The 51,731-nt window shown below is 45.8% G+C and overlaps 3 protein-coding genes across 4 annotated transcripts in view; 2 read left to right on the forward strand and 1 right to left on the reverse strand.

Annotated features, from left to right (window-relative positions):
* The first annotated feature begins 4,327 nt into the window (after positions 1-4,327).
* On the forward strand, positions 4,328-14,551 carry znf76 (zinc finger protein 76). Of its 2 annotated transcripts, none has more exons than XM_036532184.1 (14): positions 4,328-4,390; positions 6,466-6,586; positions 6,915-6,998; positions 7,274-7,351; positions 8,081-8,274; positions 8,939-9,025; positions 9,435-9,551; positions 9,887-10,088; positions 10,492-10,671; positions 11,209-11,406; positions 11,729-11,883; positions 11,993-12,154; positions 12,344-12,457; positions 13,016-14,551. In XM_036532184.1, the coding sequence occupies exons 2-14, from the start codon at positions 6,514-6,516 to the stop codon at positions 13,118-13,120; spliced, it is 1,749 nt and encodes a 582-aa protein (XP_036388077.1). In that variant the 5' UTR covers positions 4,328-4,390; positions 6,466-6,513; the 3' UTR covers positions 13,121-14,551. The 2 variants fall into 2 exon arrangements, with proteins under 2 accessions (XP_036388077.1, XP_036388078.1); XM_036532185.1 differs by lacking the exon at positions 4,328-4,390 and adding an exon at positions 4,442-5,165.
* A 19,019-nt stretch (positions 14,552-33,570) lies between these two features.
* LOC118779250 (protein BTG2-like) lies at positions 33,571-36,157 on the reverse strand. Its single transcript, XM_036531251.1, has 2 exons — positions 35,723-36,157; positions 33,571-35,276 (listed from the first exon to the last, which is right to left on the reverse strand). The coding sequence occupies exons 1-2, from the start codon at positions 35,868-35,870 to the stop codon at positions 34,912-34,914; spliced, it is 513 nt and encodes a 170-aa protein (XP_036387144.1). The 5' UTR covers positions 35,871-36,157; the 3' UTR covers positions 33,571-34,911.
* A 7,985-nt stretch (positions 36,158-44,142) lies between these two features.
* Positions 44,143-51,731, forward strand: part of LOC118778931 (E3 ubiquitin-protein ligase PDZRN3-like) — a 12,107-nt gene continuing 4,518 nt past the window's right edge. The window contains exons 1-4 of the mRNA XM_036530733.1: positions 44,143-44,235; positions 48,772-48,930; positions 50,517-50,746; positions 51,023-51,119. Of these exons, the coding sequence (XP_036386626.1) occupies positions 44,143-44,235; positions 48,772-48,930; positions 50,517-50,746; positions 51,023-51,119 (579 nt within the window). The remainder of the gene's footprint in view (positions 44,236-48,771; positions 48,931-50,516; positions 50,747-51,022; positions 51,120-51,731) is intronic.

Below are 51,731 nucleotides of genomic sequence, written 5' to 3' on the forward strand. Positions count from 1 at the left end.
GAAACTTAATTAGTGGCCCCAGTGTTCAGTGATATATGACCTGTCCTGTTCTCTCAGTTCATCCTGCTGTTGGTTCTAGCCAGCACAATGAAAGGAGGCTGCCCTGGCCTCTGAGAAGAGTGATCAGTCTGCTGATTGGTTGTGTTTGCTTAGCAATGCGCTAACCCAGGTCAGCTTGCAGAAGTAACATTTAACCTGGCTGGATGATTGGTGAGGCAGTTCAGGTGGAGAACCTTACGCAAGGATACTTCGCCTTTGGGTTATGAGGCCTGCTTCTTAGTGCTACACCACGCTGTTGCCTGTTTTCTAGTGGGAGCTCTCCTATCCCGGTTAGTGTCTGGGAGATACCAGCACATGCTGGATGGGTTGTCCACACAGTTGAGTGTGTGAGCTCAGTTGTAGCCTCCAGTTCCTTGAGTACTTAGGGGTCCTGGGGTACTTAACCCCTGGAACCCTGCCCTTACTTCACCTAAACTCCCTAGAACGAATCACAGATCTATTTCACTTCTAGTTTCCACATTCTTTGGATGGATAACAGAAAAAAAATGAATGACAAGCAGACAGGTTATTATTATTACAGGTTATTATTGGGGTGAGATTGAAGGGGCGAGTTTAGAAGTGTAATTCAGGAACTTCCAGAGGGTCATCTGTTTTCCCTTTCCCACCGCTGGTTTCAGACTGAAAAGATTCCCAAAAGTTAAAGGTTGAAGTCCTGTCACATCTGTGGATAAGGAGCTTAACAAGAAATTCTTAAATCTGGTCCAGAGCACTCTTGCCTTGATTTATCTGCCTTTCATCGCAAGCCTTATTTGTCTTACAATTGAAGTGGCTGATTGTTGAATTTATTATTTTTTTCCTGTCAGTCTGGTCCTCCTAGTTCAGTCATATCACATGCTTGATTTGGTATGCAGTATTGCTTATACAGCATTGTTTATGGTGATTTAGGATTTCAAGTTGCAGAATGGCACTATTGGGTTTATTGAGTAGTTGTAACAAAAAAAACAGGCTAAGGCTTACTTTGTTTAAATTTGCTTGGTACTGCTTTGTGAACAAGATGATGTCTCAGTGGACTTTTGAAATGAGTGGCGTATAAACACAATGAATTCGTATAGTGAACATGCGTTCGGCTGCTTCATTGTCTCATCCTGAATTTTTTTCCTGATTTTTTTTTCCCTTTAAAACATCCTTACACTTAATAAATGGTGCAATAAGTGAAACAGTACAATTTTGACTGTAAAAACAGTGTAATGTAAAACACAGCACATTTCTTTGTAAGATATAATTGTTTTGTGTTCTTTTTTCCTTCAGACACAGAATGTTTGGATAATGTTTCTAAATAAATGTGTATTCTTCCCTACTGTTTGTCATCTTTGCATACCAACTCATCCATGCTCTCATGGCTCTGCAGTGTCTATGACCTCTGTCTGCATGGTAGAGTCAGGTTGCACACAACACTGGCTTGCATACCACATAATTAATAAACTCCACTGACATCATTCAAGCAACTTGCAGGCATCTGAGATGCCACCAAGTGCCTGAGTGGTGAAATAAGGAAAGCCTGGCTGAGGTACCCACCACTATGCCTGACAGAAAGGTGTTGGAAGGTATGCCGCCAGCTAATAGCGGTTAGCTGATGACGTGCAGGAGGTGTGCTGTGGGCCCCCAGTCATTGTCAGCAAATGACTTGGTTTTGAACACAGATTGTAGGCCTCAGCCTGCCTTCTTGAGCCAGCCAAGAAACTTTGTTACCAAGGTGTTTTAATCAAATCAGTGGTAAAGGTCGAGGGAGTACTTTCTACGTTCAAACTCTTACACAAGAATGGAAATTGATGTTACAATAAATGTTGAATTGTCTGCACTCAGCTGTACTAGTGCATTTTTTTCTGCAACTGGCAAACAAATTGGTAGACATTCTGGAAAATGCCTGGACCCATCTGTGGCTGCAGTGTGCGCATTTAGAGGTTGGCATGCAGGAGGCATTCATTGGAGCAGGTAGCTTGGAGGCAGTCAGCCACTGTAAATCTCAGCTTTCGGAACACACTGATCTGCTGAAGGGTGTGTTCACATGCACGGCACATTAGCCAACAGGCAGGTGCCTTTGGTGTGTGTGTGTGTGAATGTGTGTGTGTCCTCATCTACAGTACTCAAATACTTTGCAGTTTGCATGGAGCTTTGCTCTTTATGGGTTTCATGTCCTCTGTTCTCAGCACATGACTAAAGATGAATTTACCATCACTCCCACTACTGTGTGTAATACCACCGCATACGTGATTTACTCATGACATCTCTGTTCTAGATTGCTTTTACAAGTAACAGTCCCTTGCTGCATTTGTTACACTGGGCCTCTCACTGAATGATTTCTTCTAAAAAGAGAGATGTAAGACAGATGGAGTGATGTAAAAGGAAAAGCAAAGAGGCGGAAAATTCCTGGAAGTCTTCAGTGAGCCTTGATTCATTGCATTTGGTGACAATTACAAAGGGTCATTCTGTACACGCTTTCTGCAATGATCCTCACAGATGTTTGTGGGTGTACAGTTGGTTATGTAATTTCTATCAAGGGAATTTCAAATTCTGAGTATTTTTTTTAACCCATGATTGATTTATGCTGTCATATTTACAGTGTCTTATGCCCACCACAACTTACTGAGGAGAAAACAGTATTCCAGTAAATCAGCCAATGTAATATGTAATTGCCTTTGCCACATGAAACTAGCGGTCATCTAAAATGGTGTGTTGTGCTGTGTCCAGTACTGACCTGGATCGATTTCTGAATGATTTTCTATAACAAGCTTTCATTATTGCATACAATTTCCCTGACCAATTGTTCATTTACAACAAACAATATTCTAAAGTATCCAAGCTGTGTACCTTAGGCCCTAAAATCAAATGTAACACATTTTGACACCTGTGTGATCAAAACACTGTACTTCCTCCCCTTTGTCATCATTTTTATTGGTGGCCTGCAGACCATGAGAATATCTTTTAAGTTTTTTAGATTGCAGATGAGGATAATTGCTTACAAAACCATACCAATGCAAATATCATACATTTTGTAACATGAGGCCCAGCTATCTACCCATCGCACCATTTAAATGTGTAATGTTAGGCTATATTTTACAGTGCTGCATACGGTGTATGTTCATTGATAGTTATCAAAATGAAAGAGTATTTCATTTACATGGAACAGCAGTATTATTGAGACTGTATTTGATAATCTTTGCAGTCACCCTTCCTGAAGGGCCCATTCAGAAGGCCCATGGGCAGTGACGTAGCTATTACTGTAATACTGTAAGAGCAACCTCAGAGGGAGGCAACATTGCCCCTCATCTTTATGAGAGTGGAAAGTGAAGGGGATGTCAAGGTTAGTATGGTCCCAAAGTCCCAAAAGCATCAAAGCTTTACAAGGTTGTCGGTAACAGCATATCCCAGGACACTTCTCTGACAAGGCAACCACAGACTTCACTACATGTCCTTTGTCCTTCAGTTAAATGCAGCACACTCAGAGGCAGCAGGGAGGCCACAGCCTAAACGCTCCTGAATATGTCCAGAATGCAGACATGCTAGCATGGCTTCCCTAGCACTTCATAATGCTGAAATACATGACACAAAGGGTCCAAGAGGATCGGACTGTGATCTACCTCTTAATGAAAATTTCAGAGCCGAGCAGTTCACAATAGTCTATTTCAAACTGCTGAAATGTTAACACCCAGCAACCATGTATGCTAACCTTGCACTAAAAATTCAAAAGATTGGGGGAAAAAATCATGTTGGTTGTTAAAGCCAAAATGATCAATACAAAAAGCCAACCACACATAAAGACTCACTTACAATATGTTAAATAATCTTCATGGTGCCTGAAAGACACAGATATGACCATCTGTTTTCTGGCCTCAAAGTCTGAAATAAGAGGTTGTTTGGTTTTTATATAAAGAAATGCTCACTGACGACCGCTTAATAATGCCATAAGATGAATGCATTATTTTAATGGGTTAGCAGAGTTGTGTTCTCTTATGATTTATATTTTTAAACAACTGGTCAGCCATGCTGCATATCAAAAACGCAATTATCCTGTTTTCTATCAACTTATTGTACTGCCTCGCCAGGCTAGCTAGTTAACCGTTGCGCACTTAAATAACAGCTGCTACTTGGCTAATAGCCGGTCGAACTTGCACTCTGCGTTTCTTGACTTTGTCTTTACTGGCAAGAGCAACAACACAAGCACGCAGTTTGCACAGACTGCAGTCGTCATTTTTATCTTTCGGCAGAAGGGCACCACCTGCGTTGAGGGCAGCTCCAGCACATGTGCGTGTTTACTTTGCTGTGGGGTGGCTAACTGGCTATTCAGGTTCCCGGGCTTTTTTCCTGCCTAGTGCATGGCGGGCTGCTGGAGGTGAGTATCCCAGTTTGCGCTGCAGTTTCTCGAACCGAGGGAGAGATGGGATAGGAAAATGGGGGAGCGTAGACTACAGTGTTATGTCTTGCAGGCGAATATTTGGGTATTGCCGTTTTTAATTCGATGAACGTGACAGGCAGACCACCCGGGGCCGGGAAGAAGTGAGGGAGCGAACGGCTTGTGCTGCCAAATGGCAGAATCGTGCATAAACTAATACAATGTGGCGACCGAGGCCTGTTTGCTAGCCAGTTAGCAAGTGTGTCGCCTTTCCCCCCACAATACAGCTCTGTAGTTGGCTGCCTACCTCTGTGTTTAGCGAGTCATCATATTTGTAGATGGTATATTTGTGAATCAACCAGAAGAGAAATGGTTCATGCGATGAAAAGTTAACCAGAGTATCGAGCTTCAGGACAGTACTGACTAAACGGTACATCTGCTTAGCTAGCTAGCTAGCTAGCTAATCAACATCTTATAAGAGTACAACATAGCTAGCTAGACCGAGCTAAGTTTGCTTACCGAAAGGAATGGGTGGAAGTGCGCGTATATTGACGCAGCTGGAGTTACCTTTGTTAGCTAGTTACATAGCTTAGGTTTTAATAAAGTTTTTAAAATATTTCCAAAATGTGTTGAAGGGCAGGGATCCTTGACTTACCACACCAAGCTAGCTTGCTGGACAACTGTCGCTAGCGATGTGCTCAAAACGACGTCGCATCGGGATCAACTATCAACCTGATAGTTTGCCAACATCATCAGCACGGAACAAAGGGAAATGGTAGACATATTATGGACATCACTGCCACATTGCTGCTTTTTATTTCTGGACAGTGTTGCTTAGCTAACCATGTTTTGTAGCCAGCTAGAAAAGTGTAAACTTCAGTGTTTGGTAGAAAGACTCTGACCGTTCCCAGTCCCTTGCCACAAACTGCGTCATTATAGCTAATGTCACACAGTGAAATACATACTCATATTATGCCCTTATTTCCAGATGCGTCTAATAACCTCCCAAATGTGATCATGCAGGGTAGCTATGGAGCACTCACAGATGATACTGTAGACTCTGGATACTGGTGCCTAACAGACCACTATTCCTTGTCTCTGAAAATAACTGCTGTGGACTAATAAGGCTGCTTAAACAAATTACAACATGTGGGCCTAATTTTGTCATCTGAGATTGTTATAGGCATTACAACTGATCTGCTTATCAGTTAACATTATGAGTGGTAGAGTGTGTGTGTTAGTATAGAACATGACATGCTGGGGAGATTTCATTCTTAAGATCTAGAGCGGTTTCCAAATGTTCCATTTTGCACAGCTTCAACGTGATTCAAGAGAGTTATTATAAAGCTGGTGGCTGGCCATTCAGCTGATATGGGTATTTTTAAAGCATACTGAGGAGGCCTAAGATTAAAGAACTCCTCACAGAAAGCACACTGCACACTAAGCATGGATATGAATATATTCAAATTCGTTCTCTTACACAGTAACATGATGCATTTTAATATGTGAGATATTTGAATAAAATGCTAATGTGTACGATAAAATGTTATACATATGGAAACGAAGCGTGGGCTGTCCTGTGAGAACAGAAACTGTAAGGAGAGGCTTCACTTGGACACACTAAGTATTTATATATAGACGCACGTCTTTATTTAAATGCCCAACTAAATCTTTAGGGTTAATTTCAAAGTAGGCTTTTTGTTGACTACAAAGTAGGCCTTTTCCAGAAACATTAAGTGATTTCAAGGTCTAATTAAATATCCTAAAAATACTAACTGTATAATACACGGCTGATCATCCTTCTGAGGTCAGCGCTGGGGGCCTTTTTAAGTAGCTTATCTGTGGTAAGATTGAATTGCTGCCTCTGTTCCAGAATGCTAGTCCAAATTGTAGCTCAAGCCACAGTCCTTGCGATACGGCAGTCGCTGATGCCCTACCCCCATAGAGGTTGAAACAAAAATGTTTGCCATCATTGCCCTTAATAACAAGTGAACAGCAGCATATTCTGCCGGGAGGCTATTTTTAGCTGTGGCGGCATCCTCGCTCTGAGCTTGATCACAGTGGTTCCTTTGCAGTGACTGACAGGCTCCGCACGAAGGAGAGATCGGGGCCTCGGCTGAAGGATGGAGGGCCTGGGTCTTCAGGCCGTGGCTCTGAGCGACGGCTCCACCGCCTACATCCAGCAGGCCATCAAAGGTACACACGCCTACACGTACACACACGCTGTTCGGCACATTTTCCCAGGTTTGAAGCGCGTTGCTGTTTCTCTGTCCTTTTTTTAAGACAATATTACTCTGTCAGAATTGTCATTTAATACAGTGCTCACGGTTTTAAGTCTCCCTAAAAGCAAAGCAGTGGAATATAGCCTGATTTAATTTTTGGTTTCATCGTTAGGTCGGCAGGCCGCTTTACAGATGGTTATAAACAGTTGTTTTTTTTTTTTAAATTTGCAAAAAGGGATGTGCAGCGTGAACTTGTGCACTTGGGGATGGGAGGGAGATATGACCTTTGAATGACCTTGCAGATGGGAGCCTGGTGGAAGGGGACACTGTCCAGCTGGAAGATGGGACCACTGCGTACATCCAGCAGGTCACGGTCCAGCAGAAAGGTCAGAGGCCGCCACTTGCAAGCACAGGGTGCTCGTACCTTTCCTTTCCTGTCCTCCGCCATCCTTCTCCCTGTCACGGCTGTCACATTAGATGCTTATCTTATGACTCATTGTATGACATCGCAAGCAGTGAGTCCAGGGGTAGGTATGCTCATTCATGGGGAACCCCTTTCCCATGGGCTTTCCTTAGCACTCCATTGCCGCGCGTCCTTCAACATCCAGACCGCGTTGTCTGTTGGTCTAGCCCCAGTGCTGATGCCCCTGTCCCTTTACAGAGGCCCTGCCCTTCGAGGATGGCCAGGCAGTTCAGCTGGAGGACGGGACGACGGCCTACATTCACCACACTCCTAAAGGTACTGCTGCTCGCGCTGGCCTTTCAGTAAGTCAGGGTCAGCCTGGACTGGCTTCCCACTGGGTTCCCATTGACCTGAGCATCACAACTCACTTACCTCAGTGTAAGTTGTTTATAAAGGATACAACTACACAGTGGGAAATAGACAAATATGAAATTGCTTGTGTGAAAGTCCTGGATGTCTCCTCATTTTTTGATGGTTGGTCCAATCCCATGAACAAAGTTAGTCTCAAATTTGTCTAAAACGCAGGTGAATTTGCTGTAGATTTGATTTTAATTGCTGCTGTACAGTGTCTTTCCATATGCTAGATGTTTCAAGATTTTCAGCATATACTGTACCTGTCATTGAGGGCTTTTCCAAAATTGTAAGAATATATCATGCCCATTACTGTGTATTTGTGCCTCATAAAATGTCTGAATACAGTCAGTTTTGTGGAACAATCAAGCCTGCACAGTCTACTTGCATATTTGTGTAGTTTCTTAGGAGAAATAAATAAAAATATAAAAATAATCAAAACATAGGCTGGAAATATAACATGAATAACAAAAACATATGTAGACATTAGATATACAAATCCAAGAAAATCATGAATGACATTGGCAAAGCAAACAGGACCCAGTTGGGCAGGACTTCACTAGGAACACAGACAGGACCCAGGTACCTAGAGGGGACGTATGGCACCCAGGCATTCTGGATTAGCTGTGACCTTTGACCTGCCTGACCTCACAGATGGCTATGACCCGAACGCGGTGGAGGCAGTGCAGCTGGAGGACGGCAGTACGGCCTACATTCACCACCCCTCAGGGCTGCATGCAGGCGGCACCATCCTCACTGTGCATGCAGGGGGCGCTCTGGAGGAGCTCGCCACTGAGGATCCTGTTGAAAATGACACCATTTCCACTCTGGAGCAGTACGCTGCCAAGGTATGAGTTGGAGATGCCAGGCTTCCTGCTCCAATATTTCTTGTTCTCCTAATCATCTTCTCATTCCTCTTTCTCAGTTGCAGCACAGAGAAAAATGGGCAGACCCTGTGTTTTTGCGCTTTGTTGCTTTGCACTGTGAATGTTGTCATGAGCTCTTCCAAGTGATCAGTGCTGGGGTGTAGAAGCTGTGCACTTCAATGATAGTAGCTTTTTCTGTTCGCTCCGGTGTGCTCCTTTGCATTTTGCTGTTGTTACCCGTGTGACAGTTTGAAGCATCCTGACATTCCCTATTCTACATGAAGAGTCTTTCCCGTCACCAGTGTTGGTCACAGAGTTGACAGAGCAGTCACTGCAGTCACGCTTCAGACTGCTTCAGACTTTTCATAAGAAGCAGGTTCTGTGTGCTAGTGGACTCAGGGCCGTGTTCCTTTCTCCTTCTCTGTCTCGTTATCTGTCAAATTCAAATTCGAAGGTGCTTTATTAGCAGGACAAACAAGTGCTGTGTTGCCAAAGCAACAATATGAACAATAAACAATGAAACACAACCCTTTCCCTCCCGCTCTCTCTTTCCGTCCCTCTCTCTCTCTGTCCTGTCTCTTTCCTTTCCCCCTCTCTGTCTCCCTCCCTCCCTCTCTCCCCCTCTCTCTGTCCCTCCTGTGTACAGATGACTGAGTCAGAGGCTGAGGTGGAGGAGGGCATAAGTGGCACAAATGGGCTCCAGGACCATGGGGTGCAGCACGCCACCGTGCAGGTACGGGGGCAATGGGAGGGATGGCCAAAAAGGGGGAGGGGGTTCACGGGGTACAGCACAGTGATGGATGGGTTACCCTTACAAACTGACTTTAACTCAGTTTTCAGCTTTTTGTAGCATTATGTGGTTAGGCTGTGGGTGGGGTATGCTGAGCTGATCTTGTATTGGCTGTGGGGGTGGGACATACCTGGTGTGGGTGGGTATTATACTGGAGGTGCCATTGGTGGGATGGTTTAAGGTGTGGAGGGGTTGGAAGATGTGTGAAGGAGCTTGTAGGGAGGCCTCAGCAGTGGCCTGGCTGTAACTGTATTTCTCTCAGGAGGACATTTTAGCAAGCCATTTGGCTGTGTTTAAAAGACGTGAGCAGGGCAGTGTGTGACCGGGGCTCTCGGTATGTGCCGCTCCTCAGGTGATGTTCGAGGAGAAGTCGTGGGGCAGCGGCAAGGCACAGCAGGGGGTGGAGAAGAGCTTCCGCTGTGACTACGAGGGCTGTGGCCGTCTGTACACCACCGCCCATCACCTCAAGGTGCTCCTGCCACGCACGCGCACACACACACACGCACACACCGTCCTCTACACCATTCCACGTCACCTCAAGCGTACCCGCAGAATGTGACCCAGCAGCCAATCAGAACAGCACAAAAGATGAGAAGAACAATAACCAGTTTTGTTTCCACTGGCGCAGTGAGGTCCATCCCTGTTATCTCAGTACCGTTTCGCACTGTACTATTGTTACACTCTGCTTATTACGAATGCTCAAAGGCAGAACGAACATCAGGTGATCGTGCCTGTGGCCTTTATGTTGAGGCAGCAACCTGACACTGTGACATTTTGGTGACGCTGTCCCGCTGACCCCCCCAGGTGCACGAGCGCGCCCACACTGGCGACCGGCCGTACCGGTGCGACGTGCCCTCGTGCGGGAAGGCCTTCGCCACGGGCTACGGGCTGAAGAGCCACCTGCGCACGCACACGGGCGAGAAGCCCTACAAGTGCCCCGAGGACATGTGCTACAAGGCCTTCAAGACATCGGGGGACCTGCAGAAGCACGTGCGCACGCACACGGGTACGGTGACACGGCGTCTGCCACAAACCACTGCAAAACCCCACACACCCTGGCCTCCGGCTTTTAGTCCATCTAAACCATTGCTCATTTAATTAGAAAATGATAATGCAATGACACGGTAGTGACACAATCTTCTACATCCCAGAATTCCCACAACACCTGACCCATGCCATTGTGTAACCTCCTAAGTCCATGCAGCAGCAGGCAGGCTAAACTCTAATATCAGTCTCCTGAGCATATAAGTATAATGGAGAGTTATTATTAGCCTACGTTTATGTGGGAAACTCATCATTGTAGGTGCTTTATCATTGTACTGTTTAGAGAGGCATTGGAACTGTGGTTATGAGAACCGGTCATGGTCGGACTGCTAACCGCCCCTGGCCTCCCCCTCTCTCCCTCCCAGGTGAGAAGCCCTTCAAGTGCCCGTTCGAGGGCTGCGGCCGCTCCTTCACCACCTCCAACATCCGGAAGGTGCACATCCGCACCCACACGGGCGAGCGGCCCTACATGTGCCCGGAGCAGGGCTGCGGCCGCGGCTTCGCCAGCGCCACCAACTACAAGAACCACATGAGGATCCACACAGGTGCGACCGCAGCAGCACGCACACACACGTGTGACTGAGTGGTGTGTTAGTGTGATGTACCTCATAGCCTTCGTAAATAACATTACCTATATAGCATGATAGTCCAAAGCACAGTAATCTTTCTCTAGACTGCCATGGTGTATTTGCAATGGTATTTATTTATTAAGAGGTAACGCATTTAAGTTCTGGTAACACAAATTCCTGTGTTTAGTTGTATCTCTGTTCAAACCATTTGTGTAGCTGTAAAACTGTTTGGACTGGACCCCCGTGCCGCAATCCCTCTCTACACCATTGGTATCCACTGGAGATCTCACAGGTTTCTGGTCTTTTTTCCAGTTGGAGTCATTGATTGGGAGGGAGCTTGAATCAGCTCTGGTTCCATTCAGCAGTCCATTGTTTGAGAGCCACCTCTACAGTCGCCATTATGGTGGAGCAATGCTGAGCACATCAAAAGCAGTTCTCCTGCTCTCTCTCCTTTCCTGCCTCTCTCACAGCCTGTCTGCTTCTCCTTCCTCTCCCTCCATCCCTCCCTCCCAGGAGAGAAGCCATACGTGTGCACGGTGCCAGGCTGTGGGAAGCGCTTCACTGAGTACTCCAGCTTGTATAAGCACCATGTGGTCCACACACACTGCAAGCCCTACACCTGCAACCACTGCGGCAAGACCTACCGGCAGACCTCCACTCTGGCCATGCACAAGCGCACCACGCACGGGGACTTCGAGGCCACCGAGGAGGGTGAGCGCACCGGGGGGGGGGGGCACGGTGGGGGCTTTACACAGGGGTTACAAAACCGCACAGACAGTTACAGGGAGTCACGAAATTGCACAGGGAATCACAGGCGATTATGACGTTGCAAAGGTAATTACAGGGAATTGCAAAATTACAATGGTAATTATAGGGGAATTGTAAAATTGCAAAGGGAATTGCAGGGAATTAAGTACATTCTGCAGGCCCTTACAACAGCGCAGCTGAAATTTATAGGTGCTTTAATGGTGGTCCTGGTGCTCATCAGCGGTTTGAGGTCTAAAGTCCATGTCCCATCATGTACCTCTTACAGCAGAGTTGGAGTCTCTGGAGGCGCCTATGAAGCAGCCCAGGGTGGCTTTCCTGGATGGAGAGGAGGCCAAGGAAGAGGGCACCCAGATCACCATGGTAACAGAGGACACCATTGGCTCCCAGGTGGCCCTGATCACACAAGACAGGCCGCAGCAGGTGAGTAGAGGGAATGGGAGAGCGAGAGTGAGAGAGTGGGGGGGGGGGGGCCAGGGCGAGGGTGGCAAGCGAGCCACAGTGTCCCACACGACCCGAACGTTCTCCACAGGTCGCCCTGTCCCACGAGGAGCTGCAGGTGCTCGGCACGGCCATCACCATGGTGACGCAGGACGGCACCACCATCACCGTCCCCGCCCACCAGGGGGACATCGACGGCGCGGGGGAGCACACTGTAACCATGGTGACAGGGGACGGCAAGGAGCTGCAGCCGGTAGGTCCCCGAGTCGCTGTCCCATCTGCTGGAGAGAGTTTGCCAGAGCAAATACAGTGTCGAGACGGGTTCCCATTACTGTGCGCGTGTTCTGTATTCTCTGATGGCCGTGATGCGGAAACGCAGTCATTTTGACTGATGACTGGTGCGTGGGCCTGGCGGGCTCCACACTCTGTTCCCTCATCCCAGGTTGCCATAGTGTCGTCAGACAGCCTTATGGCCGGAGCCTCGGACATGTCCACCCCGCATTACCAGCAGGTGGCTCTGTTGGCCACTGCCAACGGGACTCAGATCGCTGTCCAGGTCAGTGTGCGGGCCGACAGGCATTACCCTGTTGTTAGGTGTGGTGGTCAGTGAGATTTTGAGTTTCTCTGGTGCCTCTGATCGTCCACCCTGTAAATGAAGAACATCTGTTAAATTTGTAGGTGTTATAGAGCAGCAGATGTAGCTTTGTTTTCCTCTGTATCCTTAACCTGTGCTGTAATTTCTTTGTCTTGTTATGTGTATGTGACTGCTTTTGTGTGGTTTCATGGTGGTCTGCCTGTCTGTGTCTGTGTGTGGGCTTGCATGATTGATCGTGTCTGTATCTGTGTGTGCATATATGTGTGTCTGCTCTCCTGTCTTACATCCTGGCTTTTCTGCCTGTATGTTCCCATGTCTGTGTTTGTGTGTGTTGTCTGCATGTGTGTGTGCTTGTTGCCTCCCTGTATACGCACCTGTATATGTCTGTATACGCTTGCATGTGTCTGTGCATCTGCTTGTCTCTGCGTATTTGCTCACACGTCTGCATTATGTTGTGTGTCTGTCTGCATTTGTCTGCATGCCTCTGCGCATTTGTCCGCACGTCTGTGCGTGTCACAGCTGGAGGAGCAGCAGACCCTGGAGGAGGCAATCAGCATGGCCACGGCTGCCATCCAGCAGGGCGGCCTGTCCCAGGACGGGGTCGTCTCCGAGGCAGGGTGCTGAGGGACCCCCCACGCGGCACACTTCCCACCCCCTAGAACGGCGCAGACAGCCAAATCAGCCAGGCGCCCTCCCCCTGGACAGAACCTGCCTGCCAAGCTCCCCTCCCCACCGCCCCTGGCCTGCTTTAACTCCGCCCAACAGGGCCCGACCCAGACGGGCACTCGGAGGACCGAGGAGCCTTAGAGAGCATCGCCATGGACCGGAAAGCCAGGCCTCATCGTTAGTCCTCAGAGCAAGCGGAACTCGTTTTGTGTTGCACAATTTGCATAGTTCTGCAACTTTATAGTCAGAGAACAGACTACAGATCTGTTTTGTTTTAATTCCAGAACACCATGTTTTTTAAAGTGTGTGCGTGTGTGTGTGTGCGTGCGTGTGTGCGTGTGCGCGCGTGTGCGTTAGTTTCCACAACATAGGATGAGTGGAACGCAAAGTGAAGGGAGCCTTGATTTTCACTGAAGGCTGGCGGCTAGCACCTCCATACTCAAGAAACTACTGACGAATGTGTAGCAAATGAGGAGAATGCCTTTTGTCTCTGAGGGAAGCAAGTTCCAGAGTCACACAGGAAAATGTTAATCTCAGCCTTTAGCATATCACTTAGAGAGGAGGGTGACGGTGAAGAAGAGTGAATTACTGGTATGTTCAGGGTTGCGCACCTCTGGTCCAGAAAACTCATGGTCCAGCCAGTTTGAAGTCTTATTTAACCTAGTGTATACAGTTCCAGTGCTTTGAGGTCTTTAGTGGTTCTGCCTCAATAGTTGCCTTTGACATGAAATCAAGAAATTGAGATCTCAGATTGAGTAAGACCCAGAGCTGCTCTGGAGTGCAAGGCCCAAAGTTCTGTGCAGCGAGAATGTCTAACTCAACCAAAAACAATGCTGTATATCCCATTAGGGGATGGGTCCAGTTATAGAATAGAATGGCTTGCAGACCCTGTGACCACAAGGTCAGTAGTTGAATACAGACCCACTTTTGAAACCCACAGTTTTGGCCGAGGCTTACAGTAGCACAGAACAGCTGTACTAAATCGCTGTTAGGCTGCATGAGCCCAACCAGCTACAGGCTTACAAAATACTTGCTCGCTGAGAAGTGTCAAAGTACACCGCTTAATAACGCACCTGTCAAACACAGAGGCTCGAGCCTATGGCCTTGGTGTTCAGGTCACAGATTCATGGTCCTGGTCCAGCCGCTTGAGGACCAGGGTCAGGGCAGGTTTGAACCAATGGATGTGGAAGTTGCCCACACAAGACAGAAGTGCAAATCTCCCGCTGCTTAGAATTTTAAGACAGAACAGCCTGGAGGGTCTGCACCGTGTTACCGTTTTGATTTCGATTAGCATCCAAAGTAAATCTGTCGACATATCAATAAACAAGGTCTATCACTGACGTTCCCTTTTGTGGGGAAACGGTGTCTCTTACAAAGTCCCTGTGATTGTTCTTGCCCTTCAGTGATCAATAAACTTGGTTTTGTTTTTGTATCGGTCTGTGTTGGTCTTTGGCCAGGGAGATGGATTAAAGAAATGACCTGTAGGTTCTCCCAACCTCCACTGTTGCGATACCTACACAGAAGTCACTTTGACTGCAGCTGGTTGCAAAGGCTTCGTCTGACGTGCGTAAGGCGTACAAAAAAACCTTGCCACGGTCCAGTGTTAGACCGTGGTTTTGGACCATCTCATCTCATTGGTATTTTATCACCAACATTATTGTCAGTAGTTCATCTGACAGCATCGGTTGAAGCTATGCACGGTATTAAAAATGGACGATCACAAATCATTTTTCTCACAGTCTTTCATTTGACGCATTTCTATAGTTTGGTATTTCGTGTCAGTATGGTTTGATTGTTTTCTCAAGACAAGTAGTTGGTGGATTATAGTGGATAATAATAACTGTCAACCCCAGTCATGATGTGGCATAGAAAGATCAAATATCCATTTAGCCCAGATTTTTAATGATGTGGGATAATTTGATTTCAGTTTTGATTGACTGAAGGAACACCACAGTCTGCGCGTGTGCAGACACAGAGAGGGAAATAATCAGTTTGCCCGAGTCATATGCTGAGTTTGATACTTTAAACATTGTTTACAACACTAGGGCATTATGCGGTGGTGCGCCTATGGAATATTTCATTGCAATGCATTCAGCATTCAGACGTAAAACTAGCACATCAGAGCCTGAACAGTACCACACTGTTGCGTATGTAATTGTACTGACGTCAAATGTAGGTCCTGGATGTCTATCTACATTTGGTCCCAGAATTGTACATAAAGCCCAGGATTTGTATTACTCAAAACACTGCTTGAATCTTGATCTTAATTTTTTTTTAATTTTGTGTTTTTGTTTTTGTTTAATTATGTTGCATGTTGGAACGGTTTCTCCATACACTGAAGGCCTCGTACAAGATAAATATCTTAATCTGTGTAGCTATCCCCTTAGCATGCTCATGTATAAACTGATGTACCCACACAGGGGCTAGAATTGACCCTTTTGACTGTCCAATCACCTTTACAAAGTACAACATAGCTCTTCACAGAGGTTTGTATATTCTTAGCATGTCAAGTTTGGACTCACTTGGAGATGGTTCTATGAGATTCTAGTCTCAGAAAAAGCTGTCTGGCTCAGAAGCTCTTATGTCTCATCCAAGTGTGATGCCAATGTGTAGGCTCAGAGATCTAAAAAAAAATAAGACATTTAGCCACCAGTTTTCAGTGTTCTACTGCATAGGCATGGTTATTGTACAAGTGTTTTTCAGCATGATTGCTTTTCCCTTTGAAAACACAAGGGATATTAACATCGCATGTGATCTTTTATACATCACTTTGAAAGTTTGACCATTTTAGACCATCAAGAAGAACTGGTGGAGTGTAGTTTTTGGGGTTGGGGTGGGCCAAAAGGCCATCTGTTTATTAGTCAGCTTAAGAGGTGAGCTGTAATGACTGTCCAAAGCCACCAGGTGTTGCTGTTTGAACTGTGTTTACACGCTGTGGGGCTGTCGCCCCAGGCTTAGCGAGTGATGACACAGGTTTGACAGGCAGGCCCCAGCCCTTAGAGGCCACAGGAGCCTGCTGGTTTCCGTCCGACCTCCGAAACAATGGCTGTATAATTGAAACCCTTGCTGGAAGTCGCCAGGTGCTCCAGGTGTCATCCGGGCATCGAATGAAAGGGACCCGTGGAGCCTCCCCCCTCGAGGCTCTGCCTAACCCACACCTCAAGTAGAGGGCTCGTAATGAGCAGCAGCTCATCACCTGAGCCGTAAGCAACACACCCAAACCTTAGAATGTCTTCCAGACATTACCGCCCTCACCAAAGTATGTCCAAACATGCCGTAATGGGCAGTTGGGTAAATGTGCAGTGCTGACTGGGAAAGGTCACGCCCATCATTAATGTTATCTCTTAAAGGTTGGGAGGCTCTCAGCTGTGTCACACTAGTCCCCTGTCTGTAATGTCAGGATGTGTGCACTCCAGTCAAGGGGAGGCGATTTGATGGACAGAATTGGAAACCCACACATCTTGTTTGCACCATTGAATGTTAAGCATAGAGTGCGCCCATTCCAGCAGCAGTGGCTGGTGAAAATTAAAAAAATCCCAGAAAATTTATCTGTAGTACAAGAAAAAGAAAGATGCTAACCCCTGTGGGATTTTTTTCTTTGGTCACAGGAAATTTACTGTTTTGTCATGATTACTCAAAAGAAAAGAAAGTTCTCAACCTCCAAGTCTTGACCAGTGTTTTCTTCATCAGCCTCACAGTTTGGGTACATGCCTAGACTTGTTCAGTCCTTAGTCCAAGCATATTGGGAAACTGAAATATACATGTCCATTGACTCAGAGCTGTGCCTGAAACCAGCGAAACTCGTAGCAACAGGTGAAAACAAATGACTACAGCTTTATGGAAATGAACCGTTAACCGCAGACCCCTCAAAAACAGTTTTTGTAGGGATGGGAAGTTTTGATATTTTTCCTTCAAGTATCAAGTAGGAAAAGACTCAAGACATTTTAATGCAATATCCTGCCTACTGACATAATCTGTTACTTACAATACATTACATTATTGTTATTTAGCAGATGCTCTTATCCAAAGCCACTTACATAGGTTACAATTTTTACATTATACAGTTAACCTTTAACCGGTTACAGTTAACCTTTTATACAGCTGGATATTTACTTAGGCAAGGGTACACCAGGAGTGCCCCAGAGGAAAATCAAACACTGTTGTCCAGGTGGCAACAATGCTTTCAGTGTAGTGTTAATCTATTATTAAAATAATTGCTTAGAAAATGAATTTGCTGATTTTTCCATGGCGTACCACAACGTGGCTCAATATAGTCAAGCCGGTGGGCATGTCTTCAGCAGTTTGTCTTGTTCACCACAAGAGGGCAGGGTTCTACAAATGATGAGGAAACCATTTCCTTTTCCTGCTTGCTACTTGTTACACCCGTAGTCTGTAAAGTAATACCAAATGCAGGGAATCCACACCCGATCATTTCCTCCTCTCCAATCCATTCTGAACTGCCACTGTGCAGATCCTTTCATGTTTCACATGAGGACCTCACACCTGCTTCTCCTCACCTTCCCCTCTGTGAGTTCCAGACAGCCATTTCAGTCATTTTGGACATTGAGGACATTGACTTATTTCTTCTTAAGCATTTTTTAATGCCTGTTGCATCATAACTTTCAGGTAAGACGCCCTATATAATGGTCATGGTGAAGTAATTTAACACTGATTTTTTTTTTTGAGTATGTGCGTTTTTTAAAATGTGTATGACAGGCCAGAGTAAACCGCTGCCGTTGTGCACTGAGCGGAAAGGGGAGTTTGGGGTGTAGCGCATTTGTCATGGCATTACAGCAGGACAACTGTTTTTTCAGACTGGTATTGGGAGTGGAACAACTGTGTTCTAATACGTGTCACACAATGAGGGCTAGATACTGATCTCTTGGCACAGTCCCTTACATGGCAAGAGAGGGTGGTTAGGTTCTCACTGGTATTGGGAGTGGAACAACTGTGTTCTAATACGTGTCACACAATGAGGGCTAGATACTGATCTCTTGGCACAGTCCCTTACATGGCAAGAGAGGGTGGTTAGGTTCTCACTGGTATTGGGAGTGGAACAACTGTGTTCTAATACGTGTCACACTGTTGCAGGATGGGCCTGTTTGCACCGACATTTTCAATCGAAGGCGGTGCACCCCTGGAGGGAGAGAGTGCGAGAGTTGTATCACATGACTCTCAGGGCCTGAGTCCACCTCTCTAAATGAAAACGCTGCACGCTGAGGTACTACGCACTGAGGTTTATGCTTTCATCACAGTATTGAAAACATATACCATCCTGGGGTAGGAGTCTTCCCAATATAAACACTCACAATCCATAATGAATTTCAAGAGATAGAATTATAGTGTACACGGTGGGAAACACCAATGTGTCTGTTATCTTGTGCATCAACGTTCTTTTGGACGGACTAATTAATTTAGGATCCTGTGGGAAACGCTGTCCTCTCCTGGGGAAGGTTTTACATCTGGCAAAATAATCATCAAAAATGGTGTAAAGTCAGCCACCAAACAGGAGCTTGGAGATACACGACCCACTCTGCCTTTTCTGGTCACATGACTCGGTTTTACCCTGACAACAAATTCCCATTGGTTGAGGAGCTGTGACATCATCATCCCCAGCAGTTCCTGGAGTGAGGAAGTACAGAGAAGTTTGGAGAGCCACCAGTCTTTCCTCCCCCTTGGCGGTGTTGGCCCCTGTGATTGTTCTTGTGTTTAATTATATGCCCCTCAGGTCTGCTAAGGCCCATTCCTCCAGTGTATCTTAAAAACAACCCCCATGCCCCTTAACCTTGCTGCAGACTACCCCCTGGCCAAACCACTTGAAAAGCTTATTTTCCCTGCCTGTGTGCTAGGGTGGGTGGCTCTAGTCATAACCACGTTCTTGGAGTAAACAGTGGAAGCCCAGACATCAGGCCAATCAGATGTGCCTTCAGTGATTCATAAGTACTGGCGTTCCATCTCAGGTATTTACAGTCACTTTAAGGGGCAGGAGGTGTCCAGGCCATAACCTGTTTGTTCTTGTATTCTAAGCAAGTACAGCCAAACCGATCCACACAATGAGGGCTAGATACTGATCTCTTGGCACAGTCCCTTACATGGCAAGAGAGGGTGGTTAGGTTCTCCTGTGTTGTGCTCTGTCAGCTTTGAATAACAAATTCCCATTAATTGTTTTTTTTTCTTGCTTTTTGATACCCGCACGGCCAGAATTCACTAGTCGTAGAGATGAACACGAAAAGTGTAGCCAAATGAGGAAAGAAAATGACACTCCCTGTAATTTGTAACTCTGCTGAACCGTAAATCTGGGAAACCGAACAACCTCCTTGTACCATAGTGGGGCCTTTGCTGGTCTTCATGGGGGATGCGGCACCCGCAAAGTTCCATACTGTCTAAGCCCTTAATCGCCCGATTTCACCCATAATTATCTTGAACCCATGTCTTTTTCTTCCTCCCAGTTGTTAGAGTGTTATTGGTTCAACGGCGCTGGAATCCCTGCTAGACTGCACCTAATCCAGGCTCAGGGTCAGAGAGTTCAGAGCCCCCTGAACGCATTCTTGTTCAGTGGTTTACATTATTATGACTGCAGCTCCGGACTCCTCAGTCGATCTAATTATTGACTCCAGCTGACTTTATTTATGGAAGTATTCTGCCTACACTGTACTTTGCTATCTGGATGGACGTCACACGGACCTTGGTAATTATACAGACCAACAAAGCCAATGGAAAATTGGTTTGAGGAAAAAAACCGCTGTCCGGGGCAGGCCACGAAAAGCAGTGTTCCACCCCCTAAAGAGTCTGTGGTGTTTGAGTCCCCCCCCCCCCTCCCCCGGCCATCATCTTGTCCCTAACCCTGATTTGCCTGTTGTTTGCCCTGTATTTGATCTATGCAAAAGGCTCGTTCATAATCTTCTCCTCATAAGTCTCTTATCTGACTGCACTATGTCGAGGGTGTGGCAAGCATGAATTGCGTTTACTATGAGCGGCCTGTATGCAAAGCGCAAACCCTTGCCCCGGCGCGCCCTCCAACCCCTGGCTCTCAGCCAGTTCGTCCTGTCCCGGCCCCGGCCCCTCGTCCCGGTGACGACTCACCAGTACACTCAGAAGTGACATATAGCCCCAGCCAGAGGCACTTCACCCTACCTGTGTGACCGCACCCAGGAAGCTTCCAGAAAAAAACGTCACACCACCCCACTGACATAGCCCTTGCTGCATAAATGCGGTTGTATGGCTGTATTTCTTTCCATTGCTCATGGTGAATGTTGCATTCCAGCTCATGGTTCACTCACGTTCAGTAGTTCACACCCATGAAGTGAGGGTATGGGTGGTGGCAGCGGGTGACTTGTGAAATTTGCCAGTGCTCCCCAGGTATAAAATTTGGAGGAAGAAATTTAGGTAAAATAATTCACATTTGAGTCCCTGACGGGAAATGAACTAACACAGTTCTTCTTAGTTTTGTGAGAAATTATACATTATAAATGTCTAAATGGCTTTGCATGACTTTTATTCCTAAATTCCACTTGTTTCAATTCAAAGGGAAATGAGACAACTACCTGTGCAACACAATTCTATAGCACTTTCCAAAGCTGCCAACACAAGAAACATGCTACATATGAAGCGTTTTTTACAAGTCTGTGTCATATGAACTCGGTTCGGTTTGCAGGCAACTGCACCACCGTGTGTGAATGTGTTCCTAGGTCAACCTGACCTGGCTCTGCTCCACCATTGAAATAGTATAAAACAAAACATGAAAGGCTCAAAGAGGGAACCTGAGCCAAGTGGACAGGGAGGGGTTAATGTGCCAGGGCCCGCTGTCAGGGAAGCAGCTGTGGAGTGTGTTTGGTTAGTGTAGCTGCAGAGTGGGGGTTTGTTATGGGAGGGTGAGGCAGGCGATGGGAGGGGGGGGGGGCTATGTGGAAGGAGCTGGTGGGGGGAGTGTGAGGAACTCAACGCTTTAATGCCTGTGAATTCCAGCTACCCCCCCCCAACACTACCACCACCACCATCACCAGTGTTTGTGGAAGGGGAGGTGCACTGTTATCCTGGCAGCTGCTTTGGGGCTGGGATTCCCGGCAGCAGCGGAGCGGAGTGGAAACAATATAGGCTTTGTGAGGTAAGCAGGGAGCGAGCAAATGAGAGAGAGAGAGAGGTGGGGAGAGGGAAGCCGAAGATCTGGTAAACAACTGTGAACGTGATAAACCCCACACAATGCGTGTGCCCTGTTTTTTGTTCTGCCTCGCCTCACCTTCGGGAGTTCCAGTTTTACGGCCGATGGCCTTTTCCTGAAAGTTAGGGCTGTTGGGGTTTTTTTTTTTTCATTCAAGCTTACAGGTACTTGCCCAGGCAAGTAACCCAAAGCCCTCTGTCTTTGGGGGTTAGTGAAACTGCAGCAGGAAGAGAGATTGTTTAGCTTGTCCAGTTGAAGCATGTGTGATGTCAGCTGTGAAATAAACTTTGCTCAAAGCTCTTTCACATTTGTTTAGGTTTACACAACGCACTGTGTGGCTGTCACACAGGTAAAGCTTTGTGAAAGAGGGAACAGCCTGAAAACACTGTGAAGACTGAACCTGAAAACTGAAACACTGTGCCCTCCTGGTTGAATTTTGAATAAAATCTATTGTGCTATGCTGAGAAACCCCCTTAATGCATCATATCAATTTAATTAAACAACATCTTGACATTTTTGATTTAAGCTGTTTGACATCCCTGGAAAAGTTCATGAAGGAAATGTCTCTGGTGGTTGTTAATATCGTGGTGTAATGCGAGAATGTACCTCTGGAAAAGAACGTTGAAATTCACATTTAACATACAGCATGTTGCTCTCATACATGAATTTGTTTCCCTATTGAACACTCCCACCCGTCCCTTGATGATGATGCAGCTGTGGGTGTCAGTTCTGCCTGGAGACAAGAGTCAACACAGAACTGTGGAGACTGGGGAGTAATAGAGAGAGAGGGCTGTCGCTATTTGTCATTTGGAGAGCCAAAGGAGCTGCCCATCAGCCGATAGTCACGGCTCCTTGGCAAAGAGAGCCATCTCTCTTTCTCTCCTGTGATTGATGCCCAGGTTTATTTTCAAGGGTCTCTGCCCCCGATCAAAAGCTTGGCCCGCGAGCTGCTCCAGAGGGGAAGGGTCCTATCAGAGGAAAATGAGGAACCGGGGGTTCCTTTTGAAATGCATGTCGAATATAAAACAGTAAACACAGGCCAGAGGATATTGCTGTTCGCACGTCCACTTCAAACAGCGCCTGGAAAGCAGGGTGCATGAGACGGGCCGTTACTCTCTCCTGCGGAGAAAGCGGGACAGTTTCACAGGTTTCACAGAGACAATAGGCCGATCTCATCTCCAGCTAGCATGGGAAAAGGCAACAGGAGGGCTGTCTTTACAGCTCCACCGCCACCAAGGCAGTCGCGATGCAGTCTTAATGCAAATTATGATTCACAAGGTACTACTTACAGTAAGCCAAACACATCTTTGAAAAACCCAGAAGAGATTTTGCATGAGAGAAACACATTGTACAGAATACCTATGTAGTAGGTTTATATTTATGACGTGAAACTGGGAGAACAATGAATGGTATGGAAAAGAGCAATGATTTAAATAATTGTTTGAATGTCGGTGGAGAGAATAAGGCATGATTGAGTGGAAGTGCAGATGTATTGAGAGTCGGGGGAGGGGGCAGTCCACAATGACCAAAACAAAAAGATAAACTTCCGCATCTTAAAGTCCTTCATTTGATGCAAGATGACAATAATGGTCCAACAAAACAATCAGCCCCCTGAAAGTGGTCATGAAAATTAAGCCATTGTCAAGCGCCAGACCAATCTAAAGGAGGACACTATAATCCCCTGGGTCGACAGCACACAAGAGAAGGTGTTGGGGAGGGGGGGGCGTTGGGGTAGGAATTGTGGTTCAGCTCTGTGACCATTTTCTGTTTTAATTGAGGAAGAATGCACCAGGCTGCTGCCTTAGCTTGGAAGAGGGGGGGGAGCGCGGGGGCAGAGGGAGATTAACCAAATGGCCACAGAAAGGATCCGCTCGTAGGAGCAACTGGTGTCTGCCCCTCGGAGTGAGGCCAGTGGTTTGCTGACAATGCCGAAAACCCACTATGCCTTGGGGTAGGAGGCGGGGGGGGGGGGGGGGGGGGGGGGGCTGGGGGGCGGCAGGGATTAGGGTTTGGCGGGGGTGAGGCGCGGTGCAGCGCAAATAGAGGCACAAACACAGGCTGCTCCAGGGCAGGGAGGAACTCCGCAGGGAGAGAGAGAAGAAAAACAGAGGCCCATTGACTTGCCAAACACAAGGCAGGAGATCCATTCCAGAGAGTCTCTGTGGGGTCCCTGGACAGATTCACTCAAATTCACCTCTAAATGATTGTTAACTAATTAAAAGATGTTTTGTGCCACAGTGCCATTGTAAGCTCTGTTGAGTATAAAGAAGGTTGTAGTGACATATATGTTTTGAATGCCAACAAGTGTGTTTTTTTGAGGACAACAAGTGTTTATTTTCCTACATGCAAATGCCACTCATCATGAACCTGTAAAAAGAAGTGGTTGTTCTTACCATGTATATGAAAGTTTGCTTTGCATGTTTTATGAAATTTATTTTGCATATCAGAAACAAGACTGTGAATAGAACCCCCCCCCAACCTGTTGATTCCTATTAATAATGCCTATCAAGCAATCTCTACCACAAAACCTGAGCTCAAGCACTTTCATTGAACTCAGAGGTTTTTGTCCTGTTTGCTTTCTATTTCTGTATCACATCTGCTCCTTATTGAATCACATTGATCCAACCATCTATGTAGGCCAAATGCTGCAATTTGCATGAATACACTAAATTATCTCTAAAAGAAATTACTTCTGTCCACACAGGCACTGTTCAGCTCAGCGTCAAGTAATAGCCAATCTGCATTGTAAATATTTACTGCATTCACTTCATGTGTGGAGTAAACTTGATCTCATATCCTTTAATTCAAACACTGAAGTCTGTGTCACTAAAATGTTCAATCTCAGTTTATCAAATGGAAGCTCGTAATTCAAAATAGGCCTCGTTGCCTATAGCGAAAACAAGTCATCTGGAGAATAGATGGGGTTGCTACTCAGTGCTAATGTCCATGCGGTTAGCAAGAACTGCAGGGAGTTAACCACTGGTTTAATGAATACTGGCGACAGGAGGTTTTAAATTGGGGTAGTGTGTGTGGGGGGGTGTATTTCTTTTGCTCTTTGATTCAGCATTTTAATTCAATTCAGATGGCGTACCATGGCACCCAGAAGAGGTGAAGGTCTTGCTTGGAAACTTTGGGAAAGTTGTGCCGTTGAAGTGAAAGGAAGTCTGCCTGGATACAAGCAGCGACCAATCAGGATTCGGCTGGGTCCATAAACAGAGTTTGACTGCCTGCAGCAGCTGGCTGGGTCAAAGGCTGTCCATTTTCTCTCTAAAGTTCCTTAAAACCTTAGATTGGGTGAGATTTATGAAAGGTGGTGGATTAGGCTGGCAACGTGTAGTGGTACAGAAACAACACAGCCATTATGTTCGCTCAAGTTAAAAATCTGTTTACTGCGTTCAGTAAATTTATTTATATACTGTAAAAAGTTTTCTTATTAAATTGAAAATAACAAGATCCATGTGCTTGGCTTACATATCTTTGATTAACACATCCACATGCTTGTGCTCCTGAACAAAATGTGCATAGTTTTTTCACTGTAAATTTGATTTCAGCCATCAGCTATTAGCTGTTTTAGCTAAGTTTAGTCTGCCGAGCCATATCAATACAATGGTAATACAATCATTGTTAAAGTATGTTAATGTTTTTTTTTTGTCCTCTACCTGCTCTTGTCAACTTGGTTTTCAGATAGAACTGAGCTTTCCAAATATTTTTTGCAACCGTTTATTGTTGCAAAGCAAATACATTGTCACCACCAGACAATGAAGGTGATGGCGAGACATGGGGAGAGTGGGCAGTGACGATGTCAGAATGCAGTGATGTTGAGCACTTCTTGATGTCTGTATGCAAATGCAAACGGTATGCAAAAACATGCCTCCAGGGGGCAGGGCAGAAAAACCGGTTGAAACTAATCACCTGAGAGACTGAGCCTTACTCTTGACATTTTATTGACGCCGCCTTCTCAACACACCTTTTGTCTGAGTTTGACAATCAATGCCAACTGTGAAAGCTCTTTTCAGACTTGCAATTTGACTACGGCTATACGCCAGGTCAATGGGAGCTGGCTGAAACATTTCATAATCCAGTTTTATCAAAGAATGTTGCCCCTGTATCATAAGCAAGATATTATATGCAAACAGTTTTGCCATTACATTATTTATTATTCTGGCAAACTGTATTAGTCATGTGGTAAATTATGTGTCTTGACCAAACTTTCACTGAGCCATCCAGGGCTGGGTTCAAAACATTTAGGTAGAGATGTCTTGCACATGTTCGCAACAGCAGTCTCCAACTGTTATGGGCTTTGAACCCGTGACCCCAACCGCATCATTAGTCCACCACAGTGACCATTACACTGAGCGAACGCCAGGGCACCTTTCACCTCTCAGCAAAGCCCCGTCTGACGGGTCTCAGAGGAGCGCTTTTTGTCGAAGGGTGAAGGCCTCTCTGAGATTGTTGTTCCACCTGTGTGCCTCAATAACTTGCACAGGGTTGCATCGCCATTCGTCCATGCAAACCTGGAGGCCGTCAGCCGAAAAGCCTCCCCGCTGAGGCGAGTCGGCTTGCTTACTTTGTGGAATCCTCAGGGCTGTGGCGAGTGTGAACGTATCACATGCGCTGTTTGTTTTGGTCAGTGAGGTGCGTTACTCCGAGGGAGCGAGGAAAAATTGCAGTTTAATTTCCTCAGCCTCCCTTACCCACAGCCCTGCGGTGAGTGGACCGTAAACCTCCACAGGTCAGTGACCCACTCCTCCTGCCAGGCTGAAAATATCAGTCCCCGGGGAGCGTTTAGGCCCAAGGCCTTTGTTTATAATGGATTATTGGCTTCACACGGGCCAGCGACATCTGGGGGCTGAACAATGCGGAAATGCGGCAAATGAGCGAAGGACACATTTTTAACACCCCGCTACCATCTGAAACCACATGCGATCTTTCAATAACAAACACAGGAAAGAAGGAGAAGGGAGGGAGGGGATAAATGAACATAAACACCTTCACTGGAACTCAATCCCAGAACACCCAGAGGACTGTAATCTTATCTGTATCGCGATAAGGGCACTCACGCCTATGTGCGCCCTGTACACAAAGACGGGAGTCGGCCTTGACTGGGAGTCGGGGAGAGCAACACACCGCAATATAGAGCCTGCAAAGCTATCTGTGACCGCAGAGGAGCCGGGGAGGTGGCCTCGGCTGAAATTCAATGACCCCCTACCCCACAGGGGTTCACCCTACCCCCCCTTCTTTTTATTTCCTGGGTCATGAGAGAAATGTGAACTCTGAGTTTCTGAGTGTGCATGTATGTCAATGTTTGTTTCTGTGACCGTGTGAGTGAGTGTGTGCAAGCGGGTGTGTGTATGTTGTGTCTGCATGTGTCTGTATACGTGTGTGAGTGTGCACATGTGTATGTTTGCGTCTTGTGGCTGTGGGTGTGAGTGTGTATGCATGGGAGGATGCGTGGTGTATGGTGGCATAACGGCCGGAGGTGGGGCGGCTAACCACACCTCAATAATCGTTGGGGGGGGGGGTGTTGCAGAGGGAGACCTGCAACCCCCTTCCTGTCTCGCAGTCTCCTGCATATCCTTCTCATTGCCTTCATCTCTTAACTGCCATGAATGCAATCACATCCACCCCCCCACACACACATACCAGTGCCAATAAACCAACCTCCCCCATATCAGTATCCCTACCCCCAGCCCTTATTGTTCTGTCCTGAGACGGAACAATACTGTCTCCACACACAAACATTCTCAAGGCTGTACACAATCACAGTGAAACACAGACGCTTACACACCCAAACAGAGATATACACAGACAGATATATACACAAAAACAAATATGCAGTACAAATGTATATTTAAACAGCCCCCACGGGTACATTTAGTTGGGTAAATCATTTTGGCAGTTTTGGTACACTTGTGTGCGCAGCGAGTGTGATTTACTGCAAACTGCAAAAGCTTAATCAACCATTCCCGGAAAAATGGCCTTATTTACACAACATTTCTGATTGAAGAAATTTCCAGTGGTTACATCTGTTCGTGGTCAGAACCACCTCCCTGAATAGAGCATTTTGTCAGCACAACATCTTGATCTGGATCAGTGCTAATGCTACAAGATCCTTGAGAGTTTCATGTAATCAGAGTAACACTGTTGATATTTAGAGTGAAAGTAATCCCAGGCTGTGATAGGAGAGGGAGGAGCTAACACATTAATTTAATGTAACTTAATTTGCATTTAATAATCCAGTTAATGCATCTGACCACTTTAAGAGGTCACTGCATTAAATGGAAGCGGTAGGTATAATGTAATCATTTTTGGTCAGTACTTTTTTCAGTTCAATTTAGTTTAGTTTATTTGTTTATTTAGCAGGGAGACTGCACAACATGTTAGTGCACCAGATTTAGCTTTATAACTAATTTGCATCTGCAGTATTGGGTGGGAAGCACAACACAAACATAAAAAACATTACAAGCAGGAAGCATGTAACCGTATATTAGCAACTTAATATACAGCATTCACAAACAAAACAATGTACGAAAATTAGACCACAACATCACATATATCTATTATAAGTAATACAGACATATGTATACATAGTCTGCACTGTTTGACTGTGGAAATGCAGAGGAGCTATTTAAGGTTCAGAGCTTTGTAATACACTGACGGACTTTGTGGTTGTGCTGCTCTTCAGGAAATCGAAAATATAAACGCTGCTGTCATCGCTGATCATTAGTTTTGATGATGTGGGCCCTGGAGTCTCCACAAACATTTAGAATGGGGATTGACTTTACTTGAGGCTCCGATGTTTTGGACATGCGCGTGTAATTTTATGTGCGTGTGTGTTTTTCACAGCACTGTGCTGGCCATTTCATCATGTTTCATCATGTTTTTGTTCATTTGTGGAGATTTTCTCAGAAAGCCATTGTGTCTTCCAGCATCGTCCAGTTTTTTTTTTTTTTTCCCGCTCATCAGACAATCTCAGTCATTTGTAATAAATTCATTTGGTCAAGCTGAGCTGTTCACATTCAGCAGCTGGGTTAATTTGGAGAGAGGTAGCTTTCCTGGAAAAAGGCCTCCACTACCTAGCCCTGCTTCGTGGAAGACAGCTCCTGTGAGTTAACCTTTCCGGATCATTCACTGACACCCGCAGTGGAAAATTTCCATTCTCAAACCTGTCCGGGTAGAATTTAACCAGAGGCTTAAACCAGTCTGAATTGATGGCCTGGTCCCTCTAATCAGTCTCTCCCCTCACCATTCATCAGAGTGTAATCTGGCCCGGCACTTGTTGCCTAGCGAAAAGTTTGGGAGACTCCAGAGGGCCTGAGTGAGGAGCTGTGGTGGGGGGTCGCCCTGTTGAAAAGAGCCTTTTGCTGGCAGTTTAGTGTGGGGTCATGAGAGGGGAAGGGGGGGCTTCACAGATGGTGTTGCGGCCATGGAGAGAGGGGCGCCGAGTGGGGGAGAGACACTTCATTGTCTCCGTCTTTCAAAAACACCAGATGCCCGGCCATGAAAGACCCAGTGAGGCGATGCCAATTGTCCCGTTCGCGTGCGGCAGGCTCCTCGCCCTCCGTCCCGTCGCTGGATCAACAGGGCGATGCGGGGAGGGAGCAGGGGGGCAGATCTTTTCAGTTTTCAGGTCATTCACTCGTGGGCTTTTTAATGCCCCCTTGGTTTCATGGGCACAAAGTGGCGATGGGGCGATGGGGTGATGTGGAGGGGGGGCTCCCCTCTTAGAGCATTCTTGGCTTTTCTTATGGAAATTTCACTACTGCTGGGCCGCTCCAAGTTGATGTGCTTGGAGCCTTTTGGCTGTGGCCGCAATGATAGCTTTAACAAAAGAGCTGGGGCTTCACAGATCTCTCTCCCTGTCTGTTTGTGCATACTGTATTCACCACACCGCCAGTTGCTCAACCTTCCTCCCTGGAGATTCCAGTTTCCAGTGTGATGACTGGTGATGCAGTACAATGCTTGGTCTCATTTTAATTCTGAGTGTTTGGTTACACATATGCTGTTCTTTTAGGAACAAACTGTCTGGTGTGTCTAGAGTTTCAACCATTATATACCTTCAAATAAAAATGATGCTAACAGGATGTCATTAGAGGTATTTTAGCCATGGATGCTTAGGGTGGGCAGAACATGCATGAAATGAAACCTGAAAATAGTGCTAAGAGTTTATGTATCAGCCAAATATAACACAAACAGGAGAGAACACATCTCAGACTAAAATCAACAAACAGACAATATTGGATTAGCTGGAAATCCAGATCAGATTAGTCTACTATTTGTGAATTTGTGGGGTTAAGATAAGCTTCTTTCATGCTAGTTGGAGATCTGAGGTGTAGAGTATTAGAAATGTTTTTAGAATCTGTAAGTGGTAATACATCCAGTCGTGATAATAGACAACACTTGGGAGTGCTGTTTCTTCCAAATGTACGCAATGTGTAAGAAGAGCACACACTAAGTGCGTGGCCCTCTTGGTCGGTTCTGTAATTGCTCGGTCTGTCCAGCTAAGCATGTTCCCTGAGTTTTATTTTTTTACAGAACAGTCTTATGGGCAAACAGTTGTACATTATTGTTATATTACTTGTGAGGACAAAAAGGTCAGACAGAATGGAAAGAAATGTTCCCCCGGTCACCAGCCTCTGATAGCTTTCTATTGTACTGTCATAACCTTCAGCATCGGAAAATACCCATCTTACATCTCTCTTTTTCCAAGCTAAATATATTCACTAGCAAAGCCCACAGGTAGAGCTTAGGTTTCTGTTTGCTTCAGTTTAAAAAGACCACTCTGATAACAGACATAGACTCAGCACAAAGCAAAGTACAAACAGGCTATTTTCAGCCTAACCTTAATTTGGAGGCCGTTCCTGCCTTTGCCAAATGAGAGGCAGTTAAAATGTCTGTTTTTTTCACACCTTGGGAATGAATCTGACATTCACAGAACAACTGTGTTTCATATTATTACTGTGAGAGATCCGCGTCATGTACAGCATAAATTGGACACGCTCAGGCCTAATCCCAGCTGAAAGTTTCCTCAAGTTACAGTCCATATGGCCTTTAACAGACCTCATTCAACCAGGTTTGAATTTAATTTATTAAAGTGTCTCAAGTACCTTTCTGATCTGAAAGTATGGAGCTGGAGGTATGGGGGTAGACTAAGACGCCCCCCAGGGCCTAGATCTCAAATGGAGCTGTGAATGAACAGTAGTCATATTGTTTAATATACTGGGATAGAAATCCAGGCGATACATGCAGAAACATGCTGGGGATCATAAGTCAGCGTGGGTCTTGGTCAGTATGAGGTTTGGGGAGGTTAACAGTTAAGTCTAAATTACAGCCTGCAGATGTTACATGGAGAACTCCTGATGAGTTGTACTATACTGAGAGCCCAAGGCTCTGTGCTCAGGCTGCAGTTAAAAAACGACATATTCAAAACAAAAAATGGTTGTTCTACTATACGCACCATATAGTTACATTGCCATACAGTACCACAAACATTAAATCAAGAAGAGTTCTGATGAGACGAAGAAAATTCTTATGTATGTATATATATATGTCGACTTTCTGTACTTAACCAGCAATTGTGTAATCATTACCAAAACTGAGAATGACCTCATTTGGTGCTTGCATATTTCTACCTATAGTGGGAAGGTAACTTTCTTGACATGTGTACACAAACAGAAGGAAACATACTACCACTCCATTTCCTTGTGGTTCACGTACTTATTCTTACTGGCCAACAAAACTCAAGATTTCCAAAGCTTGTTTAGCATTCGTGAGCCTCTGCCTGTGGTGTTTGTTAATGGTTTTTTTCAGCTCTGTTGTTGAAAAGCCCAGTGGTCTGGCACACTGGATAGCCCCACTCAACTTTTCAACTGCAATTCAGAGGTAAGATAAACCCCCCTCCCACCCTTTTCCAGCATACCCAGCCACCCAGCCACTCACACACACCACAGAGCTTTTATGTGCTTTGCAGATACCACAAACACAAAAACACACACAGACACACACACGCAGATAATAATAGCCTCCTCCTCCCCTCCCTGTCTCCACAATAGATACCAGGCTGCTCTCTGATAAACATTAAAGCCACATTCGCTGGTCGGGATTGTTGGCATGCTCAAAGCTAAAAGGTCAGCCCAGTTTAAAAGAAAGGTCTTTCTTGAGTATATTTCAACCTACGTCGTGACCAGACAACTGAGCCTTTGCTGGGCAACGTAACTTTGACGTCCTGCTCCAATGTGCACATACACCTGCCCATCTAACACCAATTCGATTCCTAGAAAATATACCTCACTACTAATGTGTAATTTGTATGAGCTCTGGTTCCTTCAAAGTTATCTCACTGTCCTCTATCAAACCTATTTTGACAGGTGTATGAGCCAGACTGGGTACAAAAGAGGTGTGCCGTGCCACCTGCAATACATCTGTTAACACTGGTCGCTATTTTTAGACACCTGGCAACATGGCAGTGTGTCAGAATAATGCAGAAGACACCATTGCTGGACTGATGGAGGCATTTTTAAAAAGAGACTTTGGCATCAAGTATTTGCTTTGATTTGCAGTTTATTCCACAGGCTAAATCATTCAGGATGACTGTGGTCTGGCAGTTCCATCAGACAGGGAAAGAGATGCATTTGTGTTGAACAGGATGAAATTACGGACACAGAGCGCCTACGGTCTAGTGTCTTTTTTTTTTTCTACTTAGTGTTTCTGGCGCTTGACCAAATGAGTGTATTGTAACTTCCAAGGTCCTGTGAAGGCACTTATGCCTTCCTTGGCAAACTTCAGGTCTTCATGAATGGCCATTGACGTCAAAAGACTGCAGCAGGATATGGAGATTTCAGGCACTCAATCCTTGTCATGAATTTATTAAAATGGGCCAATGCTGATTAATTCATGAGTGTGTTCTGTAATTGGTTGGTACTTCCAGCTAAATGTGCTTCCTGAGTTTCACGTTGTGACATAAATAACTGCGGGCGATGCTGTGGGAGTTGTCTCGTTTAAATGGCTTTTGTGAAAGCTGCTCACAGGCAGTGGCTCAGACCCGTGCTTCTGACCAGGGGCTCTCCCAGCAACTTGTTGACAATCTGCTCATGGCACAAGGCACCCCAGTTGCCATGGCACAGAGGACAACAGAAAGCAAGAAATGGGAAAGGGATGATGGTATGGACAAAGAATGTAGAACACCATATCGAGAGAAGTGACAATCAGATGCCAGAGGGACATGGCTGAAAGACACACATGTAAAAGCCACGCAGGTACACAGCGCTTTAGTTTAGGACACAACTAATATTTCTGATGTCTGCTGTTGCCCTGAACATGCAGCCTTACTTTCTGAAAGACCCATTTTGACTCTCGCATCTGACCTCACCGGGGATTGTGGGACCACAGTGTGGTCCGATACATGTTGAGTCATTACGTGACAGGTGCTTGGCAGATGCTCTTATAGAGAGCAACTTACACAACTTACCATTTTTACACTTGTACATCCGTTTGTGTATCATGTACTGTGTACTCCAGCAACCAGCAGTAATAAAGCCGAAGTGAATGGGTTCTCCAGGGCCACATTAGGAGCTACTCCTAAGCCTGCTCATTCATGACTTGGAGAGAAGACAGGCGACCAAACCAAACCAAAACACGCACCACTTCACCCAGCTTGGATGAAACTGTATGAGTAGGGTGGCTGAGTGGGGTGGGAACAAATCTACTGAATGAAATGTGAAAAGGCAAATTTAAACATGTTAAGAAGAAATCCATTCTTATAAAGCTCAAATAACATGTTGAAAGTGTTAAACTCTATAATGGACAGATTTCTGCAACATTCTCTCCTTCACTTACTGCACATGAACGTAATTATGAGCTACAGATTCAAGTGTCAAAGATGCATTCAAACACATATCATGCAAATATTCTATGAAAGGTTTACCTTTACTACAAGGTGGTATATCTTGGCTTTATACTGCATGGAGCTGAAAACCTCAAAAAAGATCACACCTTGGTATTGTTGGACAAGACATCTGAATCCTACAGAGGTCCACAACATACATTGCTCAGCCAAATGCATCCCTGTAGAGGTCTTTTAAAAGAAAACAAGACCCCGTCTTTGATTTCTGCGGCAACAGGAACTTGATTAGGTCTAGTGTTGGAATGTTTACTAGGTGAAAAGCATTTTATAACTATTTTATAGTTAGAGTGGGTATCTTTTTGAAATGAATAGCCAACAGCATGCATGCTCCAAGAATGTAGGAAATCATTTCAAATTCATAAAGGTTTTTATTGTCTTAAAATTACTTTGTCTCAAGTACAAAACTGTACATGTATCTATATATGTACACATCCATAAAAAATGTACATAAAATGCATACCTTGCTTCTCATAGCTTACAAACTCTACATTTTCTTTGTTCAAACAGTAAACAAGTTCAGCTGCTCAACAGCTCAGTAAGGAGAATGCTGCAGATGGAGGAAATCGTACTCCAGCATGGGGCACAGACCATGCCAGTCCGCTGCCAACACATTTTGGACAACCTATCACTGCACAGCACATTATTCTGACAGGCAACACTCTTCGTAAAGGTAACTTTAAAGCCTTAAAGTTCCAATAAACCATTCATTCACGTGACTTCTGTTTATTAACCAAAAAAAAAAATTCCTCTTGACTCCAGTACCAAGTCTAAGATTCTGTCCTTCGGGAATAACACATTTGGGGCACCCAGCTTCACAAATTTTTGCTGGAAGGCAACTGTGACCAATTATTAAGATATACAATAAGCCATAGTTCCAAATAAATAGTGCCAGTGATTGGTCTTTGAATATGCTTGCTCTATTGCACAAAAGGGCCTAAGTCATTGTTTGGCAGTGATATTCAATTTAGTCATTTCACTTAGGCAGATCTCTTCACTTGCGAAAGGAGTCAAACATGTAAAGCAATGGTGGAGTATGGCCAAGTAGGGGGAGGGGCTACAGCTGGTCCCATACTAAACAAGCAGAGCGTCCAAACATCTCATTTTAAAACATGTTCTTAATGATCAAATAATAAAAACAGCCACTGTCCCCAACATGTAGCTATTGGAGTAACTGGGTGAAATAAGGGACTGTACCCAAAGCAATTGTGTTTACCAGGAGAAGCAGTACTATTGCACCATTATGATAATCATAAACCCCTAGGTAGGGTAGGGTAAAGGTAAATTGGGCAGTGTCCGAATTGTTTCTTAAATACAGCTCAAAGCTTGATTCAATATGCAGACATATACTAAGGACATAGGCAGTGCAAAGGAAGCGCATCGGCTAGTTGCCAAAAGCAACCTTTCCATAAATTTAATAAGTTAGACCTACATACAATTTACTCTTGGGAAATCGCTGCACTGCATACGGAGTGCTTCAGACCGCGGGTGGCCTGGGAAAATAAAACGGAGGCAAAATGTGAGATCCTTTCTAACTGATCACTTAGAATTTGCTGGGGGCAACCTGCAACCTGAGTGTTCGGGGGTCAGACATAAAATCACTATGCGTGGCTGTTCGCCCTCTGGCTGGTGTACGTATTGTCCATCTACAGAGACCCATCGCACGGGACACCCATGGCAATGGATCTCGATCTAGCTAGAGACAGTCATCAGGTAGTTTTTTGGTGGGCTGGCGCGACCCATCAGAGCGCGGTTCTTGCAGTTCAGTGCGGAGTTGTGTAAAGTGTTGCCGTTGCTGGGCCCAGAGGGGGCCGCGGGGACTTCGGCCTCGTACAGCACGCAGATCGATCCGTCCTCTCCGATCCGATACGACACCTCGTAAGGGTCAACCCAAAGAGTCAGCTCCCTCGGCAAGAGTCGGAACAGCTGCTCGCTGCTTAAGCCGATTCGAGAGGCAGCTTTACTGATGATGGGATCCATTTCGTTGTTTATCCGAATACAACGGTAGCCCGAGCCTTTCTGGGGTCTGTCGGGGAACCAGTGGTGTCTGTAGTGTTCTGGTGAGAAAAAAATAAAATTATGGCATGGAATACATAATTTATAAGACTACTTCTCACTTAGCAAACTTAATTGTTAGTCTAACATCAGCAAGCCATTTGCAACAATTCGGTTTTATATATACATAGCCCACTAGGCTTTCCAAATTATTTTTCAGTTCCTCATTCAAGCTTGCCATCTTCCCATGGCTAGTTGTTAGCTGGTCAGTTTCAATTTAACCTTCGACGAGTTTGGCCAATTGTTTTACTAGGCTTGTTAAACGTCTAGGCCCAACTCACTGTTGCAAATATAGGTAGCTTACTTGTAGTTAGCTAGCTAGCTAAAGGTAAAAAGTTAATCCATTAAGATAATGTAAGCCATACGGAACTAAGACCCTTAATTAATTATAATACACAACTCACCAACCAGCCACTCATTAAAAAAAAAATATATATATATATATTACCTGATAATGCCTGCTGAAGACAGTCGCTGAAAATCTGAAGCTGTTGTTCACTTAGGAAACCTCTTGTTCTCAACAGCCTGGAAACGAAATCTGCTGCCGCCGTTACCTCTGGGGCTATTTCAGTTTTGGTTCCGTAGCCGTGGTTCATTGTCCTCAGGTAGTTATTGAATCTACCACTAACGGAAAGGCCTGATGTGTTTTATATGTAACGTTTCGGATGAACCGACTAATGTTGGTCACCAAAAGTCTCCTTGAAAACCTTGGCTCTTGGTCGCGTTTATAAAGTTATTTCAGCGCAACAGTTTAAAAACAACAGGTTGATTATAGACAGCTAACGTAGCTACCTAACAACCATTCTTCTTCCAGATGGCTAAGTAAAAGAAGCATCCAACAACGATGGGACACTGAGACACTCTTCCACAGACCCGCAACAACTGTTCCTCAAACAACTGACTAGAACGCCTTTTATTAAGGATGCACAAAGAGTGACATAAGAGCTTCATTTCTGATTGATGGTCATTTGTAACCAATGGGAGTCTAAAAACCGCCCCCAACAAATAATGTCACATTGTGATTGGCTCACTGCGTGGCAAAACATGGAGGGATTATACAAATGAGTTTCCGCTTGTCCTTATTTGGAGAAATTGACGTCAGAGCCGAACGTCCTCATGACGACAGTTTTGGAAAGTACAGTACGTTTTTCACCCTTTTCAACCAATTCATTGTATTATCTTTCTAGTATCTATCTTTGCAGTATTACCGTAATATAGCATATCTATGCAAGTCTAATATCACTGAAACCACTGGTTACACGCATACTATTTGTAACATTACACTTTTTACACTTCATTGTAATTTATTGTAGGCCTATAGATTATCGACTTTGAGTGAACACATTAAACAACACAGTAAAAGCAATCGCCTGTAACTTTAATAAATATGAATTTGAAAAATAGTATCATGACAAAAATCAGTTGTTGTTATTATAATTATCATTATTATTAGTCGAAGGGGTAGGGTAATACTGACTGTAGCGTGGTGTTATTCGTGTTTATATCACACGTTTATAGATAAGAATAATTGTTGCTATGGGAGTGTGGCCAGGCCAGATGTGACTTTAGTTGATCAGAAACACTACGGGACACGTCCTTCTTTTTTGCATGCAGAATTAGTGGGTGAACCCCCTGTAAATTAAATGTAAATTATTTAGTTTAACGCAATCTCTGCGTGTGTGTATCTACCCAATGATGAAGGTGTACATGGCGTATTTGTGAAATCACACAAAAGATACCTACATGTCGTAGTTTTATTTTGTAAAACTGCCATTAATAATTGTATGAACAAACACAAACATTAGCGTTGTTTGACCTAGCTCACCTTGTTGCAATTTTCGTTAGTGATTCTTACATTCTTGAAACTTTGTTGTACCTGAATTGAATTTGATACTAAATACTTATTATATATAACTGTTTTACTCACTGCTAAAGTAGCTACCTTTAAGTACAGTGGAAAACATTGAGGCCTATGTTTCTTAGAGGCAACGATTCTGTAAAAACAATTGTACAGGGCTCAATCCCGACGGAACATAACATACTAGGGGCATGTGCTCCTTCAAGTAATTACTTTTCACCAGAGAAGGTTTAAGTGACATATTGCGTGGGTCAGGTCGCTTCAGTTTCCAATCAATCCGAAATTGCTGACTGTTTAAATTCTCTCAGTGCTGTGAGTTTTTTTCCACTTCGTGTGGAAAACAATGTGGCCAGTTGCCGTAAGGAGAGCATGCATTGCGTGGACACAACAGAACAGAAGTGAGAGCTCTCTCTAACACCATCTCAAATGCTTAATTTTTTCACATCTGTTGTTGCTGTGTTATACCTCTACTCAAACAAAACTGTTAGTCCAACTTACTCCGATTGAATCTGTTTCATCGTATGCTTTTTCGCGTCTCTGCCTTTTCCATTGTCATAAAGTTCTACGTTGCAAAAGGTGGAACTTTATGAAGTTTTCTGTCATTATTGTAGAACATCGACGGATGTAAGTCGCTATCATTCTCTTAGAGAGGTCTTGCATTGCAGTCGCAGTCGGGCAAACAGCAGGTAAACAGTCATATTGAGGGAGGTATGCCCGTAAATAAGCGATAAATGAAATTACGGGTTTCGGGCAATCCACGCGGCTCAGTTCCATGCTAAACTGCCTTTTATCTTTTCAGCTTGAACAAAGGAACATGAGTACTTCAACCAACAGCAATCACCCAAGAGATTCATTTGTTTAGCTACCTATCAGTGTAGCCTACAATGAGTCGGCTTGCCGTTACATGTTATCTTAGATGGCGAATCTGTGTGGTAAACAACAATATTGTTGCTATAACAGTTCCAAAACTTTGACTGATGCACGCTTTTAATCGCGATAAAATGTACAACCTAGTTTACTTTAGCATGGCGAGTTTGACTGCTTTTAAAAGTGCAACTCTGAAAGTATTTCCAGATGTCTGGACATCAGATTTGGTGAAATATCTTCGGGAAAACATCCCGTCAGAAATACTATGGCATGTAAATACATATTTTACTGTAGCAATATTTATGTACCCTTCGAGTATTTGTTGCTTTTATGCTTTGTAGCCACCGTTCCGTGTAGATCCTTCAAAGAGCAAGTGGTCTTTATAAATAACTGCATGGAGTGTTGGTCAAAGGAAACTGTTTCATCGTTTTTTTGAAATTATACTTTTTGTTTTTCGGTAAAAATGTTTGTGGAACTTGAATTGCAGGGAATGAAGATGCAGGCCTAATCGTTACTAAAATATTTCAGTTCATCCGTAAAAGGAAAGAAGAAAGTATTGTGGGATTTAAGGTGTGTTATGAATGTTTCTAGCAAAGGATACCATGCGTGTTGATTTCTCACATCTGACAGTAGTAGATCGCCAACCACTAGGGGGGCACATTAAGCAGTTTAAGTTTATAGTCGTGATGCGTTCAATTTAGAGCAGGCGACTCTGCTTAAATGATTCGCTCGTTTCACACCTGATTTCACTTAAATGAGCAATACTATAAAACCAGTAGCTGTAGAAGTTTAGGCGCACCCTTTGTTCTACATGAAAGCCAACAACATACAGAACTGCAAGGCATACGTCTGTGGCGTAATGGTTGACGTTATTAATAATACATTCATATCTGACAGACACCTTAAAGAAGGAGCAGCCTATTAGTTTCTCCGCAACAAAACTAACCCAAACACGACTGTCAAAAGTAGAACAATAACACACAAATGACACATGAACTGGGAGATAATTCTAAGAACCCATTAGTTCACTAGTTTATCATGTTCTTTAAAAAAAGTTCCAATTGTCAAAAGTATGTTGTTTTTTTTTTTTTTTTGTATTCAGAATATTGCTCTCTATTAAAAAAAGATTAACCCAGAAATATACAGAGGTCAACTGTATTTTTATAACTGATTCTGTATTTTGCATTAGACATTTATCAAATTCTATCTTTTATAGCAAGCCCCTAGCAAGTGCTCAGTAGTATGCAATACAGCCGTTTTTTTGTTCTGTTATCCAGTGTGCTTAATAAAGTTGTTCAGTGAACATCTAGCAGCCTACCTGAGTGCGGTTTGGACTTCGCTCTCCACTTAAGCCACCCAAAGCATCGTTTTTCTTCGTTGCTATCCTGTGGTACTTGAATAAGAAGACCCTCCATAGTGACACTTGGAGGATGAAACTGTCTGATAAAATTCAATCCTGTGACCACAGCGAGGCGGTATTTTCGAACAGCTCTCAGTGTAGTATCGTTTTACTCACAGTAGATGTCACTCACGGACTGTACGTCAACTACTGGCTGACGTTTTGCCTGTATTATTGTGATTTTTTTTTTACCCTTTTCATTTCATAATATCAAATGGCCTATCATTACACACAGTGACTGGGGACCACAGCGTAAGCTTGCTCCAAAGATTTTAGCAAGTGAATTGCTGAAATGGTTTCCTTACTCTATCAGCTTGATTCTTTTAATTGCAACCCAGATCCCTGAAGACCTCGTGTGCAAAACAGCTATTGAACTTCTGCTTCTCATGGTAAAGAAGAGACGTAAAATGAAAGAAATGTCAAACCAAACACTGAAATGACTCAAGATCGGCAATCGTATGCAGGAACCAGTGCTGTTCATCTTCTGCGTCTCGCTGCATCACATCAACCTAGGTGGATATTGTATATAAGCGGTGGATGCGTCTCACATAAATGTTAGGCTTATAGTTATCGCTCAGTAATACACAGTACGCAAGGCTATCACACCTATCTCATTCACTGAATCTTTAAAACGGATAATTCAATCTCGTACGCACATCAGTCACTCATGATCCTGCTCTCGGCCAGATTTTGCAGACCACTCGCAATAGCCTACGATCAAATGTTGGTTTATTTTAGCACATCACCACAATAGTAATTTAGCTTTATCTATTTTTTTAAAAAAAGACATTAAGATGGGAAAGATGACTAAGGCTGTCTTGAGTTGTCCTGCCCCTTCCCCTAACAAGAGGGGACACAGTTGACCTTAGCCAGACAGACTGTTTGCCCCCCTCGTGGATATGTGCGAGCCCTACGTCAACGCTTTTAAATCGAACCGCAGCGTCGTGATCTCCCACAGAGATATGGGGGCATTCGCTGCGTTCAACCATTCGCTGAGATGCAATCTCGTTTATCAGGTGGGGACCGCATTCTGAATTAGGCGGGATTTAGAAATATATATTTTTTTGTCGTCAGAAGATGAACTCGTCACGTTTTGAGTTACCCCCGTTTTTAAACTCCAGCTTCTCGCTGTCGTCTGTTACTCTCCTCAGCCTTTCAGGCAGGGGTATCGTCCTCGGCTCCAGTTTTTTTTTCTCAAGTGATTCTCTACTGGATTATACCTAGGCTACTTCAGCACACTTAGCTGAATATATTTAACATAAAAGTTCATCATTTAGTTGCTTCGGGAATACCCTAATCAAGTGCAACTTCTGTGTCTTACAATTCACCTATTGTCCATTTATACAAATCGATATTTACTCAAGCAATTAGCACTGTGATGGTAAATCTCTCACCTTACCTTGCTTGTTGTCTATAAATATTTAGAGCTTAATGAAATAATTGCAAGCAGATGTTACTGAATCAAAAACAGAATGCATATCAATGCTCTGTAACCTGAGCTTGAATGTCCCGGTGCAGAGTGCGCTGTGGTACTCATTTCCATAAGCTATGAGGCTAAGTGAGATCTGTTGAATACACTGCTAATTAAGCCTCTTTTGCAGCGCTCTTCAGCCATACACGGAGAAGCCCAACCCGCTATTGCTGAATTTTATTTCTGTCTGTGCATGTCTGGCTCTCTCATCTTATTGACTGTCTCAATGGGGAGTCAGTCTTCGCGCTAATTGACTTTCGGCGTTACTGTTAAGAGGGGGGAGTGCAAAAGCCAGTGAAACTAGGCTACTTCACAAGATGTAAGTCTAGAATTGGATACGCAAAAAAAAAACAACTGCAGTGAAACGTCATAAAATATTTTCCTTTCTTAAAATTGGGCATCCAAAGCACAATATTGATGTAATTATGATTACTGCCATTGTCGTTGTTACTATTGTTTTGCTGTTTCCCCCGCCAGTATTACTACTGTTCTTTACATTGAGCCGCACGTTACCGGTGCACGTGCCTGTCTTCAAAGGTCGAAAAGAAGTAGGTCCAGGATATTCGTAATCGTGCTGATGCATTTGAACTGACAGCGTCTTCATCCTCAGCTGGCGGTCTGTCCGTCTACAAGTGCATTTTTTTGTTAACGGAAAAATGAGGGGATTCCTCTCTAAACGGCGACCGACTGAACAAGAGGGAAGAGAGGAAGGAAGATCAGACGCTAAATTGTTCAGCTGGAAGTAAACGCTGCTCAACAGCGCGAGCCGCAGTGACCGCACCAGTGAGCATCTCATTTTGGCTCGACACAGTCCAAACACCCTGGTAATATTTCGCTCGTCGGGTATTTAAGGCCGATATCGTGAAAAGACCCTTTAAAGCAGTTACAGTTTTTTAAGAGGAAAAGGACCGATGGATCTTAATGTTGTTGTAATTATTATTACCAATTAATTTGAAAATCAAGTCAAAATAACACTTTCCAATTGCTCAGTACAACACGTAGCATTACATTGATTGATACTGTAGGGTATTTCCTGAATCTGTGTATAGCTTAAGTTATGTCATGTTGTTATACTAATATTGCCCTTCAGGTAACAGTAATTTTTGCCCAGCAGAACTGCAGAGCTGCCAGATTATTAAAAAACTGTCTGTGGGAGGAGCTTTTTATAAAACAGGAACAATTCATGTTTGATGCAGGAGAAATTAAGTTTTTACAATAAATTGTTTACTGTCTTTCTTATCTTTTCAGCTTCAGGTGTCCGAATGTCCAGCAAAATCTCAGCTGTGTTCTTGGCTTCTGAACACAGTTAACCCCTTGAGAAGAAGATACCAGATCAAAGGAACTGCTAAATGGACATTTTTGAATTAGAGATTTCTCTGTGGTTGAACCAGTACAGTCTTGTGAAAAGTCTTACAGCTTTCTTACAACACCATCTTAAATGCTTAAGCCTTCATTAGTATTTAGTTATGCTGAATCTTTAGCATAAAGCTCCACATGCTGCTTTTACCCATAATGCATCACGACTGGGTCTCCCCTCACAGTTTTGCGGGAGAGAGGTGCTGCGCTGAAGTGCTCTCAGTTTGTGTGCTTTTGCTCTGGAAAGCTCACAAATTGCACAGCAGCAAGTGATGCTGCATATATACAGGTACCCTCCACCAGATGGGAAATAGTGCGTATGAGGAACGAGTCTGACGTTGAACTGGGCATTGTGCTCTGCAAGGAGTTGACTATGTTACAGTTCCTCAGGCAGGCTCAGTTAGTGGTACAGGTGTCCCTGCTTAACTGCCTCCTGCTCACTGCCAAGCTCAGGTGTTGACTCCCATTCTAAGGCACCTTCATGGCACGGGTTGTTGCCCATGACTTCAAAGGATGGAGATGATGAACCCGAATGCTTTGAGGCTGTAGACAAAGGCGGCAGTGTGGAGTAGTGGTTATGGAACTGGTATTGTGATGAGAAGGACATGTGTTAAAATCCTGGATGGAGGACTGTTAATGCACGCTGACCTGTCTCCAAAAAGCTGCAGCTGTAGCAATGTATCTTTGGACAAGAATGTCTACCAAGTTGATCATGAACCTAAAACTAATATCATGTCAAATTGCTATGCATTATGACATTAGCTGAGGCGATTTGGTCACTCAATAGGTAGCCACTCCATTCTATGCAAAGGCCTCTGTACTTTCAGACTCTTTGCTTTCTTCCCACAGCCAGAGCTGATTTCATCCCATGCCTCTGCCAAATTTAATCTTAAATCTTGGTTAAAAATAGCAATTTAGAGAACCAATCAACTATCACTAAACATTTCTGAAGGAATGGCGATGAGTAATATGTGTTATGATCGCATTTGGGTTGAATCAGACAGATAACAAGGTACAGCACAATGTATCTCAGTGATGTCACAGTGCTCCTGATCAACAGCATGGCTTAGAAAGTGTGGAAGAACACGATTCAGAACCACTGCAGGTCTGTTTTCCGTTGTTTCAGGTGGTACGTGTTTCCCGAAAACCACCTGAACGTGTATGCAAAACCAAGCAACCGCCAGCCTCCGTGAGGCGCTTATGAAAGGGAAAACAAGCTGGAAGAGGAAGCCATGTCCAAGCCTCACTGCTCGCTGTGCCAAGCATGAATGATTGTAATGGAAGCAGCTTGCTGCAAAGGTATGCCCTCTGCACAGGGTCCCAGTCGGGCAACAGATCCTACCCTGTGCAATCTCCAGCATCAGGGCAGCTCCTCTAACCGCTAGGCCAGTAACCCTGTGAAGCTGGGTATATCCAGCTGGACCTGTGCATGGTGTATGTGTCAGGGTCCTGGTTCTGGGGCTCCATGTGGAGAATGGTGAACTGGAACAGGTTGTGTGCCCAGGTCAGCCAGTTAGCAGATTTCTTGTATCTGGCTGACACAGGACAATAGAAACCCCCCCCACTGAGAGGTTTTACTCCCTCTGGGGAATGAAACAAGAGGATTTCTTTAATCGCTTCCAAAAGGGGACTTTGAAAGTCCTACTCTCAAGGGTCTTGCTGCCGCAAAGTCTCTCGCTGTAATCTGTTTGGGGGTCCCATGTTAATGGCATCCCAGATAATTGAGGCTTTTAACCAGGTCTTTACATTGAGCTGAGCCCCTTCTGTTAGCCTCACGACATCATTAGTCAGTGGTCTATATAAGGCCCGTCCAGCATGTTGGGGGTTCTTAAGTTTACCCCCCTCACTGTGTTGGGCATAGAGACACGTTCAGTCGTGATTTGGCCCCTTGTGTTGACTGGTGTCTGAGGACAAGGGATGAAGGCCACTGGACCAGCCGGAGAGGGACACGGCACAGAGAGAGAGTCAGACATCATGATTCTGCTCATCCCAAGCGGGTCCAGCATTAAGGTGAGGACCAGCTTAGAACATTCTACACAACTGCTTTTACTTAAATAATTTCATTATGCCTGTTATATTTCATTCAGTTCCAAACCAAAGGCTTTGTGATGACTTCACAGTTATAGGGTAGTGTCACAAGCCAATTCTCATGTGATCGCGGGCAGTGGTGCTTTAAGCACGCTGTCGACAGCGCTTTCAATGACAAGCAGACCGGCAGTGCTGGAGCCTGTCACATGGTGAGAATGTACATGCTTGTATGTGTGTATGCAGCTTATGTAGGTCCTGTATTTAAGCATGCGCAAATGTTTCACACGCGTTTCACACGTATCACGTTTCCCTCTCTGCGTGCACGTGCACGCACTGGTTCCGCTACGCACCGTCACAGGTCCGCGGGGCATCGGCGCACTTGACCGCTGACCCCTAGTGACCGCCCGAAGCATGCGGGAGGGATCCCTGCCAGGGGTCGCCGAGGCCACGCCCGCCGGCCCTGGAGCTGCCTGCCGATGCAGTCGCACACATACGGCCATGGTCATTAGGCCTCCCTCTCCCCAACGGCGTGACACTCTGATCTCCACTGACGCGAGCTGACACACTCCCCAAAAACACCCTCTGCGACTTCCTCCCACGCAAGCACTCTCCTGCGCTTTTCTCAGGAATGATGCATAATGCACCACGCTGTATGGAGGGGAGACCGGGGGGGGGGGGTGACACTTGGCTTTTTTTAGCCACGCTGGCTAAAATGGAACCTTCGAGCTCAGCAGGAAACGCGCGCCGGGTTCCCATCCACCGCTGGGAAATGAAGGGTTAAGCCCGCCTGTGTTCTCTCCTCACGCTCCATTTTAATCCCTCATGTTTTATTCATGCTTTGTTTCCCTTCTCCTCGACTCCACGTGAAGTCTCTCCTGCGCTGGAAATACAGGCAGGCTACTGGGTACTTGTACAATTTTTATGCGCACAAACTCTCATGCATCAGATCAGGCTTTCTGCATTGCCTTGTGCACACAGTGGCTTTCTGCTTCCTTCGCTTTAGTTTGATTGCCAAAAAAAACAGAGACAGAGCTTCCTTCTATCTGTCTGGATTGGAGAGGGACAAATGACAAGAAAGCCTTGGAGTCGCCGAGAGCCTTTGGGCATGAGAGCAGGCCGGCGTTGTGGGAGGCAGAGGGGACCCCAGACAAGCTCCGTGAAAGTGCAAAGCCTTGTTGTCACTTTAGGAGCTCTCTTTTGTCGCAGGCCCGTTTCAGCAGATCCATGAGGCATTGATCTACAAGGAAAGCAGACCCGAAGCCTCATTGTTGGGCGTTTGATTGAGCCACCAGTGTTTTTAAACCACATACCAACCTTTAGAAACACCACATTTAGCAGCTTGCAATCAGCCAGCAACCTATGATTTTTTTTTGCAGCTTTGTTAGTTAGCGGCTCATTTCAAAATCACTGTATTCTGTGTTAAGCGCAATTTATTCTGACATTAACATGTTGGGAATGCTTTTAAAAACAACAGACGACAGTGACTCACGCATATTTGCAATGTAGGCTGTATCAGTAATAAAGTCATGGAGGCACATCTTTCTAAATGGAAGAAGAGCAAACAAGACAAGCAAACAGGAAGCGAGGAAGGTGCCCGCAGTAACCTTCCCTACACTGAGCAGGGAAGCAGTTCTTTACCTAAGAGACCGTTTGTGCATGGGAAAAGCCCGGGTGCTTATAGGGGCGCGGCAGGGATCTACATCCAATGAAGAATAGTCAAGCAGCGTGTATGGTCGCCCGTCTCAGATTTGTGCATATTTCTTTTCTTTGAACATGTGAATGTGTGTGTGGGAGGTAACACAGCAGCACCTGGGAACTGAACCTGCAACCCGGCCAAAGCCCACCCCAGTACAGAACAGAACAGCAGAATGTCACCGGAGGAAGGGGAATGCGCAGGACGCCAGGGGCGGTGACGAGGGTCCTCCTAAAGTTATCATCCCTCGGTTCCTCAGTTAGAGCAGGCGACCCCCAACCTCTGTGTGACGAGGAGAGCAGACCAATCGGCGGGTCCCATTTTTCTCCAAGCAAAAGAACAACAGTACTGCAGAACATTAATTACATCCCCCGGTTTGATAACTGTCATCAGGGTTTTCACGAGGACAAGGCTGAGGCAGACGACTCCCGCTGCTTTCGATCTCTCTGCACCTCGCACCTTTTCTCTCTCTCACTTGCTCTCCCTCCCTCTCTCTCCTTCTCTCTCATCCTCACACACACAGTGAACAATAACTCCCTCAGCCCTCTGTCTCAGATTGCAGCTGAATAGATATGAATGCACATTTTTTTAATCCGTTTGTCCAAGCCCCTCAAAACCTGACCACAAAAATGGCAGGGTTGAAAAATCTTCTCTCTGTTGCTTGGGAATCAAGCCCAGCTGGCTGAAGGCCACGTTTCTTTTGGGCTGGAGGTGAGCTGCCAATGCAAGCAGTCTTATGAACAAAGAAATGCCCTCCTCTCCACCCCATATCTAATCCAACCTGGACTCTGCTGCTCAGAAAAATGATAATAACAATATGATAATCACAGTAAGATTATGATAATAACAATAAAATGATTCGGTGCTTTGTTCTGTAACGTGAGGCAGGGGGAGACTGTGACATCAATGACATTAGTGTCTTGGTGGTGAGGGTCCTGACCAAGTGACCCAACCCCCTGAGATGGGGTTAGACCTGCTGGGGGGGGGAGCGTCAGAGTGGACAGCTGTCTTTTTGCTCAAATGATTATTCTGCCATTCCGATGGAGCTGAATCAGGGGTGTGATCACAGTGCTGTTTTTGCAATGGCAGTGTGCAGTAATATTTTTGTGCATGAGAGACAGTGAGATGATGCATTATTGGGTCAATTTACACTGTATATGTACGCATCTGTGTGTGTGTGAAAGAGAGATGGAGAGAGAAAATAAGAATATACTCTATGATATGTGTGTATCAGCTGCCTATGGCACGTGCTTCTTAGCTCCTCGTGTTCTCTCTCTCTCTCTCTCTTTCTCCACTCTACTGCACACCCACCCAATGTTCTACATACATCACACACACACACACACACACACACACACACACACACCCACACACAGTAGAGTACAGTAGATCAGATGGCTTTATGGTACAAACACAGAGAACTGGATTCAGAGCTCACACTTGGACAGAAATGAGCAGTAGGGAAATGTTCTTAACGAGTGTGCACTTCACAGACACCAGATTGACTGGTTTCCCATAGTTACGCGGTTATTCTACCACTTAACCATACTGCGTGGCTGCATCGCCATTTCGCTCTGCCGCCTGGCGTAACGCTGCTCTTCCATTTCAAATAGACAGAAGCTCAAAACCAACAGAGGAGGAATGAACACGAATACACATACAGCAAGCATGCACACACACACACAAAACACAGATAAACTACTCAAGCTCCCAACCATACAAGAAGTGTACGGTAGCGAGCAGCAATGTGCGGAAAGTGAGCGGATTCACACTGGCTGACTGATTTATTGATGGAAGCAAGGGATTTCAACACAAACAGAGAAGACGCACGCACGCACCCACCCACACGTGTGCGCGCGTACACACCAAGGGTGAGCCAGACAGCTGCAAATCCCCCCCCCCAACCCCCACAGCCTTCCACCATAACTGTCTACAGAGTTGCAGAATAAGACAGCTGAGTGAGCCAGGCGATATATGCAGAACAGCAGTGCCGAGGAGCGGGGCTGTGTTTGCTGCGCGCTCGTGTGTGTGTGTGTGTGCCTGGGATCGCGCTCCCTCCTTGTGCGGTCTGTAACTGAGCGCGCCTTTTGAGGGGGTGTGTGCGCACCGCCGTTCCACTGCTCCACCATTTTCAGAGAAAAACATGATTCCTCTGCCGAGGCTCAGAATAAGAGGGGAGGAGAGAAATCTAGAGAGAGAGGGAGAGAGAAAGGCAGAGCGAGAGAGCGAGATCAAGAAAGAGAGTGAGGCTGTGGAGGGTGCATGAGCGAGAACAAGGAAATGGTGTGGGGGGGGGTAGTCAGAGGAAGGAGAAGAGGAAAAAACAGTTTAGGACTAAATAAATAAGAATCTCCCTCTTTCCATGGCAAGTCATCACACACTATTATTCTTTTATCAAACCCTGGATGTGAAGGGCAGCCCTCCCTCTCCTTGTCGGATCGCAGGATTGGCCAGGCAGTGCAGGCAGGCGACCAATGAAATAGGTGGTTGGCGGGGGGGGGGTGCTTCGGCGGGGTTACTATATGCATGAGCAGGGAGGCTGGCTGGGGGGTGGAGCCACTGAGAGAGCGAGAGAAGGAGGGAGGGAGAGGGAGAAAGGAAGCGAGAGAGAGAGAGGGAGAGCGGAGAGAGAGAGTGGCAGAGCAGAGATTCCTCAGCACTGTCACATCCTCGCTGACCGGGCTGCCGTCTCGGGGAGCGTCGTTGTCGTCGCCGCCGTCGTCGTTGGGCCACTTCCACGATCCCAGCGCGGCGTTCTGCACCCAGCATCCGCGCCAGCTCGCCCCTCTTCCCCCCACCCCCCCACCCACCCCCTGCTCCCACAGCTTCGGCTAACCTCCTCCTCCTCCCCCCCCCACCCCCCCTCCACAAACCCTCGCATCCTCCGGAGCCCTGTGCGTGTGGACTGCTGGGGCGAGCAGCCGTCTGCTGACGCAGGGATGGGCTGTCGGCACTCCGGACTGAGGTTCGGGGACGGAATGGGGGTGAGTGCGTGCGTCCGCGGGGGTTGGGAGCGGGAGCGGGGGCGGGCGGCACCGGGTTCACGCGTCGCGATCGAGCATGTGGGCGCGGGGGTGACGGTCAGGGAGCTGGCCTCCCCGGGAGGCGCTTGCATGCTCCACGGCTAAGGGGCACGGGCTGCCGGCCTCCAATCTGGCCGGACGCCCGCTCCAGGTAACAACGAGGGAAGGGGTGCCCGTGGTTTCTTGCAGGGGCGTCTGGTCCAGATTTAGGCTCCTGCGTTTGTGTGCTGGCATTTGCGTGCGTGCGCATGTGTGTGTGTGCATCTGTGTGCAAGCATGTGAGCGCGCGTGTTTCTGCATGTGCATTCCATCCTCAGGCGTGTGTTGGTGTGTGTGGCTTCGATGGAACGTGATTCATGTGATTTGAGCTGAAGATAACCAGCAGTGATGGGCCCAGCTCTGATCTCCCCCTTAGTAGCAATCTGCTGCCTTGAAGGGAAGGGGGGGGTTGTTGGGTTAGGGGGGTGAGAAGTTGGGGCTTCAGGGTAGTCAAGGAAGTCAGCGACAAACTCTCGATTCATTTCCACAAAGCTCCTGTCTAGAGAGAAACAGTGAAACGCTCTCTGATTTATATATTTATGGCTTGTGGTATATGACATTCAGTGTCTTTGAAAGGAGTCTGAATGTGGGCTTAATAGATGCCGTTCCACAGAAAACATCACCGTTACACAATAGCATAAAAAGCCTAAGCTACTGCATAGCATTTTCCGGGGGGCATCTCTGCACATGCAAGGAAAACACAACGGTCAACAGCGGCATCTGTGTCAGTTGTAGGAGGGCTGAATAATTTGTTCGTATCCACCGAAAAGCGTTACGGTTGTCGCGCTTGCAATGGTGACACGTCGTCGCGGCGGTGCCATCGGCCCCGGCAAGAGGATTACATGTTCACCGCATGTGCCGTAAGGCTGTACCATGTTGGCGGCGGGGCGAAACCCGCGCAGACGAGGGAGGCAGGAGGCGGGGGGGCACACGAGGGTTCACCTGCTTATTCGGCGGCCTCCATCTTCACCTCGCATTTTGGACTGGCCCATCTCTTTCCCCAACACGCACTTGGACGATAAGTGTGCAGGCGGCACACATGCTACCTAACGAATCCCGTGTCACATACCATGCACACCAAACCTAGACTGGGGCATGGTGTCTGAGGGTTACAGGTCATTGTTTGCTGGGCCCTTTAACTGGCGTTCTGTAATGCACTTTTAGTGGGGGTACTGTCCCTGTCCTCTGATGGGGTTATTATCAGAGGGCAGTGTAGTGGAAAAAGCCGTCCTGAGTTGCATTAGTGGGGTTTTGTGTAGTTTGACATACATGTTGGTCTCTCCTCAAGAGGAGAAAGGCCCCCAGGGCAGTGTTTGAACCAATCAGCGGATTAAGATATTGACATCGGCCAGGAGGAGAGATATGTTGCTACAGTGTTTGAGTAATGTTGTCATAAGATTCCCATGACACTATACTGTTACAAAAATTTGGCCTGTTTTGTATTGGCTCAGTGGATTTGCTGGAAATCTGCTCCACCGCCAACGCTTCTCATGGCTTTGTGTTTCCAGGTTAACGGGAGGGATCTGTCCCAGGTCAGCCAACGTGAGGCACTCCGGATCCTGAGCACTTATGAGCAGCCAATCACGTTGCAGATCGAGGGGCAGCGGGCCCGTGGACGGAGCCTCCGCCTTCACCAGACCTCGGACTGCAGCACTCAGACGGAGCGGCCCTGGGAAACGCTCAGAGGCCTGGGGGTCACCGCAGGGTCAGCCTCCAGGGTCAACACCTACATAGACAAGTAGGCACTCTCGTCCAGGGATGCGGGGGTGGCGTTTGGCAGATTCTTGTGTTCCTCGAGGCACTGGGGTCTCTCTTGTGTTGCCTGCGTGTAGAAAACGGTGGTAACCAAGGCAACAATCAAATGTCGGAGCGACGTTCAGTCTTGTCCAGGATCTGCTGCACTGCTGGTGTACCACTGCAAAAACGTTGTGCCGCCACCGATCTGAAACGTTTCACTGATGTTACAGAACATTCCAGTGACATCAAACGTTAACGACTTGCTTCTCTTTCCCAGGCCCTGCCACAGTCACATGACCTTTCCACGAGTCAGCTGCTCCAGAAACCAGTATCTTCCCAGTGTGCACTATGGCATGGAGAACATGGCGTACAAAGTGAGTCACCCGAGTGGTTTTCCTCTTTGTTATTTATTACTCCTGACTGAAATCGCTTGCCTTATTTGTAACAACATTCTTCAGAGTCTGAGGAAAACGACCCTTAATTTGGTCAACATATTGGATTCGTTCTGCGACCAAAAGAACCATTTTATTTGGTTAGCATGGATAGACTTTACAGGCCAGGTCTCCCTGGTTACAGTGCTCTCAGTGGATTGAATCCTCATTTGTGTCATCTGGACAGATCAAAACATTTTGTTGCATTGAGAAATTTGAGGGCGCAGGTCTGCTTAAGCTAGTATTCGGGTTCTGTCTGTGAAAGGTGCAGATGAGAGACATTGGCTAGCAGCATGGGTGGCCCCACACCAGGGTTTATTTCCAGTCCCTCAGTCCCTGCCACAGGGGGGCCTCGCACCACCTCAGGATTCGCCAGCTCCACTGAAGGCATTGTTAGAGTAAGGAGGCGCAGTCCCTCGCCTTCAGGTGCAAATCGGCCCCTAATCGAATGGACTTTCAAATCCGAGCGGGCGTAGCGTGTGCGCGGCGACCGCAGTGATCCTCGCCCGCTGTAGAGTTTGCCTAGCACCAGGGAGCTCAAGTGGAAATCCTCCA

Source organism: Megalops cyprinoides, chromosome 6 (assembly GCF_013368585.1).
Source record: "Megalops cyprinoides isolate fMegCyp1 chromosome 6, fMegCyp1.pri, whole genome shotgun sequence".
Taxonomy (NCBI): Eukaryota; Metazoa; Chordata; class Actinopteri; order Elopiformes; family Megalopidae; genus Megalops; species Megalops cyprinoides.

Coding starts and splice junctions, on each gene's coding strand:
- znf76 (XM_036532184.1), top strand. CDS start 6,514: ATGGAGGGCCTGGGTCTTCAGGCCGTGGCTCTGAGCGACGGCTCCACC. Junction 7,352..8,080: donor CATTCACCACACTCCTAAAG/GTACTGCTGCTC, acceptor CTGACCTCACAG/ATGGCTATGACCCGAACGCG. Junction 9,552..9,886: donor CCACCGCCCATCACCTCAAG/GTGCTCCTGCCA, acceptor TGACCCCCCCAG/GTGCACGAGCGCGCCCACAC.
- LOC118779250 (XM_036531251.1), bottom strand. CDS start 35,870: ATGAACCACGGCTACGGAACCAAAACTGAAATAGCCCCAGAGGTAACG. Junction 35,277..35,722: donor TCTTCAGCAGGCATTATCAG/GTAATATATATA, acceptor TTTTCTCACCAG/AACACTACAGACACCACTGG.